At 36.7% G+C, this 72,089-nt stretch overlaps 1 pseudogene; it reads right to left on the bottom strand.

Moving 5' to 3' along the window:
- Positions 36,271-39,421, bottom strand: Gm12641 (predicted gene 12641; annotated as a pseudogene).

The raw sequence follows: 72,089 nt of genomic DNA, 5'->3' as shown, positions 1-72,089 counted from the left end.
TATGCAACTAGAAACATGAGCTCTGGGGATACTGGCTAGAGTACCCCCAGATTAATGATCTGATTAATGATTTCTGTGGGAGGACCAAGTCTAGTGGGAGGTTCCATGCTTGAGCAGGTAGTCCTGGGTTGTGTAAGAGAACAGGCTGAGTAGGCCATGGAGAGTGAGTATTGTTCTTCCATGATTCCTGCCCTTGTTCCTACTTGAATTCTCTCACTGACTTCTCAGTGACAGACAATGTTGTAGACAAGTAAGCCAAACAGAGCCTCTTTTCCTGAAGTTGATCATTGTGTTTATTACAAAACAGAAAGCAAACTGTAATGGGTATTTTGTTGTAGAAGTAATAAATGTGACTATTACACTTAGTGGTATAGGACATATTAAGTTTCATCATGTAAAAGTTTGGGGTTGGCTCTTCATGCAGAAAGAGTGCCCAGTACAACCACAGAGATATTTAGCGGTGTAAGAACATGATATAGAGTAACAGACAGTAATTTAGCTGACTAGACCACACTATCAATGAGTGAGCAATGAAGATGTGATATAGAAAGAGAATGAAACTGTGTTGTTCAAAGTGGCTTGTGACATGCAGTTGAATTTGGTGAATCTTTGGGACTATTTAAAAAATTTGAGGTGGTTACATAAGGTAGTAGTCATAAGAATAAAATATTAATAAGTCAAACTTTTGGTTTTTCTTTCTAAAGACTTTTTATAATGAATGGGGACCGCATGATGTGACTTATGTAATATTTTCTGTGTCAGGTGGTTGAGTGCACTGGGTCACTATGTAAAGCTCACTGGATGCTATTATAAGACACTAACCTACTTTTTTAAATGTCACGACTATAACTTGGCATCTTTCCTATTTGAGTAGTGAATGTATGTCTCAAACCTCACAGTTATACCTTCTGGATTGTGGTCAGTGCAGGAGTACAGTTTTAACTATATAGCAAGTACAAGATCAAATTAGATTAAATGAGACTCTATCTCATAAAAACTAAACATGGGTGAACAAAAGATTATAATAGAGATGGCATTTTAGATAGAGGTTTCTTTTCTTAATAATTAGGCTTTTATTTATGAATATTTTCTTTGTGTTGAAGTAAATCAATTGTTTTGGGCAAGAACTGATCTTAGGAAAAATTGGGACTGCTCATGGTAGAAAAACATTTTGCAAGTTGTTTATTAGACTCTTCATCAAGGAGGCTATGTAATATAAAGGAAAGAGTATGAGATTGTTAATCAATAGAATTTTAACTTCTTACAACTATTTCAGATTAACTACTTTAAAGCTGAACTCTCAACTACTTTTTCTCACACTCCCTGGTGAAATGCTACCTTCTCTTTCCCCTGAGTTTTCCATTACATTCATTTCCTAATTACCTTTATTTCTCTCCAAACAATTTGTTTTATGTTCGTTGCAGTGACATTCCTACATGTTTAATGTTATTTAATCCTAATTTATTTCTTAATGTTGGGCATTTCTCAGATATCTTAAATTGAAATTTAATGTATCCAATAAAATAATCATTTGCAAATTGCTAGAAAGTAGGCTAAGACTTTTCCTTCTTTTCTAAAGAAAACATGTATATTTAGAAGTAGTGTTTTAAAGAGAAATATATTAATCACTGATCCATTTCTAGCATAAACATAGGAGAGTTTTATTGAGAAAAAGTTGTCATATAACACATTAATCAGAATATATTTAGATTCCAGACTTTATAGAGAAAGAGGGACAAGATTTATTTCCTAGCAAAAAAACAGACAATAAATAAGAAATATTAGCTTCAGATATTAAAAAATAAATTGAACAGAATATCCAATCCTAACAAAAAGATCATAAACAAGAAAGCCCTATCCCTGTCCCAGGGTACTTCCTGAGAATTCCCAAATCACAGAATCACAGAGAGCTTACAATTATTTGTATTTCTAGCAGACGTCAGTTAGGAATCAGTTTGATTGTATGGAGTTATTCTTAAAGCTTAATTTCTTCTTTAGAGATGGTGTCCATAGATGAACGTGCAAAGCTGCAAACCAAGTGGGGCATCAATCTGATATCTGCATTATGGCCTTTGTCTACTGGCTAAACTGATGTCTATAAAAATTAATCTTGACACTCTTCTTTTTTTTTTCTTTTTTTTTATTTGGTTTTTCGAGACAGGGTTTCTCTGTATAGTCTTGGCTGTCCTGGAACTCACTTTGTAGACCAGGCTGGCCTTGAACTCAGAAATCTGCCTGTCTCTCCCTCCCAAGTGCTGGGATTAAAGGCATGCACCACTACCGCCCGGCATTTGACACTCTTCTTAACCACAAACAAAAAATGACATGAAATAGGTCACTAAACTCAATATGTTCATCTACATCTGGAATCCTGACACATAGAAGGCTGCAGCAGGGAGAACATTGAGTCTGAGTGTATCCTTAAATAAATGATGTGCTTCAGGTTATCTTATCAACAGATTGGAAATACCAACAAACAAACAAATAAAATAGATATTTAATTGATTTATATCTAAGATCTAAAACTTACAAAATTCCTAGTTAAAATCCATTATGAAAGAAAAGATTTCTGATATTAAATTGCAAATAGTTTCTTAAGTAAGATTAAAAGCAATGAACAAAGTGGAAAACCTGTTATTTTTAATTGACATTTAAAGATTTTGCAATTGTTGGGATTGAAATATTTCAATACAGGTTGTCTGCAGACTAGATACACTTGGTCATTGCTCAGAACAAGTGGAACATCTTTAGAACCAAGTAAAATGATATACAGTTCATGGATAAAGGCTTCATAAATCAAGAAACTTTTAGCATAAGCCCTAAAATTAAGAAAAAAAGGAAAGAACAAAAAAGGAAAGAAAAAGAGATATATAGACGGACAGACAGAAAGGGAGAAAGAAATAAAGTCAGAGATACATACAGATAGTAGAAAAAGAAAGTAAGGAATAAAAGGGAGAAAGAAATAGGTAGTCTGGAATTTTGATATCCAGAGCAGGAGACTATTATCCTTCTCTTTTCCTTCCCAGCAGGCTGACCGGATGCCTGCCCACAGTATGGATGCAGTCTTCCCCAACTCATTCACTGAGACTCACAAACACCCTCACTTGCCAGAATGCGAAAATAATGTTTTGTATTTCATCATGCACATTCTTTAATTGCTCAACATGCCTGATTTTCAGGTTTTGTTAACAGTATCCCTTTCCAGAAGGCAAACTGAGAGGTGCTAGGCAGAGAACTTTGCTGAAGAACCTCAATTTTGGTATATAAGTGTTGTATGTTACAAGGTTTCTCTGTGTTTTAAATTTTTTTCTGTGTTTTAAATTTATACAAATAAAAGGTAGAAATGAATGACAGAATACTAAATTTTTTAAAGGGACCATTTAATTTACCTACACCACAGTATTGTCAACACTTTGAACATCTTTATGATTTGACATCAGTTGATGACTGTCTAAACCTGAATCCTGTGGTTTTAAACCCTGTGTTTCTGTCTCTCTCACTTTTCTGTCTATCTCTATCTCTGTATCTTTCTCTTTCTGTGTATAATATTCGTCTCTGTGTCTCTTCTCCAGTCTTTGTTTCTTTGGGTGTCTGTCTGTCTGTCTATACCTGACAGTCAATTCTATGTCTCTCACTGTTTCTCCGTCTCTGTGTGACAACTCTGTTTCTTATTCCTTTTGTTTCTTACATTTTCTAAAAGATGACTCTTACATGGTCCAAAAACATGTTGATCATGGTTAGCAAGTAAAGTCCCTGTTGTTTTGATTTCCATTGTGCTGCTGTGGTTCTGCATCTAAAGTGGCTAACTGGTGTGTGATGTTCTACATTAAGTTAACAGTATATTTCATTTGCTAGATGTCAACTCCAGTCCCTCAGAAGATTGGTTTTTTTTTTCTCGCTTTATACTTGCTTTTCAACCTCTCCAATTATTCCTTCATTTTAATGTTTTTAAATCTATTTATGCTCAGACATTAATTATTTAGTTAATGTACTATAAGATGCAAAAAATTTTAATTGGATGTCTCTTGACAATTAACAGAAAGCTATTAGCACTCAAGATAAAAGTATGAGTAATGATTTAATATCAAATTGTTACTAAATATATTAGACTTTTCAATTTTTATCGTAAAATGTCATTGAAATCCAGTTTACATTAAGCATTATGTTAATACATTTTATAAATTAGGAATAATAAGCAATGTAGTTCCCCTATAGTTATTTATAACTTGCCTTTTAAGCAAGTTGAAAATCTTTTATCTGTGCAATAAAGACATGGCTATGTAGCACATAGCAATTAACTCAACAAATACTATTCATAAAATAATGCTATACATTACTGTGGGAAATTTAAAATGTCACCCATGCAAGCTTCTAATTCTCAGAGAGGTAGAGTGTTATGGTGTTTAGATTTTATAAGCATAAAATAGTACATTAAAAGTAATTCTGAACACATCACCAAATTATTAGTGAGAACATTTCTCATAAGAGTTATAGTTCACTCAACAGTTGGCAAGTGTGTCTGATTATAAGATTCATGTAGAGTGATTGTTAATAATGTAATGAGAATAGCCAACCCATTTCTGATTGACGAAGGCCTTTCCCATGGGTTAAAACTCATACCTAGAATCAATATTAGCCAAAAAACCTCTGGCAACACTTTCTTTGGGCCTAGTGGAAAAGCTCCTACTATTCCTTGTTTAAAGAAAGTATTAAACTGAATTATAATGACTTACCATCATAACCATAGATCAGTTCATCTCTCAATGCTCATCAGAAAAACTTCTTTTCAAAGTAAATGGAGACTAAATAATAGATATCAAATATTCATTAGAGTGCAGAGAATAAATTACTTTGGAATCTTTGGTTCTTATTGGGTTATCTACACAACACTTCTTCAAAGGAAGTAGGAGCATAATGGATGAAGAGTGGAAGTACTATAAGATGTAAAAGTTCTGGATGAAACAAAGAAACAGTGTCTTCTAGATAAAACAGGACAGTTGCATGTAAGAACTTACAATAGTTAAGTCAGACAAGATGTCAGTATGAAGAAGGAAGGATGCCAATAGATAGCTTCTGGGAGAGGGAGAGTCTGTTTCTCTAAATGTGTAGCCTCTGGTAAACTGACCATGCTCTAGTGGATGGCTACTTATCCTAGAATATGTGGGCAGCACAAAGGGTACTTCACAGGTTTAAAGAAATAAAGAGGACACAAGAGATGTGGAAATAGAAAAGGGATCTGTCAGAAGTTTAGGGAGGACAATGTACTCAAAATACCTTTTATGAAACTCTCAGAGAACTGACTTAAAAATTCCTAATTGTAGCATGGTGATACATACATTTAGTTACAACATGTGTGAGTTTGAGACTAACCTCGACTACACAGCCATTTCTAGGCCACTAAGGACTACATAAAGAAATGCTGTCTCAAAAAACAAAAAACAAAAATAAAAACAAAACCAAAAATAAACAACAACAAAATCAGAACTAGGTTGGTTATAGACTACTATACCTACATGTATAATGACTTGTCTGTGTCACTTTCAGTTCTTCCATATTCAATGTAAACTGGTTTATTGAAGCCAAATTCAACTTTAAGTACATTTGAAAATTAAAAACATCATCTCTGTCTTTCCTTTCACACTCTCATTTGGTACCTTCAGGAGAAATTGAGATTATCTTTCACAATAAACACTTTTTTACCCTACTCTATTGTTTATTCTACTCAGGCAATTATTAGTATGAAAAATCCTATGCTTTAATTTAAAATCTTGGAAGTTATTCAAGGAGGATATGCTCAGGAAAAAAAGCACCTTTGGCATATGACTCTTTAAATAAAAGAGATAACATGGCAGCATAGACTTAAGTAATGCTCCTTTCTTCATCCATCTATTGAGTTATGAAGGACACAGTGGAGAGAAAGTGCAGAAACTGCTTTCCAACAATCATTTAGAAAGACTAAAATAGGTATAAGAATAAATAGCTATGTAAATATTCATTGAAAATTATACACATCACTGCAAGTGCAAACTTGTTCCTTACTACAGAAATGACAAACCAAGTGATTGATAAAGTTTTGTTTGTGACTGTAAAGTAATAAAAAGCTGCAGAATGTCTGATTTCAAGAAAAAGCTGTCAGTGCTGGTGAGATATCAGTTTAAAGGGGAAGACTGTTGAGAGTCCTGGTAATGATGACAACTTATACACCCACATCTCATGGTATCCACAAAACTGCAGGAGTGGATAGGGGGTATGGGACTATGATAGATGAGGGGACAGGAATGGCTCATGTACATGGAAATATAGTATTTCCCACCTTATGTCCACAGGTGGGATTTGGCTCACTCAGACCAGACAAATAAGACAGAATTTTGGACAACTGGAATCAGGGGTAGAAAGAAATCTTGCTCTAAGAAAACAGCTCTCTGAGGTGTGTTTAGGTTAAGAACACATTGTAAGGTTCTGGAACAAGAAACTGAAGATAGAGAAAATGGTCACAAAAGCTTAACTAGGCAGAGCTAATTTGAGATGGATTTTGCTTGTCTGAATGTGTTTTTCAGTACAAGAGTCTGCTAGGAAAGCATAGTATACCTATGAAGTAACAAAGCATGTAGATCACTTCCACTTGCAATCTTTGGCATGAGAGGGCAACATATGAGCCATTTGAAAAAAAATCACAGAATATTTTGTCCTTCAGTTCTTTGTCTTCTATAAAGGATATAAATTACCTTCTAAGTGTTTCTATCTATATGAATATATGTGTAGTACTCTCAACCTTGGTGAGAAAAGTTTCATTTTTAAAATCAAAATATATATTTAGATATTTCCACCTCTTCCCTTTCATCCCTCAAAGCTTATTATGTCCTTTTCCTTCAGCTAGTCCTATATCTATCCTCTCTTTTTTCCTCAGTCAAAGTTTGACTCTTAAAACCAACTATTAAAACACATTGATCAATGAAATAGAATTGAAGACTTAAAAATAAAACCACATACTCGAGGTCACTTGATCTTTGACAAAGCCACCAAAAATATACAATGGAAAAATAGAAAGCATCTTCAATAAATGGTGCTGGTCTTACTGGCTGTCTGTATGTAGAAGAATGAAAATAGACCCATATTTGTCTCCTTGTATAAAGCTCAAGTCCAAGTGGATTAAGGACTTCAACATAAAATCGGATACACTGAATCTAGTAGAAGAGAGTGTGGGAAAACGCCTTGAAATCATTGGCACCAGGAGAAATTTCCTAAACAGAATTTCAATGGCTCATGGTCTAAGATCAAGAATTGATAAATGGAACCTCATGAAACCGGAAAGATTCTGTAAGCAAAAGAACATAGTCAATAGGACAAATTTGCAACCCACAGATTGAGAAAAAGTCTTCACTAAACCTATTCCGATAGAGGGCTAATCTCCAAAATATATAAAGAACTCAAGAAGTTAATCACCAAAAAACCAAATAACCCAATCAAAACATGGGATATAGAACTAAACAGATAACTCACAACCGAGAAATCTTGAATGTCTGAGAAGCACCAAAAGAAATGTTCAAATCCCTTAGTGATCAGAGAAATGCAAATCAAAATGACCCTGAGATTCCACTTACACTAATGGATTCCACTTACCCCAGCAGATGTGGAGAAAGAAGAGTGGTTGCACCAGTTGGCAATCCCACCAGCAATGGAGCAGTGTTCCTTTTTATCCACATCCTCACCAATATGTTTTGTCACCTGAGTTTTTGTTCTTAGCCATTCTGATTAGTGTAAGATGGCATCTCATGGTCCTTTTGATATGCATTTCCCTGATCACTAAAGGCTTTGAACATTTCTGTAAGTGCTTCTAATTCATTTGAGACTCCTCTGTTGTGAATTCTTTGTTTAGTTTTATGACCCATTGTTTGATTGGGTTGTTTGGTTATGCAGGTTAGCTTCTTGAATTCTTTATACATTTTGAATATTAGCTCTTTATTGGATGTAGAGCTAGTGAAGATTTTTTCTCATTTTGTAGGTTTTGTCCTATTGATGATGTCCTTTGCCTTACAGAAGGTTTTCAGTTTCATGAGGTCCCATTAATAAATTCTAGATCTTAGAGACTGAGCCATTAAAGTTCTGTTTAGGAAAATTTCCCCTGTGCCAATGAGTTTGAGGTTCTTTCCCACTTTTTCTTCAATTAGATCTAGTATATCTGGTTTTATGTTGAAGTCCTTGATCCACTTGGACTTGTCTTTAGATAGCAAGGTGACAAATATGGGGCAATTTTCATTCTTCTACATACTGACTGCCAGTTAAACCAGCACCATTTGTTGAAGATGCTTTCTTTTTCCAGTGTATATTTTTGGTTTCTTTGTCAAAAACTAAGAGCCCATAAGTATATGGGTTTATTTCTGGGTTTTCAATCCTATTCCATAGACCAACCTGTCTATCACTGTACCAATACCATGCAGTTTTTATCACTATTGCTCTATAGTACAGCTTGAAGCCTGGGATGGTGATTCCCCCAGAAGGCCTTTTATTGTTAAGAACAGCTTTCACTATCCTGAGTTTTTGTTTTTCCAAATGAAACAGAGAATTGCTCTTTCCATGTCTTTGAAGAGTTGTGCTGGAATTTTGATGGGATCATTTTGAATCTGTAGATTGCGTTTGGTATGATGGCCATTTTTATTGTTACTTCTACCAATCCATGAGCACGGGACATCTCTCTGTTTTCTGAGGTCTTCTTCGATTTCTTTCTTGAAAGACTTGAAATTTTTGTCATACCAATCTTTCACTTCTTTGGTTAGATTTACCCCAAGATTTTCTTTCAATTTCATGGCCTATTTGAGATGGGCTTATAAGTCCTGGGAGAACGTGGAGAGTTAGGTAGAAAGAGATAAGAGAAATGTACATTGTATGCATGTATGGAATTTCAAAGAATTAGTAAATATATATTACTTAAAGAATAACAAAGTTGTATTAGTAATTCTATAGAGCTATTTGAGATGAATTGCACAGCATAAATTACTTATCAATTTGACTATTGCTTTCAGGTATAAAATGAATCATCATGCAAACATTTACTCAAGCCAAAGTGGACATACACACAGACTGGTTTTCCTCCTCATTACTCTTCGTAGGTTCACAAAACAAAAATAACTAAGTCGGACATTAACAAATTATTCTTCAACACAAACTTTGAGCATATTAAGATACCCATGAGTGAAATTTTTTACTATAAAAAAACAGAAGTTAATATTGTAGGTATTGATAGTGCTCAGAAACAATAGTGAAGCAAAGATAGAGAGAAAATAAAGGGTGTTTAGTAGGAGTAACAGAATGACAAGGCACTGATCTGCCATATGAGCCATATGATGTCAGCAAAGAAAGGAAGAATATGAGAGGCTATGTAATAGAGTTCTACATGAGTGAACAGAGAAATGAAGTTGCTCAGCACGAAAGAGGCTCATGTCCTGAAACTGTAAGGTTTCATCTCTGAGCAGAGCTGGACTGGACTGTCCTCATCTGTGTAAGTACCTCCACAGGGCAGAATAAAGGTACAGAGAGAGTACTGAGGATAGGTGGTAACATCAGAAGGCGTGTCTCACAACATTTTAAAGAGCAACAGATGACTCAAATGCTGCAGTAAATGACATCAGGTTATGTAGAGTTGAGGTACATCTACATCTACATCATATACACATACATGTAGACATACACACACATATGCATATATGTACGTGTGTGTGTGTGTGTGTGTGTGTTTCATTAAACATTAGCAACCAAATTCAGCCATACTACTTAAACTTTTGTATGTGCAGATTAATTTTAATGCACAGCAATTATGAAACAAATATGAGCTAACTGTACATATCAGATGGGACAACTGCAACAATTTACAATAAACATGCTGCCTATTTAAAAATATGTTTTTCCTATAGTTCTGCAGGGCAGAAATCAGTTGTCAAGACTTCTGCGAGACTACTGTGCTCCTGGAAGTTCTATAATTCTTCCCTTTTTCGTCCAGCATCAGTTGACTCCTGCCAAGGCTTATTATGGTTTGGTCCCTCTAGTCTCTTTTGCTATGTTCCTACTTGGCCTTCCTTACTGAATGGATATATTTTACTGGCTGCTATTCAATCCCCTGGTAGGGTCAATCTTCTTCCCAGACAGCTACTAGTGCAGATGGAGATGCTGTCTATAATGATGGCTTATTCTGGAATGAGAAAATACGTGTGGATCCTATGTCTAAAATATTTTACATCTTCTCTTCTGCTGAATTCTGTTCAGATAGTTTGTGTGTCTTAGTGTTGTATGCATGGATGTATGTATTTATTTTAGTAGGAGGGGAGAGGAAGTTATGTTAGCAGTATTACTTCTATCCATTTTATTTTATAATTCTTGAAATTCAAAATCAGCTCCAGAATATTTGGGCTATTTACTATCCCTCCGATACTTTCATCACTCTGTGAGTCTCCTTGCACAATGACATTTTTAATAAATCAGACTGATACAATTATTAATAACAGAACATTTGACACAATATTGTATTGGTCAGAGAATTTCATGAATGTTGATTCATAATCTACATATTTTAATATCAAAATCTCTCTTACTAAGAATCATGTTATTTATATCCACCTATATTCTATACAATGCATCTATATATGACCATTTACTGTGATATCTAAACTTATCAAACCTGACCTCGGCTATGTTAACAATAGAAATGCTTAGGACATATTTCAAGATGTCATTGACCAAGTGCTTCATTACAGGTTTAGGTAAACACTGGGAAAGATTGAAAAGCCTCCAGTTTCTGGTACAAAACATTAAATACTTGGCACTTACCTTGTACTTGCAAATAGAAAAATGAAAAATGTAGGTAGGTTGTTCTTTCCACATGTGCTTGCTGTTCACTGCCTTTAGGTCTGCAGTGCAGGAAGAAGATAATTATGGTTCAGAAGATGGAGTTTGGGGCTTTAGCTTTTTCTTTGTTTTGCTTTGCATTAAAATAGTAAAAGACTGCTGCAAAAGGTGCTGTGGTAGGCTACATAGCTGCTTTAGAAACTTCTGAAACTGGTTACTTAGTGTCTTTAGATAGCTGAAGAACTGTTTTCTACTATAAAATCACTTAAATTTTGTTTCCCTCTGCTCACTGATTTTAAATGTTTTTATTCATAGACATACAAAAAAGTATATTTTATAACCTATTTCTAGTGAAGAATTATTTTGTTTAGAAAGAGAAATAAGCACAGATAAATAAGATATTTAATAAAGCCTACCAAACACAGCTGTCTTGACAGAAGACTCAGAACTGGGTCTTGTAGCTTCCTAAAAATTCTACAAAAAATAATAAGGAAACTAACATTAAATACAATGAGAATTTGTGCCTACTGATAAATGTTGCTTTGCTGAAAATGTTCCTCCTCCCACAACGTATAAAACTAGTGAATATATAGTCAGACTGCAAAATATGTCTGGCCAGTGACTCATTAAATGCTGCAATGGATTCATGGTAACATTCACAGGAGGCTTGGGTCTGGGAAGATGCACACATCTAAATTCTAATGGCGCTCAACTCTTTCAGTGCTTATTAATCTGCTTGCGAGTTACTGACTTTGAGTCTGCAGCAGAGAAAAATATGATTGATTGTGCTGCACAATATATGCTTTTTGCATTTCTGTTAACTATAAAACAAGCAGCATTTTAATTAAACTGCTTCCAAGCAGATCAGGTGCTCTACAAAATATAATGAAGCAATTAAGAGATGTGTTACGAGTGAATGAGATATCCCCCTTCATTTAAAAATCTGAAAGAGAAAGTCAGTGTGTTTGTGTGTCTGTGTCTGTGTGTGTTTTTCTTTACATATCCTCAAATATAGGAAACTGTTGAATGATAAGGAAAAGACAGAACACTTGATTACTTGGGTATAGTGAAATGTAATTTGGTATATGTATATGTATGTGTATGTGTATGTATATGTGTGTGTGTCTGTGTATGTACATGTATATATGTATGTGTGTTTATATATGTGGAGGGTATAAAGGGGAGAAAAAGAAAAAGGGAGAAAAGAAAATGGAGAATGACTTAACCTTCTCTAAATATGGTGCAGCATTAAATATAAATAAACTATTTGTATTATTATTCAAAACTTGATGATTGTGTATCAGTATAAAATAATTTTAGATTATTTTATTGAGAAAAAGTCCCTTTCATAATAAATTTTAATTGTTGTATCTTTTTTAAAAATTTCTTTTAATTAGGTATTTTCTTTATTTACATTTCCAATGCTATCCCAAAATTCCCCCATACCCTCCCCCCACCTCCCTATAGAGCATCATGAGTTTTTCTAAATTATATAGAAAAAAATTGCAATGATGATTTTGAACTTATATTTACATGAGAGCTTGCAATTTTGAGACAAGAGCAGGCCTACTTGGGTTGAATCCTTGTTCTATCTATCTATCTATCTATCTATCTATCTATCTATCTATCTATCATTTATCTATCTATCATCTATCTATCTATCTATCTATCATCTATCTATCTATCTATCTATCATCTATCTATCTATCATCTATCTATCTATCATCTATCTATCTATCTATCTATCTATCTATCTATCATCTATCTATCTATCATCTATCTATCTATCTATCTATCTATCTATCTATCTATCTATCTATCTATCTACTCTGTTCCTATAGCAATATATCAACTCTTCAATATTATAGCAGAATTATGTGTTGGATTCTGTCTTTCTTTCATTGAGGACACCAGTAACCTAGGGTTCATACTCAAGTCCTTGAATGTAAAAGGAGAAAACCACGAAGTTAAATCTCCCATAGCATTAATAATCTAATATAGAAGAACTACCTAAAGCAAAGATAAATGAAAGCAAAAAGGAAATTAGTAAATATTATAATGAATTCTAGCAAATATAATAATAGTTAAAAATATGCATGCTGATTTCAGGAATCTTGTCTTAGTTCTTACTAATGATGTGATGCCAGTCAGGCCAAAGGACATATTTCTGATGATCATTTTGGAGAAACCAGAATTAATGATAGGGAAAAATCAAAAGGCCAAATGGTGTACTTCCTGAAATATTTAATTTGAAAATGTCACTGTTATTGAGCTCATTTTTTTATCCTTCTTTGTTATCTCATACTGACTGTCTTATCAGGCTTAGTAATAGTAGAATACTTTTTCTTTTTATAAAATGGAGAAAAATAAAACTGTAACAAATACTGTGAACAATCAAACTTAGAAATCTGCAACACTATGACTGGTACAAAGGGCACTATGTTTGCAGATGAGAATTTAGACACTGCAACATCTCAATGATTTGTTTAGAATTTCGGAGGGAAAAAGAGGTATAATCAAACAAATAAACAAAACAGAAAAAAACAACAAATACAAAAATTCAAGTCATCTAGCCATAGATCTTAAGTGGAAAGTTTCATAGGTAGTTAAATGATATAGATATTTATGTTATCAGGATCTCCCATTATCTCTTGTTTCTTCTTCTTTACTTAGACAGTTATAAACTTTTATCCCAGTTTTTAGAAGGAAAAGGCATGTGGGTCTCAGAGATTGAAGTGAGTCTGGTCTACATAGTGTGCTCGCAACTTCCAGGGTAATCAATGCTACATAGTGATATCCAATCTTAAAAATAAATGAATAAATAAAAGTAAAATCTAAAATCAGGCTTCAGTTGGTAATCACTATTATTCTATAAATTTTTATTTATAATAAGTAGACTAATTATTTGGTCTATTTGTGAGGTGTTTTCATGATGAATATAATTTTATAAAGCTATAAAGTAACTAAATAAATGTTACAGTTGATTTCTCAGTGTCTACCTAGCGCTGTCAATGTATTAGAATAACTTCTACATACTCAAATTTCAAGAATCTAAGCAAAGGCAAACTGGGATTTTTAGCAATTCTATTAAAAGAATTGTCAGTGTACGATGGAATCTCAGAGGTGTTTTGATTTGCATTTTTCTGATGACTAAAGTCTTTGAACATTTCTCAAAGTGCTTCTCGGACATGTGAGATTCCTCTGGTGTGAATTCTTTGTTTAGTTCTATACCCCATTTTTTAATTTGGTTACTTGTGTTGTTGGTGTTTAACTTCTTGAGTTCTTTATAAATTTTGGTTATTAGCCCTCTGCCAAATACAGGCTTAGTAAAGATCCTTTCCCAGTCTTTAGGCTACCATTTTGTCCTAGAGACAGTGTCCTCTGCTAAACAGAAGTAGGAACAAAGACTGAGAGAACAGTCAACCAATAACTAGCTCAAACTGAGAACCATTCTATGGGTGAGCACCAGTCTCTGGCACTATTAATAATACTCTGTTATGCTTGCAGATGAGTCTAGCATGTCTGTCCTCTGAGAGGTTCCACCCAGCAGCTGACTCAAATGATTCAGACACCTACACACCAAACAGTGAATGGAGCTTGGGAACTCTTATGAAAGAACAGGAGTAAGGATTGTAGTCCCTAAGAGGATAGGAACTCCACATCAAGACCAACAGAGTCAGCTAACCTGAACCCTTGGAGAATTCAGAGACTATATCACCAACCAAACATACACAGGCTGGGCCTAGGCCTCCCTGAACAAATGCAGAAGTGCAGCATGATCTTCATGTGGGTCCTGAACAACTGGACCAGGGGCTATCCTGAAAACTGTTGCCTATATGTGGGATATGTTCTTCTAGTTGGGCTGACTTGTCTGGCCTCAGTGGGAAAGAATGCACCTAGCATCACATAGACTTGATGGGCCAGAGTGGGTGGATACTCAGGGGGACCCACCTGCTCAGGGGAATAGGCAGGGGGATTGGGAAATTGTGGGAGGGAGTAACCAGCGGTGGAGACAGTGAGTGGGATGTAAAGTGAACTAGTAAAACACAACAACAACAACAAGAACAACAGCAACAACAGCATAGAATAATACAAAGAATTGCTAGAAGGACAATTTTTAGCATAATATTTGTATTGGTTTTGAGGGTGGATTTTATATCATACACCCCAATCCCACTCATTTTCCAGTCCATCCATGTCAACCTCTGACCCTTATATCTTCCCCTCCAAAAATATCAACTCCAATTTGTGCTACCTATATACTCACTGGAACATGGTCAAACTCTCAGTGGCCTTCACCTTAAATAGAACTGTATCAGAGCCCTCCCCCAACTCTGCCAGAGAGCAACATACTTATCAAAAATATTTAGAGTCTTCTTCTATAGCTTCTTGGGGTAGCAGTTGTCACAGAGCACTTTCATGTCCCTTGTTCTCAAATATGCATCTTTAGTCATCAATGTAACTACAAAAGTAGCTTCCTTCCTCTCTACAGGTAGCTGGAGTATGTATCATGGACTTCCATGTGGTTTCTGGCTACAGCATAAACCAGGAACACTGGCCCCGACCAAGACACTTGCAGGCAGCTCTGACTGCAGTCAGACATCACCATGGCATCAGGTTGCAACAAAAGCCACATATATTAATATGGTCCCAGGAAACACCATATGTACAAACATACCTGGAATTTTCCTTTTATCTATCTATCTATCTATCTATCTATCTATCTATCTATCTATCTATCTATCTATCTATCTATCTATTTCTGATAAAAGGTTTCCTTGTGTAGTCCTGGGTGTCCTAGAACTCACTTTGTAGACCAGAGATTTGCCTGCCACTTCCTCCCAAGTGCTGGAATTAAAGATGTGCCACCACCTCTTTGTCCCAAAAGGATGATTAGCTAAAAAACCAACAAGGGTTATTGGGAAGCAGCAAGATACAGACCTATGGACGTAATACACTTGATTTCACAAGGCTCAATTTCTTTGGTCCAGAGGAATGAAAGCACTGTAGAAGCAACTATCAAACACAGAGAGCATTGCAAACTGTAAATGATGAAAATATTTATTTTCAGATCTAGGTTTGTAGACTGTGTGTGTGTGTGTGTGTGTGTGTGTGTGTGTGTGTGTGTGTGTGTGTAGAGATAATTGGGGGAAATTGAAAGAAATCAAGAAAAACTTCCTTAAGAATAACAGGGAACAAGATTGTAAAATGTGCTTTTTTTGATTGACCAATCTTTTGTAAGTTTAAAACATGAAGAGTTTTCTTATTTGCTGCCAATCTTCATGCTCCTTTAGCCACGAACTGTTCCCTGGATGTATGGCACTATGCTAGAGTGGGAACAGGTATATACAATCCATCTTCTAAAAGTATCAAGAGTCAATTGTTGAAACAATAATGTTTTTGGTTTCTATAATGAAATGCTAGTAATTTAATGTTTCAAAATTAGTCAGAAAGGGATATTTAAATCAGAAAATTAGACAAAATAAACACTTTACATTGATTTGTTCCTTCTAGGAGATTTTCTAGCATACCAAGGGCATCACATCTGCACATGCTGTTTATGTATACATGTATTACATATGTACATAAATATGTGTATGCAGGACAAAGTACTCGAAGAATGCTTGCTTCGTTTCTGATCTTGAAGTGTTGTTAGCTAAGTATACTAAATGGAGGGAAAAGTGTAAGGTGGTTTCTATTATACGTAAGTTATGGTTATAGGCTGTAGAGCATGGAGAACTCACACTCAACTTATAAATTAATGCTAGAGAGAGCTGCTGTTAAAACTGAACACTTAACGCTCAGTGGATTTTTTTCTGTGGAAGTTTGTACCCAAAGAAATGATGAAACCATCATTGATGATCAAGGGAGAAACAAATAAAAAGGGTCACACAGCAGGCAATACAACTTTGTACTAGGTACCCTTTGTGCTGAATTATGGGTTATAGAAATAAGTAGAAGTTAGGTTCTAATATTTATGAAACAGGAGAATAATATAGGATCTTTATGATTTTACTCTTCTTAAAAGCTTTATAGATCGATGTCTATTACTTCATCAGATGGCTGAACCTTGTTTGAAGTTGCTTTCCTGGGACATGTGTAGTGAGGACAGAACTTAGGGCTTCAAACATATGTGGTAGGGTGCTATACTCAGAACCTTTTGTAGTTATTATTCAAGTAAGACATTACTAATATTTCCCAGCTGGCCTTGAACTTCCTTTGTAAGCCTCACAAGCTTTGTTTGATCTTCTTGCCCTAGTCTCTTGCTCCTGAGTGGATGGGATTATTTGCTCTATCATCTTGCCCAGCTTGACATTTTCAACTTAAGAGTATCTACTCACCTGTAAAATATTGATTAAAGTACCCGTTTTACAAGTTTTCTAAATCATTTCATAGATAATGCTACATTTCATTTTGGAAATGAATTATATGCTTTCAATGTCATGATTTAAACATCTATGACATTTATTGGACACTCTTTAGGATCCCATACTATGCAGCAAAAAACCATATAGAACTCATAAAACATAGCAAAACCCTTGATACCCTATGTATTTAACTTATGAGAGGAGCATAATTGAGTTTGTGGTCACTGCCTGCATTACAGACCTTCACCTAAAGTAAAATAAAACAATAGCAATGAAAGGGGGAGAGAAAGGAAAAAAGGCACTGCCTTTGTTTGAAAGTTCAGGATAAGGAAATAGACTATTGGTAGAAATCAGTTAATTCGATCATTTATTGATAAATGAAGAAAAAAATCACTATTTGGTACAGTCTCTTTGAGTCCAAATAAGTTTGATATATTTGTCCTGATGCAAATTTTGGATTTATAAGGTTACAACCAAATTAGATTAAAAGATGCATGAAGTGGTAAATGTTGTGAAATGGGGAAATGTTTACGCAGCAAATTAACTTTAGTCAGAGAATTAAAGCCATAAGTGATGTAGTTTGGAAGACAGATGTGAAAAAAATTAAATGTTGATAACATCAGTGGTGTGGAAATGATATTTCTTAAAGTAAAATGATTAGTTCTCATTGACTTGAACTGTTCTCTTCTTTAAACTTACTGACATGACTTGAAATCTACCAAGGCTGGAGATGATAATAATTGCCTACAAAACCCTCATAAATATAGAAAAAGGACCCATGAGGCTTCCTGTTGAATGTCTCCTTTGCAGGTGCTTTATCCATGCAAAGTCTATCTGAGGCTTAGAAGATGCAGAGGACACCTGCTTATAGGACAGGCTGTGGAATCAGAGTATCTGATTTTAATGCTCAATTGGCCATTTTCTGCCTCTAATGACCATAGAAATATAATTGCATATATCTGTATGCTTATATTTTGCAAATTCTATATTGTTAAGTGCACGTAAATGCTTTAATCTCCCTTAAATCCCACCACCACCAGAGGCAATGCAACAGAAAGGTTTATGGGGCAAAGGAGAATGTGAGCCTGTTTAGAAATATTTCTTTGGAGTGAGTCAAGTTTGCATTGCCAGAATATCAGCAATTCAATTCATACAAATCAGCAACAGTAACTCCATATACATACCAGCACCATTCTGAAATCAGCAATGGTAGTTAGATCCAGAAGAAATCGAGAGGTTCTGCTGATCAGTTGAATCTTCAAAAGTGGCAAGAAGCCACAAGAACATCACCAGAAGGACTTTGGTGCATTTCTTTATGAAGTCATGGCAAACAGTGACCAGCAAAGAATGGTAAGGTAAATCAATTCCACGTAGTGTTGTCTACTGTCTGTTGAGATATAGTTATACCCTTTCCAAAGATCACATGCTCTCAAGAGTTCACTCTAGCAAATCATCCTCTCACGTGTCTGCTTCAGCAAAACCCCTCTAATTAGACAGTTTCTAGAAAAATGTCATGACACAACTGAGTCGCCAAAGAAATCAGAAATTCCCACTGCACATATCTGTGACTAAATTTTTTTACTTTAAAGGGGGAAAATAATGTTTACTAACAAAGGAAATCTTAACCACTTACCAATAATATGCACTTCCAAGTCCACAGATAGTTATTGGATTCTGAGTATATTTCAGTGTATTGGAAATACCCAAGGATAGAGATGAATTAATATCGTCTCTGCTATTGGAGACCTTGTATTATATTGATTTAGTTAACATTATTGTCCACGTTATTATTATTTCTATAGCTATGGTAATCTTTACAAAGCCTAGACACATATAGGGCAACCAAAAGTATTTTAATGAGTGTTCCATATGAACTGTGTGAATGACAAACAGCACCAAGGGGGAAGCAGAATAAAGGTAGATGCTTTGCGCAGAGAGGAAATGCTAATGCAAAATTAAACATGAGACCATAAAACGTCTTTACTGTGAAATATGCCAGAAGAGACCCTTTATTAGAATAGAATTCTACTTCTTGTTGTCAGATCAACCTTCAGTGTTGCTTTCCTGAAGGCAAAAACATCTGACTCAGAGACATTTTGCATTTTGAATAAATAGTTGTTAGGATATGTCTTGCTTCTTTTTACTTTATTGTTTGAAACTCACCCAGATTATTAGAAGGGCACAGGTACCTATTTTAAAATCTGTCAGAGTAACAAATGAGATGTTGGTTTACTTTTCACTAACTCGCAAGTGCTAGAAGCTGCTAACCAGAAGATACTCCAAATTTAAAATATATTAGTGTTAGTCATCTCCAGGCAGACATTTCAGAATGAATTAAGAAATTGCAGCTCACAGTGTTAAGTGTGTCTAATACTATTAGTAAAAAGACAGAAACGCTGCTTAATGGATTGATTCATTAGGGAATAAAAGCAAAAATCACAGGTGATTTTCCTGCAGAAACATAACTGCTAAAAGTCAGTTACCCGCCTTGAAAGTTCTCTCTCTCCCTCCAAATGCTGCTTCTGCTCTGTCAGCATCATCAATATTTGCAGCTTCTGTGTTGTGGAAAGTAATTCTATTATATGGCAGACAAAACAAGGGGGTATGCATCAGATTATGAATAACTTAATTTTGCAAAGGAATTTTACATCTTAATCTGCAGGATGATCACTTTCACTTAGGCTCTGAAACCAAATTATGTTATTGTGTTCTGTGATATAATTTAATAACTTACCCATAAGGAAATGTCAGGTCGCATTTGCAACAATCCAGGGGCCATTAAGCCAGATGGAAGGTCATTCTGTTTGAGGATTGTAAATGAACCTGTCCAACAAAGTTTTGGTTAGGGACAGCCAAGGACTCATTATATAGTCAATTTACCCAACTGCTTGCAAGAACCAAGCCAACACCAAGGCTGTTCTGTCCTTTGAAGTTTGAAATGGATTTTAACATGCAGGGATTTTTTTTTTTTTACTTTGATCAGGCCAAAAAAGAAATTGCTTCTGCCAAAAGATGTAATTTCCATATACTGGTTAGAAGATGAGAATAAGAATTAAATACATTGTTGGCAAGCTATGTTTGATTTTTAAAACATTTCTTATTAACTTCTCATTCTCTTCTAAGCCTTGCATTTCCTGGGTGGTAAAAGAGAAACACACACACACGCACACGTACACACACGGACATGTAGACACACAGACACACAGACACACAGACACAGAAACAGACACACACAAACAGAGACTCTCTCTCCTTTACACACGCACACACAACCCACACATCACAAACGGAAATATAAAGAGCTCTCCATTATTATGCCCTTCTTCACTAACATTTGAATTTCTTTTATTCCACATGAGCTAAACAGTTTTAATATCCCATATTCTATGGGTTTTTTCCTAGGTTTAATTTTTATAGATATAAAACATTTAAAATAATACTGTCTCTCCCTCTCTGCTGCAGGAAATTGCAGGGTGTTTTCCTTTATTAAAATGCACAGGCAAAGAGAATTAGATATTCTGCTGCACCTTTACTTTAAAATTAATTTATTTTTATTTATTTAACACATTTATTCATGCCTTTAATACTTTTGACATTTTGCATATTTAAAATTTCAAGGAAAATTATTTTACTTATTTTGTTTATTGAGCACACACACTGACATTTCCCATTACCTGTGGCTTCCATCCTTGTGAACATGTTTAAATACTAATGCTTCCTTCTGCTTTCACAATCAAAGCCAGTGGTCCTTCTAAAGCAATTCACAGACACAGGAGCAGCGTGAAACCTTTGAGTCAATTGTTTCGCTCATGGGGTAGAAAATGCTCTCCTGTTGTCATTTTCTGTGGGGATGACCAGAGGCTCGAAAAGGTAGAGGGCAAACGAGTGCTGGACATGAAACTTCAGACTGTGGCAGGTTGGAGAGTATGACGGTATAATCTCAATAATGCCCTGTCTTGGGAGCCAACCTCACTGAAGCAATTTCACACTTCTTTTTCTTTTTTCTTTTCATTTTTATTAGATATTTTCTTTATATACATTTCAATTTTCAAATGCTATCCCAAAAGTTCCCTATATCCTCACCCCGCCCTGCTCCCCTACCCATCCACTCCTGCTTCTTGGCCCTGGCATTCCCCTGTCCTGGGGCATCCTTGAGATTCTACTTCACACCAGTCAGAATAGCTAAGATCAAAAATTCAGGTGGCAGCAGATGCTGGTGAGGATGTGGAGAAAGAGGAACACTCCTCCATTGCTGGAGGGATTGCAAGCTTGTACAACTACTCTGGAAGTCAGTCTGGGGGTTCCTTAGAAAATTGGACATAATACTGCCGGAAGATAGAGCAATACCTCTCCTGGGCATATACCCAGAAGAAGTTCCAACTGGTAATAATAACACATGCTCCACTATGTTCGTAGCAGCCTTATTTATAATAGCCAGAAGCTAGAAAGAACCCAGATATCCCTCAACAGAGGAATGGATACAGAAAATGTGGTACATTTACACAATGGAGTACTACTCAGCTACTAAAAACAATGAATTTATGAAATTCTTAGACAAATGGATATATCTGGAGGATGTAATCCTTAGTGAGGTAACCCAATCACAAAAGAAGTAATTTCACACTTCTAAATCTCATATTCTCTTTTGTAAAACATAGAAAATACACTTTCCCAGACTTATTGTTTCTGGATTCAAGATTATAAACTACAGGAAATATGTAAGATATTTATTTGTTTGTGAATAATGGGATAGTATTCTCTGATTCAGACTACAGTGTGTGTGTGTGTGTGAAACATGCCTGTGTGTTTCTCTGTAGAAACATGTAAGTTAGGAGTGCTAATTCACACATGATATAAGAGGCTATATATTTGAAAGACAGCAATTCAGGTATATGAAAGGGGTTGCAGGAAGGAATGGGAAGAGAGAAAATAATGTAATTATATTTAATTGTCATAAAATAAGAAAGAAAAATAGTATATGAATAACACTAATAGAATTAATTTGATTAAACAAACAGAAATTAGTAAGTGTACTTAAAAGTTACCTATATCCAACATGATTCAACGAGAGATTAAAAAAATATTAGGCAACAATGTGGAAGAAATTCTTGTTACGGTTGTGAATGTCTTAATTCAGCAATAGTCTAATGCCTCTTAGAGACTTTGTAAGGTAACTAGCTGGGGCTCAATGCACTTTTCCATTTTTTTTTTTTTTCATTTACTCCATGGGACAGTGACATTTACATTCAGGGTCTGTCCTCCCTCAATTAAAGCTCTCCGTACATTGCTGCATAGACATGACCAGAGGTGTGAGTCCTAGACAAATAGACTGTTAGCAAATAGTAAGAACTTGTAAGACAATTATCCACCTTTAAAGGACTATTAAGAGCGATGCATTTGTATGAGCCTAATGTCAATAGGCAAAAACGCTATGGATTTATGATTTCCCTTCCTGGGACATGTTTAGAAAAAAACCCTCACCTATTTCTCCCTACTTTCTGACTGCTATATTCTCTTTGCCACTTTTCCTTTAATGTTGCCTGAGAGTGAAGTGATTGATATGTCTTGTTAAGGGATGAGCCTTCAAACATACTTTATTCTCAACATCTTGTGCAGCTATATATTTGCATCATCATTTACTCACTGGAAGGAATTGCTTCTTTGATTCAGGTGGAAAACAACCTTTGTTTGGGGGGCGAAAGTACATACTTAGATGTTAGTGGATGGCATATAAGTTTAGCTCAAAAAAAGTAATAGGCTCCCTACTCCCCATCCCAGCCATTATTGGACCAACTTGCCTGTTGAGTTGATACTGTAGTTCACAAAGTTCACAGCTGGATAAAACTTGATCAGTTGATGCCTTTACCCCACCAGAAGCAGCCTGCATAGCACCTTCTGGCACTATGAAAATGAACAGCAGGGAGGAGCCTTCCAGCTAAGTCCCAGTTTGATTTCTCTATACTTTGCATCCAAGGTGTGTGCTTTTTTTGGCAATAGCGGCTTACTGAATTGTTCTGGTGGAAAAATAAGAGAGATGGTAAAGCATACACTGCTCTGCATGCTTCTGTGTCTTCCTGACCAACAGCCTCTCTAGTGCCATCCCACATGCAGTAGTGAGAGCTTGGTTTAGTGATCTGGTACTTCTAAGCTGCAACTGTCCCACTTTATGGAGTATCTGCCTTCAAATTTTGCCTTACACTGTTTAGTCAAATCACCAGATAGTAGGATTCTAAGTGTTTTTTTTTTCTTCAGGCTTCTTGAACTGTTTCCTTTCCATTAATTTTAGACAAGATCATTGTCTGTACTTTTAGACATAGTTTGTCTCTCAATCTGAGGCTTTTGTTTTCTCAGCTAGCCTTGAAGGCAGAAAGATCCGTTTTTCCTCTTTCTCCTTGTCTCTACCTTCAGAACTGAAGTTACTGTCATGAAGGGAAGCCTAACTTGTTACACAGCTATTTGTATTCTTATTCTCATTCTAATGCCTACATAGCAGTGAGCACTATTAAAGCTGAATCTTCACTCTAGCTCTCTTCAGAACTTTTTGATAGAGTAATAGTGGTCTGTTTGATGTTTTATGTTTGGTTTCTTTAAAAGGAAGATTAAAGTTGAAAGAGATTATTTGGTTCATGTCTGGAGGTTACAGTCTATCAATATAGGGATTTTAGTACAGAAGAACTATGAGAGCAATGATTTGCATTACATTAAACTTCTGGGTAGTTTAGAACAGAGAACAATACATTAATGCATGTATAGAAAACATCAAATTATTTTCTTGTTTTTATTCAGTCCAGTGTCCAGCCAGTGAAATGGTCCCACCCACATTCAGGATGGGCTTTCCTACTTAAGTTAAATATAAATCAATAATCCTTTATAAGCCACCCTAATCTAGCTTTACTGTAAGTTCTTTCCCAGGTAGTAGTTGAATACTGTGTCAATTCGACATCCAAAACTAACCATCTCAGGTTCTCTAATTAGGCTATATCTATGTATTCTTTTAATAACTAGTATAAGAAATGTAGGAAAGCCACAGAGAATATTGTTGCCAATGAGGACACCTGTAAATCATGAGGGTCACTATTCAGACACATTTTCAATTTTTAAAATGAATAAAGAATAAAGGAAACCATATATTTCCTTTAAAAATATGTACTTAAACCCTAAACCTGAGAGTGATCAAAGACTGTAAATGAAACAGCATTCTTTTAGTCCAGACCTGGTCAGATTGTAGTAACAGGAATCAAAGAATCAAACACCCATTCAAGAAAGGTTAAAGCATCTATCTATACCAAGAAACACCACAATGTTGGTATTTCCAAGTATAAAGATAACAGTGCAAAAACACAAATATGCACAACTCAGAAAGTATGCCTCCTTAAGAAATATTATTGTACTATGTCCTGAAAAAAAAAAAAAAAACAATTTAGCTGAAGCATATGACAAGTACTTTTTTTTGTTTTTGTTTTTGTTTTTTTTTCCATTTTTATTAGGTATTTAGCTCATTTACATTTCCAATGCTATACCAAAAGTCCCCCATACCCACCCACCCCCACTCCCCTACCCGCCCACTCCCCCTTTTTGGCCCTGGCGTTACCCTGTACTGGGGCATATAAAGTTTGCTTGTCCAATGGGCCTCTCTTTCCAGTGATGGCCAACTAGGCCATCTTTTGATACATATGCAGCTAGAGTCAAGAGCTCCGGGGTACTGGTTAGTTCATAATGTTGTTCCACCTATAGGGTTGCAGATCCCTTTAGCTCCTTGGCTACTTTCTCTACCTCCTCCATTGGGAGCCCTGTGATCCATCCATTAGCTGACTGTGAGCATCCACTTCTGTGTTTGCTAGGCCCCGGCATAGTCTCACAACAGACAGCTACATCTGGGTCCTTTCGATAAAATCTTGCTAGTATATGCAATGGTGTCAGCGTTTGGATGCTGATTATGGGGTGGATCCCTGGATATGGCAGTCTCTACATGGTCCGTCCTTTCATCTCAGCTCCAAACTTTGTCTCTGTAAGTCCTTCCATGGGTATTTTGTTTCCACTTCTAAGGAGGGGCATAGTGTCCACACTTCAGTCTTCATTCTTCTTGAGTTTCATCTGTTTAGCAAATTGTATCTTATATCTTGGCTATCCTAGGTTTGGGGCTAATATCCACTTATCAGTGAGTACATATTGTGTGAGTTCCTTTGTGAATGTGTTACCTCACTCAGGATGATGCCCTCCAGGTCCATCCATTTGGCTAGAAATTTCATAAATTCATTCTTTTTAATAGCTGAGTAGTACTCCATTGTGTAGATGTACCACATTTTCTGTATCCATTCCTCTGTTGAGGGTCATCTGGGTTCTTTCCAGCTTCTGGCTATTATAAATAAGGCTGCTATGAACATAGTGGAGCATGTGTCCTTCTTACCAGTTGGGGAATCTTCTGGATATATGCCCAGGAGAGGTATTGCTGGATCTTCCGGTAGTACTATGTCCAATTTTCTGAGGAACCGCCAGACTGATTTCCAGAGTGGTTGTACAAGCCTGCAATCCCACCAACAATGGAGGAGTGTTCCTCTTTCTCCACATCCACGCCAGCATCTGCTGTCACCTGAATTTTTGATCTTAGCCATTCTGACTGGTGTGAGGTGGAATCTCAGGGTTGTTTTGATTTGCATTTCCCTGATGATTAAGGATGTTGAACATTTTTTCAGGTGCTTCTCTGCCATTCGGTATTCCTCAGGTGAGAATTCTTTGTTCAGTTCTGAGCCCCATTTTTTAATGGGGTTATTTGATTTTCTGAAGTCCACCTTCTTGAGTTCTTTATATATGTTGGATATTAGTCCCCTATCTGATTTAGGATAGGTAAAGATCCTTTCCCAATCTGTTGGTGGTCTTTTTGTCTTATTGAAGGTGTCTTTTGCCTTGCAGAAACTTTGGAGTTTCATTAGGTCCCATTTGTCAATTCTCGATCTTACAGCACAAGCCATTGCTGTTCTGTTCAGGAATTTTTCCCCTGTGCCCATATCTTCGAGGCTTTTCCCCACTTTCTCCTCTATAAGTTTCAGTGTCTCTGGTTTTATGTGAAGTTCCTTGATCCACTTAGATTTGACCTTAGTACAAGGAGATAAGTATGGATCGATTCGCATTCTTCTACACGATAACAACCAGTTGTGCCAGCACCAATTGTTGAAAATGCTGTCTTTCTTCCACTGGATGGTTTTAGCTCCCTTGTCGAAGATCAAGTGACCATAGGTGTGTGGGTTCATTTCTGGGTCTTCAATTCTATTCCATTGGTCTACTTGTCTGTCTCTATACCAGTACCATGCAGTTTTTATCACAATTGCTCTGTAGTAAAGCTTTAGGTCTGGTATAGTGATTCCACCAGAAGTTCTTTTATTCTTGAGAAGACTTTTTGCTATCCTAGGTTTTTTGTTATTCCAGACGAATTTGCAAATTGCTCCTTCCAATTCGTAGAAGAATTGAGTTGGAATTTTGATGGGGATTGCATTGAATCTGTAGATTGCTTTTGGCAAGATAGCCATTTTTACAGTGTTGATCCTGCCAATCCATGAGCATGGGAGATCTTTCCATCTTCTGAGATCTTCTTTAATTTCTTTCTTCAGAGATTTGAAGTTTTTATCATACAGATCTTTCACTTCCTTAGTTAGAGTCACGCCAAGATATTTTATATTATTTGTGACTATTGAGAAGGGTGTTGTTTCCCTAATTTCTTTCTCAGCCTGTTTATTCTTTGTATAGAGAAAGGCCATTGACTTGTTTGAGTTTATTTTATATCCAGCTACTTCACCGAAGCTGTTTATCAGGTTTAGGAGTTCTCTGGTAGAATTTTTAGGGTCACTTATATATACTATCATATCATCTGCAAAAAGTGATATTTTGACTTCCTCTTTCCCAATTTGTATCCCCTTGATCTCCTTTTGTTGTCGAATTGCTCTGGCTAATACTTCAAGTACGATGTTGAAAAGGTAGGGAGAAAGTGGGCAGCCTTGTCTAGTCCCTGATTTTAGTGGGATTGCTTCCAGCTTCTCTCCATTTACTTTGATGTTGGCTACTGGTTTGCTGTAGATTGCTTTTATCGTGTTTAGGTATGGGCCTTGAATTCCTGATCTTTCCAAAACTTTTATCATGAATGGGTGTTGTATCTTGTCAAATGCTTTTTCTGCATCTAACGAGATGATCATGTGGTTTTTGTCTTTGAGTTTGTTTATATAATGGATTACATTGATGGATTTTCATATATTAAACCATCCCTGCATCCCTGGAATAAAACCTACTTGGTCAGGATGGATGATTGCTTTAATGTGTTCTTGGATTCGGTTAGCGAGAATTTTATTGAGGATTTTTGCATCGATATTCATAAGAGAAATTGGTCTGAAGTTCTCTATCTTTGTTGGGTCTTTCTGTGGTTTAGGTATCAGAGTAATAGTGGCTTCATAAAATGAGTTGGGTAGAGTACCTTCTACTTCTATTTTGTGAAATAGTTTGTGCAGAACTGGAATTAGATCTTCTTTGAAGGTCTGATAGAACCCTGCACTAAACCCGTCTGGTCCTGGGCTTTTTTTGGTTGGGAGACTATTAATAACTGCTTCTATTTCTTTAGGTGATATGGGACTGTTTAGATGGTCAACTTGATCCTGATTCAACTTTGGTACCTGGTATCTGTCCAGAAATTTGTCCATTTCGTCCAGGTTTTCCAGTTTTGTTGAGTATAGCCTTTTGTAGAAGGATCTGATGGTGTTTTGGATTTCTTCAGGATCTGTTGTTATGTCTCCCTTTTCATTTCTGATTTTGTTAATTAGGATTTTGTCCCTGTGCCCTTTAGTGAGTGTAGCTAAGGGTTTACCTATCTTGTTGATTTTCTCGAAGAACCAACTCCTCGTTTGGTTAATTCTTTGAATAGTTCTTCTTGTTTCCACTTGGTTGATTTCACCCCTGAGTTTGTTTATTTCCTGCCGTCTACTCCTCTTGGGTGAGTTTGCTTCCTTTTTTTCTAGGGCTTTTAGATGTGTTGTCAAGCTGCTAGTATGTGCTCTCTCCCGTTTCTTCTTGGAGGCACTCAGAGCTATGAGTTTCCCTCTTAGGAATGCTTTCATTGTGTCCCATAGGTTTGGGTACGTTGTGGCTTCATTTTCATTAAACTCTAAAAAGTCTTTAATTTCTTTCTTTATTCCTTCCTTGACCAAGGTATCATTGAGAAGAGTGTTATTCAGTTTCCACGTGAATGTTGGCTTTCCATTATTTATATTGTTATTGAAGATCAGTCTTAGGCCATGGTGGTCTGATAGGATACATGGGACAATTTCAATATTTTTGTATCTGTTGAGGCCTGTTTTGTGACCAATTATATGGTCAATTTTGGAGAAGGTCCTGTGAGGTGCTGAGAAGAAGGTATATCCTTTTGTTTAAGGATAAAATGTTCTGTAGATATCTGTCAGGTCCATTTGTTTCATAACTTCTGTTAGTTTCACTGTGTCCCTGTTTAGTTTCTGTTTCCACGATCTGTCCATTGAAGAAAGTGGTGTGTTGAAGTCTCCCACTATTATTGTGTGAGGTGCAATATGTGCTTTGAGCTTTACTAAAGTGTCTTTAATGAATGTGGCTGCCCTTGCATTTGGTGTGTAGATATTCAGAATTGAGAGTTCCTCTTGGAGGATTTTACCTTTGATGAGTATGAAGTGTCCCTCCTTGTCTTTTTTGATAACTTTGGGTTGGAAGTCGATTTTATCCGATATTAAAATGGCTACTCCAGCTTGTTTCTTCAGTCCATTTGCTTGGAAAATTGTTTTCCAGCCTTTCACTCTGAGGTAGTGTCTGTCTTTTTCTCTGAGATGGGTTTCCTGTAAGCAGCAGAATGTTGGGTCCTGTTTGTGTAGCCAGTCTGTTAGTCTATGTCTTTTTATTGGGGAATTGATGACAAGTACTTTTAAAGAGCAATTATGAGTGTGTTAAAGGACTTCAAAGTGGAGATGAATAAATATCTCAATGAAGATCATCAAACACAACTGAAAAAAATAAGGAAAGCAAGTCAAGAAAAGATAGAATTTATCCAAAAACCAGCGTTGGGGGGGGTGGGGGGGGGATTACTATAGAAGAGTCAAATTGAAATAATGGTTGAAAAGGAAAACTCAGGAAGTAAAACAAAAAAGTTCAGAAGTAATCCTCATTAACAAACTAAATATATATATATATATATATATATATATATATATATATATATATATATGGAGATATATAAAAAAAGGTAAGGAAGAAGAATTGTATAGCCTAGTCAAAATTAAAACATACATACACACATACATACATACACACACACACACACACACACACACACACGCCCCTAAAACTAAAAAATCAAGTCTAGATACACACACACAAATACAGGAAATATAGAATACTATAAAAAGAGATTAAGCTTACAAATAATAGGTATAAAGGAAGAAGAAACTCAGATAAAAGGTACAAAAATAATTTTTAACCAAATCAGAGAAGGAAAATATCCAAAAAAAACCCCCAAACAAAAACAAAACAACAACAATGACAACAACAACAACAAAACCAAACCAATCCAAAAGAAATGCCTACTAAAGTGCAAGAGTCATACAGAACATCAGTTAGACAAAAAAAAAGTTGCCTATGACACATAATAATTGGAACACCAAATATACAGAGGAAAGAAAATATATTAAAATATATAAAGAAAAAAAAAAACAAAAATAAAAGTCACACATAAAGGCAGGCACATTATAATAATCATAAGGACCTTAACAGATATTCTACACACTCTGAGACTACAGGTGCTAGGCCAGATTACTATACCCAACAAAACTATCAATCACAGTAAATTAATGGAGAAAGAAAAACGTTCCACAATAAAAATAAAAATTAAGCAATTTTTTGTCTGCCAAATCAACTCTACAAACTACTTACACAAAAGCAGACAGAAGAAATAAATAATCCCAGATCAGTTACGACAGAGGGAAGAAAAGCACCACCACAACAAAATAATAAGAATAATAAGCTGTGTTCAATAATAACTTAAAGAAACACATTAAAGAAAAAAATCTACCAAGAGGATATTATAATCCTAAATATTTTTTAAACCATAGACAAAGGAACTCAATTTCATAAAAGAAATTTTTTTTTATTTCTAAAATCACAAATTGCTCCCAACATAGTGATAGTGGGTGACATAATATCACATTATCAGACAAAACCTAAACAGAAAAATGCTGGAGTTAAATAACATCATACATCAAATAGACCTGCGAGACACCTAAAAATCATAATTTTGAAACTAAAATTTTCATTCTTTTGGTAATAGCATAATTGGCTATGCCATCTAGTATTTTTCACAGTTTCATTTCAATTTTAATTAAAAAGTACAGGGGAACGCCAGGGCCAGAAAGGGGGAGTGGGTGGGTAGGGGAGTGGAGGTGGGTGGGTATGGGGGACTTTTGGTATAGCATTGGAAATGTAAATGAGCTAAATACCTAATAAAAAATGGAAAAAAAGAAGCATGTTATATAAAAATGAATTCTCTCACACTTAAATCTTGTAAAACTTTTACTCTTTCTTTGAGTTCTACTGAGATTTCTGTAGTTATTTGTACATTTGTCAAATTACATCCCAGGAAGATGTTTCAGCTTGAAACTTTATGAGTAGTAAATCACAGGGAATGTCTGGTCGAAAGGTTTCAAACACTAAGTGCATTTAAAACATATTAAATTATTTTTTAAATGTCTCATGCTTGAAATTTCCATTCCTGTGATACAGCAAATGTATTTTGTGGCTTATTTTCAGATATTTTTTGAATAGATGACTTTCAAGTCTTATGAATTTTCTGAACAGATAGCCTAGTAGTTGGAAGTTTACATTCTGTTTCTAAAATGCTAGGTACAGTCTCCAACACTGAAAAAAATAAGCAAAGCATTTTGCTTATGTTGTAATACTCCCTTAGCCTTATTATGAAGTGAAAATTGCTTTTTCAGAAATTATTGAAAAATAATGAGAAAAAGAAACAAAAGGCTAAAAGAAACCAGAGCAAGCATTTGGAGTGTATCTTTGAGTGCAGCTTTTTGTTATATACCTTAAATTACAAAGCACCTGTAAGTTTATGTCCTAACTACTCTCAAAATATAACCAAAACATTTTGCCTTATATACTCTGAACAATTTTGTTCATGTAATGAGAAAATAGAAAATATAAATTAAATAATACAAAGTTGTGATATCATATATGTGTATATAAGTATATGATGCATAAATATATATGTATTTCATATATATATGTATGTGTATACATATGTATATATATATGGACAGAAAAAGAGGGAGAGAAAGAGAGGGAGAGAAAGAGGGAACAAGAGAGAGAGAGAAAGTGAGAGAGAACTACACTTGGATATGTACTTACTACAATTCAATCTGTTATTTTAGACAATCTCTACAAATTATTTGCTTTTTTCTCAGGCTATAAAATCCTTTAAACTCTTGGATTTTGAGAAATAACCATGTTTGTGAACTAAATTATTATCAAATAATTTTTGGATTGTTTTTTTTTAATTTAAAAATTATCTCTTTCAACCGACTAAACACTTCCCTCATCTTGATTTATGATCTTTCAAAAAATAGAATTTCTCTTCTTTATTCACTTTTTTAAATTTTGTTTTTGTTTGTTTTTGTTTTTGTTTTTTTGAGACAGGGTTTCTCTGTATAACCTTGGCTGTCCTGGAACTCACTTTGTTGGCCAGGCTGGCCTTGAACTCAGAAATCCGCCTGCCTCTGCCTCCCACTCCCATCCTCTTTATTCACCTTTATATTTCAGTTTGTACCATATAAAAGAAACTAGAAGATTTAATTTAGTTAATTTTACATTTTTTAAAGATTTATTTATTTATTATATGTAAGTACACTGTAGCTGTCTTCAGATACACCAGAAGAGGGAGTCAGATCTTGTTACGGATGGTTGTGAGCCACCGTGTGGTTGCTGGGATTTGAACTCTGGACCTTCAGAAGAGCAGTCGGGTGCTCTTACCTACTAAGCCATCTCACCAGTCCCTAATTTTACATTTTATTCTTAGTTACTTGAGTTAATAATTCAGTGGTGAGAATTCTTTTCCAGAAGCTTCCCTGGGTGCCTCTTCCTCTCTTCAAAACTCAACTTCAAAATGTAAAACAAGTAATCTTATAAGTGCTACTTCCCTCCACTCGTATAAGTTTCATACCAAGTTATTGTTTCTGGGATACTGAGGACTGAAATGATTTCTTTTTTATTGTTTTCTAGTTATTCATTAGCATTATAGTCAACTATAGTTCAGAAAAAAAATCTCAGGGTGTTCCTCTGAATCCCACACAATTCATTCCAGATCTATTGTTTTCATAGCACCTGGGTACTTGTGGTTCTAGGCTCTTCAGCTGCTTCTGTTCCATACTGAGTAGTGTTGCATGTCTAACACATATATCTTTTTGATTTTATTTGTTGTCGTTTTCTTGTTAGGAACCTTACAAGGTACACTGTAATTTACATGGTTAAATTTACATGGTTCATATATTTCTATTTGATAACATTACTATGATGAAAATATTACTGCTTGTTCTTGTTTGCTCGTTTTTAGAGTTTTCCAGAGGTAGGCTGGCATGTAGCTTGCTGTGTGGCTGAGAATGACCTTGATCTCAGAAACTTCTCCTGTACATCTCTGAATCTCAGGCATGCAACAGCATGTGTGGTTGAACAATCTGTTTTGATATGCAAAAGAGAAAACAGTGTATATTTTAACAGGCTAGCATCCTTAATAAATTAGATCTTTTTTTTTTTTTTTCTAAATGAGCTACCTGAAGAAGAGCATTACTAGTCAAACACTGAGACTAGACACCTTAACAGAGTAAAACCTGCCATGGAAATTGGAAGCCTGCTGCTAGTTCTAGCTGCACGCACTGATTTTTCAGAGCTGCAATAAAGTCCTGGTTGACAGTTTTCCCTAGAAGTTTCTGAAAAACAGCGCACACAGTTGTTTACATTTTGTGATTTAACGTCTCACTTAAATTACACAGGTGCACATAAATGTGTTCATTTGATCACAGTAATTCCACCGCCACTAACATTAGTAAGTAACTCAATACAAGAAACAGGCTGGAGCTAAATTTATTACTCTCTTCCATGGCTAATGCACTTGAATGACTGTGCAGTGATTGGTAGTTACAGTTAATATTGCATTTTAGTATGGAAAGGAACAACAGCTGTATAATGCTTCTTTAAATAGCTTCAGTTTTTCTTTTATCAATTTTATTCAGCTTTATTTCTCCACCTTTGTGTAGTTAGTTTTTATGTAAAGGTTGTTCCTAAAGAGCTACTTCTTATATTTCTGGACTTCTCTGTTTTCTTTTCTTTACAATATTTAAAGTGCATGGTAAAGTTTAAATAATTTCAATTTTAGAATCATAAGCAGTGATTCCTACTCCTGCCTACATAAACAGTTGATATGAAAACAAAGTGGGACAAAACAGAGGATTTAAGTATTTAAATTAATTTATGGATTAATAATTTCTTATATGTATGTAATACAACACTGTAGCAATTATTCTTTTTATCTCTTATCTTGCTGCCACTCCAATCACCCACCCACTTGCTTCTCCTATTAAGTTGCCATCCCACTGTTCCCATCACACTTTATGTTATGTGTGTATATGTGCATGTGTGTGTGTACTTTGAGACCTACTGAATGGTTTCTGAAAAGAACCTAAATGTGAAGCTATCTACTAGATGATAGGTGTCTTAGGGTTTCCATTGTTATGAGGAGACACCATGACCAAGGCACCTTTTACAATAGCAAACATTTCATTGGGACTGGGTTTTAATTTCAAAGGTTCAGTCGATTACCATTATGTTGGGTAGCATGGATCTTGCATGCAGAATTGACCTTGATGGAGCTGAGAGTACAATATCTTGATCCAAAGGCATCCAGGAAGAGACTGTCTTCTTTAGGCATCCAGGAGAAGGATCTGGATCAGACTAAACAGACTTGAGCATAGAGGTCCCAAAGCCCACCCCCACAGTGACACACTTTCTCTAACAAGGCCATACCTGCTTCAACCAGGACATATTTCCTAATAATGCTACTACCCAAGGGCCAAGCATCCAAACACATGAATTTATGGGGGCCAAACTTATTCAAACCACCACAATGGGTAACTTACTAGGGGCTACATCAATGCAGACTAATGGTTGTTTACCTTCTTAATATACCTCCTCATGCTGTGGTGACCCCCAACAGTAAATTATTTTGTTTCTAGTTGATAATTGCAGTTTCTCTCCTGTTATGAATTATAATGTAAATATATAGTGTTTAGGATATCTAATATGAAACTTCTAACAGGGTCACAACCCATAGGTTGAGAAATATGGCTGTAGACAATGACTACTCATTCTCAAATTGCCATAATGAGAAACTTACCAAGGGCTACATCACTGCAGACCAGTGGTTGTCAACCTTCTTAATATATTTCCTCATGCTCTGGTGACCCCCCAATTGTAAATTATTTTGATTATACTTCATAACTGTAGTTTTGTTATCATTATGAATTGTAATGCAAATATATAGTATTCAGTATATCTAATATGTAACTTCCAAAGGGGTCACAACCCCCAGGTTGAGAAATATGGCTATAGACAATGACTACCTCTGTCTCTGCAGTTCTGGTCTGTAATCTCCATCTCATGGAGGTGGGGTGCCATGAGCCTCTCCCCCATCTATGACTCAGTGTTTACTGACTCAGCCTTCTGCCAGCCTTATGCATGTTGAGGTAATTTTGTAAAGTTTTAATTCCAGGGCAACAACCAGAAGGAAGAGTATATGGGGAGTTAGGATTGAAAGGGTAACCAGGCTTTGTTCCATTATGAACCTCAAAATGAGTCAAAGTCACTACTCTTCCAGAAGACACTAAGGAGTTGGGGACCTCATCTACCAAGCACCCACTCATTCTGACCTTGATGCTTTTAAAGCATTAAGTTTTTGATATTTTTATTTTATTTTTAATTTCATGTTTGTTACATTCTTTTTTATTTTTAGTTGCATGTATGTGTACTGTATTGACATCACCCTCATTTCTTACAATTTTTCTAACAATATTCTATCCATTCTGAACTCCATCTCCTATTCTTTATCAAAGTTTGTTCCAAGTAAGGAAATTGTTATGAGTTTTAGTTGCTCATCTTACATGCAACCTTTACTTGCAGTAAGGAAGTAGCCAAAAGGAGAATAATGACCCCAAACAGTAATTGGCTTTCCTCAGAATTCATGCCATGGAATGACAGGGTTCAGAGCATGAGATTGAAGATCTGTGAAGAACCTGACTCTGAGAACAGCAGTGCTCTAGATGAATGGTCAGTGAGTTGATGTGTCTGAGAATCCCAGCAGATGATACAGGAGCCAGATGGGAGAACTTCAGCTGAAATTCAGCAGTGAGGATAAAACCAGTTCATAGCCACATTCATACTCTCCCCATATTTATCTTCTTAATATGAATATATCTGCCTCTACTTAATAATGTTGTGAGTGTCATAATATCTTATAAACACAACAGACCATCAAGGATACAGCATTTTAGGAGTGCTCAATTTTTTGTGTCCTTCAGTTCTCTTAAGTAGTAACATAGTTACATTTACATTTTGCCTAACCACCTATTTGTAGTTTTTTATTATTTTTTTTTTCAAATTGGAGAGGGTGTCACTAAAAGGGCACTTAATGTCCATATTTTGAGGTGAACTTAAGTTTTCATTTCACTGGTATAAATGATTTGATGTAGGTATAATTGCCTGCTAAATTAATTACATGTTTACATAATATTTTCAGCAGCTATTACTAATAGCCCCAAGACTAGGGGTGGGCTTGGTGCTTACTCCTACCCCCTTAAATGCTGGAATTTTGTCTGACTTGAGCTTGTGCTATCATAGCAACTGTGACTTCATATGATGCTCTACTGTATCTGAAAGACACAATTTCTTTTTAGCCATCCCCTGCCTCTTTTAGACTTTTTTTAGAGGGTTATTTACTTATTTACTTTTATTTTTGGTTGATGCAGTAAACTTTCTTGATTGTATTCAATAAATTGTGCTCTCTAGTTCCCTTCCATGACTGTGGGAGTCTGGGATGGAAACTGGAATGGAGGTGCTCAGTATTGAAGGCATAGTTGGGTCAGAGACTCGTCAGCAGGAGAGGGCCTTTCTCTTGCTTTCCTATCCTTGCTGGCATGGGTGGTCCAGGGTTTCTTACCCCTTAGAAGACATTTAGGCCATGAGGTACACCACCCTGTTGCTGTAATCACCTTCATTGTCATAACAGGAAATTACAAAGTTGTCATTGAGAGCAATGCCAGCCCCAACATCAAAGGTGGAGGAGTAGAAGTTAGTGTTAAAGTTGCAGGAGACAAGATTGTCTTCAGTGTAGTCCAGGGTGCTCTTTAGTGGGTCCTAAGATGCCTGCTTCACCACCACCTTCTCTATGCCATCATACTTGACAAGTTTCTCCCTGCAGTATGTCAGATATATCATTAATAAAACATTGGTGGTAGGAATACAGAGGCCATGCCAGTGAGCTTCATGTTCAGCTCTGAGATGACCTTGCCTACAGCCTTGGCAGCACCAGTGGATCCAGGGATGATGTTCTGGGCAGCCCTAAAGCCATCACACCACACCTTTTCAGAGGGACCATGAGCACTCTTCTGAATGGTAGTAATGGAATGGACTATGGTCATGAGTTCTTCCACAATGCCAAAGTTGTCATGGACTACCTTGGTCAGGGGGCCTAAGCAGTTCATGTAAGAAGCATTGCTGATAATCTTGAACAAGTTTCCATATGTCTTGTGGTTAACACCCATTACAAACTTGGGGCATCAGCAGAAGAGTTGAGAAAGTGGGGAAGAGCCTAGAACACATGGGCACAGGCGAAATTTTCCTGAACAAAACACCAATGGCTTATGCTTTAAGATCAACAATAGACAAATGGTACCTCATATAATTGAAAATCTTCTGTAAGGGAAAAGACATTGTCAATATAACAAACCAACAGATTGGGAAAAGGTCTTTATCAATCTGATATATACAAAGAACTCAAAAAGTTAGACTCCAGAGAACCAAATAACCTTATTAAAAATGAAGTACAAAGCTTAATAAAGAATTCTCAACTGAGGAATACCAAATGGCTGAGAAGCACCTATATAAATGTTCAACATCCTTAGGCATCAGAGAAATTAAAACCAAAACAACCCTGAGATTCCACTGCACACCAGTCAGAATGGCTAAGAAAGATCAAAAGCTCAGGTGACAGCAGATGCTAGTGAGGATGTGGAGAAAGAGGAACATTCCTCCATTACTGGTGTGATTACAAGCTGGAAATCAGTCTGGTAGTGCCTCAGATAACTGAACATAGTACTATCTGAGGACCCAGCTATACCACTTCTGGGCATAAACACAAAAGAGCTCCAACATAACAAGAACACATGCTCCACCATGTTCATACTATGTTTATAATAGCCAGAAGCTGGAAAGAGCCCAGATGTCCTTCAACAGAGGAATGGATACAGAAAATGTGGTACACTTACACATTTGAGTACCACTTAGCTATTAAAAATAATGACTTCATGAAATTCTCAGGCTAATGGATGGAGCTAGAAAATATCACCCTGAGTGAGGTAACTTAGTCACAAAAGAACACACATGATATGCACTCACTGATAAGTGGATATAGACCAAAAGCTCAGAATACCCAAGATACAATTCACAGACCATATGAAGCTCAAGAAGAAGGAAAACCAAAATGTGGATGCTTCAACCCTTCTTAGAAGAGGGAACAAAATACTCATGGGGGGTAGAGGGTGGGAGGGACTTGAGAGGAAGTGAGAAAGGGGAGGGGAAAAGGCTGGAAGGATCAGGCATAAGAGGAGACAAATGGGATGATATACAGAGTGTCAGAATTTGAACAGAGGTGTGTAGCAATGGGGTATGGGAAGCTGGGGGGTAGATACCAGCAAATCCCAGATGCCAGGAAATTAAAAGGCTCCCAGGACCCAACAGGGATGAGATTAGCTGAAATGCTCAACAAAGGGGAGGGAGAACCTGTAGAGACCATATCCAGAGGTTAGACAAGGACACCGGGTGGGTGATGGGGCTACCCACTCATCTCCAAATTCCTAATGGAGAAGGGCTCCTGTCTAAAGGAAATACAGGAACAAAGTGTAGAGCAGAGACTGAAGGAAAGGCCAGCCAGAGACTGCCTCACCTGGGGATCCATCCCATATACAGACACCAAACCCAGACACTATTGTGGATGCCAAGAAATGCTTGCTGACAGGAGCCTGTTATAGCTGTCTCCTAAGAGGCTTTACTAGAGCCTGACAAAAACAGAGGGGGATCGTCTAGGCCAACCATTGGACTTAGTTCGGGGTCCCCAATGGAGGAGTTAAAGAAAAGACTGAAGAAGCTGAAGGGGTTTGCAACCCCATAGGAAGAACAACAATATCAACCAACCAGACACCCCAGAGTTTCCAGAGACTAAACAACCAACAAAGAGTACAAATGGAAGGATTCATAGCTCCAGCCAAATATGTAGCAGAGGATAAGCCCTTGGTCCTGTGAAGGCTTGATTCCCCAGTGTAGCAGAATTCTAGGCTGGTAAGGTGGGAGGGATAGCATCCTCATAGAAATAGGTGGAGGGTGTATGGGAGGGGGCGCGGTTTCAGAGGGTAAACTGGGAAAAGGGATAACATTTGAAATGTAAATACATAAAATATACAATTTTAAAAAAACACAAAAATAACTCAGATTTGCTCAAGGAAAAAAGGAAAGAAAATGATAACCCTTTTGGCCCCACTCTTCAAGTGGACTCCAGCCTTCTTCATAGTCATGAAGACACTAGAATACTCCAAGACATACTCAGCAGCAGCATCACCCTGTTTGATGTTAGTGGGATCTCATTCCTGGAAAATGGTGATAGGCTTCCAGTTTATGACATGCTTCTTCTCAGCTTTAACCGAGCTGTTGACATTGCCATGAGGAGAGTCCTACAGGAACATATAGACCAGGTAGTTTAGGCCAATGAAGGGGTCGTTGATGGCAACAATCTCCATTTTGCCAGATGCAGAGCAGAAGGCAGTCTTGGTAACCAGGCACACAATAGAGACAAATCTGTTCACTCTGATCTTCACCATCATGTCTAAGGGATGAGGCTGGCACTGCAAGAGAAGATGTAGCTATCTGTGGAACAGAGAGGTGGGTTTATTTTATTTTATATGTATGAGTGTTTGTCTGAATGTATATGTGTGTATCATATGCTAGTAAAAGTCAGAAGAGAACATCTGATTCCATGGGCTCGAGTAAAAGATGGTGGGGAGCTACCATGAAAGTTCTGAGAACTGAACCCAGTACTTTGGAAAAACAGCCAGTACTCTTTTTTTTTTTGTAACAAAATTTCTTTTTTTTTATTACATATTTTCTTCAATTACATTTCCAATGCTATCCCCAAAGTCCCCCATACCCTCACCCCGACTTCCCTACCCACCCATTTCCATTTTTTTTTGGCCCTGGTGTTCCCCTGTACTGGGGCCAGTCGGCTAGTGGATGGATCACATGGCCCCCAATGGAGGAGCTAGAGAAAGTACCCAAGGAGCCAAAGGGATCTGCAACCCTATAGGTGGAACAACACCATGAACTAACCAGTACCCCCTGGAGCTCCTGACTCCAGCTGCATATGTATCAAAAGGTGGCCCAGTCGGCCATCACTGGAAAGAGACAGCCAGTACTCTTAACCACTGAGCCATGTCTCCAGTCCTGGCACTTTCAAGCTTTCTACCTGCTTTTCTGAAATAATCCATTAGCCGTAGGAGGAAGGTTATAATATTTACATCTTATATCCCATTTTGAGCTCAGCCACTATACAGTCTCAGTCTCAGCACCTTGAATATATTTCTGTGCACATATCCTTGCAAGTTCTTGAAAGAAAGATTGAGAAATGCGCTATGGCATAACAATAATACCACATACATTTAATCAAATAACCAGAGTAAATTCTCTCCCAGGGCCTATGACAATAACAAGTAGACTATTGGTGTAAGGATTGTGCCAGATATGGGTTTCACCTTGTGGATGGGAACTTAAATCCACCACTGTCTTAGTCAGGGTTTCTATTCCTGCACAAACATCATGACCAAGAAGCAAGTTGGGGAGGAAAGGGTTTATTCGGCTTACACTTCCATACTGCTGTTCATCACCAAGGAAACCAGGACTGGAACTCAAGCAGGTCAGGAAGCAGGAGCTGATGCAGAGGCCATGGAGGGATGTTCTTTACTGGCTTGCCTCCCCTGGCTTGCTCAGCCTGCTCTCTTATAAAACCCAAGACTACCAGCCAGGGATGGTCTCACCCACAAGGGGCCTTTCCCCCTTGATCACTAATTGAGAAAATGCCTTACAGTTGGATCTCATGGAGGCATTTCCTCAACAGAAGCTCCTTTCTCTGTGATAACTCCAGCTGTGTCAAGTTGACACAAAATTAGCCAGTACAATTGACCCCTTGTCAACTTGACACACAAAAACATCACTAGTAAGCCTCAACCCTTACAATCTTATTCATCCCCAAGATCTAAATAACTTTAAAAGTCCCACAGCCTTTACATATTCTTAAAATTTCAATCTCTTTAAAATATCCATCTCTTTTAAAATCCAAAGTCTTTTTACAATTAAAAGTCTCTTAACTGTGGGCTCCACTAAAACAGTTTCTTCCTTCAAGAGGGAAAATATCAGGGCACAGTCACAATCAAAAGCAAAAGTCAATCTCCAACCGTCCAATGTCTGGGATCCAACTCACGATCTTCTGGGCTCCTCCAAGGGCTTGGGTAACTTCTCCAGCCAGGCCCTTTGTAGCACACGCATCGTCCTCTAGGCTCCAGATGCCTGTACCCCACTGCTGCTGCTGCTCTTGGTGGTCATCTCATGGTACTGGCATCTCCAAAACACTGCATGACCCCTTCAGTCCTGGGCCTTCAATTGCAACTGAGGCTGCACCTTCACCAATGGCCTTCCATGGCCTCTCACAGTACCGAACCTCAGCTGCTTTGCGTGACCCCTTCATGCCTTCAAAACCAGTACCACCTGGGTGACCCTTACATATTACCAAGTCCCACTGCAGCAGGAGTACATCCTTGGCCATCTCTGGAACACTGCCTCTTTGTGCTTTCAGAAAACACTTCCCAGAAGATGTCACCTCAATGATGCTGGTCTCTTCTTAATCACCGCTAATTTCTTAGCTCCAGCTAACCAGCATCAATAGTCCCAGTAATGCAAAGTTTTTGCTTTGCTAGTTCTGGTATCTTGTTAATCACAGCTGATTCTTCAGCCCCAGCTAACCAGAACTACAGAATCTTCACAAACAAAACAGCAATGGCCCTGAAAAGAGTCTTTAATTTTCCCTCTGAAATTTCACAAACCAGAGCTCCATCTTCTGCAGTGTTCTCAACATTATCTTCCAAGCTCCTACATGACATCCGACAGAGCTCTTAACAACGGATGGATCTTCAAGCCCAAAGTTCCAAAGTCCTTCCACAGTCCTCCCCAAAACATGGTCAGATTGTCACAGGAATACCCCACTCTGCTGGTACCAATTTCTATATTAGTCAGGGTTCTCTAGAGTCACAGAACTTACAGATAGTCTCTAGATAGTAAAGGAATTTATTGATGACTTACAGTCGGCAGCCAATTCCCAACAATTGTTCAGTCGCAGCTGTGAATGGAAGTCCAAGGATCTAGCAGTTACTCAGTCTCACGCAGCAAGCAGGCGAAGGAGCAAGAGCAAGAAGCTAGACTCCCTTCTTCCAATGTCCTTATATTGTCTCCAGCAGAAGGTGTAGCCCAGATTAAAGGTGTGTTCCACCACACCTTTAATCCCAGATGAAAGGCGTAGCCCAGATTAAATGTGTGTTCCTTAAACTCGGAGATTCAATCTTCTGGAATTCATAGCCACTGTGGCTCAAGATCTTCAAACCAAGATCCAGATAAGGATCTCCAAGCCTCCAGATAAGGGTCACTGGTGAGCCTTCCAATTCCGGATTGTAATTCATTCCAAATATTGTCAAGTTGACAACCAGGAATAGCCACTACAACCACCAAAATTGATGGCTACTTCCATGATGTATATGCCGCTATCCTACCAGTGTTATGTCTTCCCAGATTACTCATCATATCTGGCAGATTTTAAGCTCGGTAGAGTTATTGACTTTCTTCTGCCCACCTCTGGTAGCATGCATACCACCTTCTAGCACTTTGAATACTAATCAGTAAAAATGAAGTCTGCAGATGCGCACTAGCTTGATGCCTCCATGGTCCATGGCTGGAATATACAGAGTCTCAACAACAGGTCTTAATTCTCAAGTTATGAAGGATAACCAGTATCATTGACAACAGTTTGTAATATTCTTGGCTTATTATATGGCCAATAAATTCTAGTATTATAATGAATAAAAATGTGGACAAGACATATTCTTTGGTTCCATTCTGATTTCAAATGGAAAACTTTAAAGATTTTACCACTAGCAAGGATTGTTGGGGTGTTGTACTCATTACTAAATTGATGGAGTTTGCTTCTAACGTCACTTTTCTGAGTTAAACATGTTAAATAAAAGAACACTTTTCCCTCCATCTTGTTTTTCTTTAACTTTTTAGTATGGTTTTATCATGATCTTTTTTTTTTTTTTTTTTTTTTTCTGTGAAGAGGGTTCTATACTCAGAAATCAGAAACCCCTCCTCTTTGCTCTAGAAAATACATAGGATTTATAGTAAATAATAATTTAATAATTATTTGTTGCTAATTCCAATGACACAATCTGGACAGATTTCTACTTAAAGAATTATGAATTAATATTGTTTAATAGTTATATATGTATTATATGCTCTAGTTCTAGGTTAAGTGAGTATGATAGCATTTTCTTAAGGAATTGGTTTGCTCCTTAAACTCAGGTTCACACTGTGCTAAGGATTGGATTCAAGGACCTGAACATACAGAGACAGGCATTTTACCAAGTCACAGCATCAGACCTTACTGATATATTTAGGGAAGCTATGAAATTTATTAAGTCGCTCAGGTTTTTAAGCAAAAGCATTCACTCCGTATGGTTGTTTGAATGGGAACAATCCCATAGGCTTATCCGTTTCCGTGTTTCTTTAGCAACTGGAGAAGCTGCTTTGGAAGGATTAGGTAGCATAGCCTCATTGGAGGAGGTGTTTCACTAGGATAGGTTTTGAGGTATTAAAAACAGAGGTCATTGCCAGTTGGCTCTCTTTGTCAGTTGCTTGAGAATAAGGATGTGAGATCTCATTTCCTGCTTCAGAACCACGCATGCCTACTTGCTTCCATGTTCCCTACCATAATAGCCAACACTCTTAAACCTACAAACAAGTCCCCAATAAACTCTTTCTTTTATACATTGCTTTGGCCATATAGTCTCTTCATAGCAATATAAAAGTAACTAAGGCACTCCAGAAAGTTTGCCTCTGAAATCAGGTGACAACAGCAGTTTCCATTAGTGAGAATCGATCAGTTGAAGTCCTGTGTTTGCCAGTGAGATCTTGTGACATAAGAGATAGCTTTAACTGCTCATCTCAAACTTGCCTACTGCTTTCTAATTTTTAATGATTTTGGTTTGGATTGCACTTTATTTAAAACTGTTCTGTGGGAGGCACACTTTTAAAGTTTACTTTCATTTATTTTACCTTATTGGTTTTGTTGAGACAGGACCTCTTGAGAGACTTGACTGGCATCAAACTTTTTTTGTTGCTGAGGTTTGCTGGGGATTTCCAGTGCCCCTCCCCACCTCTGCCTCTTGAGGACTGCAGAAGTAGGGGTATGGGTCTCTTCTTCCACTCTTTGTTAAATAATACTTTTAAATGACAAGTAAAATGTATGAATATTTGTGATGTCAAGCATAATGTATAACTATCCATCTATTGGTGTGTATGGTGAATACATAATTCATGTGACTTAATATGTCTTTCTTGTGTATCCATAATTCATGTGACTTAATATGTCTTTCTTGTGTATCTTTGTGATAAGAATGCTTAAAATATATTCTTAGCATTTTTCATATATATCATACAACTTTAGTAGTCATCAGGTTGCATATTAAGTCTCTTGCATTTGTTTCTTCCATTTAACAGTTATTTTCTACCCTTCTCAAAACCTTGCAAACTATTCCTGTCATTCACCAGTTCCAACACTGCACTTGTTGGTTTTATGTCTGAATAGTTCCTGTAAAACATGCCATTTACCTTTTAGTGCTCGGCTTTTACTACTTAAAGTAAGAGTATATGGCCATTTCTGTATTTCGCAATTTTTTTCTTTCAGTGTTCCATGAGTGAATGTCTGGAAAGATGGATCCTGTGAGAATGCATGAGGAGGTGAAGAGTTGGGCTTGGGCAATGCTTTTTACTTGTTACCTTCTCCTTACAAGAGGGTTCACCTAGCTCTTTCCTGCTACTTGTTTTTCTGGTTTCAACAACTCTTGTGACAGATGACTAACAGATAGGCTCAGCCTTTCTTGGCTGGTCTGGCAGAATGGTCTTCTGAAAGAATCATTAACACAGAGTAGGTGTCAGTGTAGAGGGCAGACTTTAAGGAATTTTGTTGGTATTCCTCTCCAAAAGGAAACAAAACCAGTTCAAGTGATGAGTAACCTCTGCTTGTGCGGCAGAAGCGTCAGCATGAAGGCTACAGGTAGCACTTAAATACAAAATATGTATTTCCTGGAGCAGTTTCCAGGATTGAAAGACAAATGATCTCAACAACCCAGGGAGTACTGTTCTATGTTAAAGAATATGTGGAGTACAGTTAATAGTCCTTTAAAAATGAACTAAATGCAAAATAAAAATTTCTGTCAGAAAACAATCTATGTAAAACCAACTGTAGTTCACATATTGTTTCTTCTCTAGGAAACTCTAAAGCCTAGACAGAGAATATTTGGGTTTATTGACATCTTTATCTTTGGTGCCTTGGAGTGAGATTAGAGCACAAGAGAAGAGACCACTTTATTGAGATTAATAGCCTTACAATAAAAAAATCCATTACTTTGTTACCATTCTGCCATTTGATGTTATGACAATAAGAGACATCAAGGAGAAACAAGACCTTGAAAGACACATATCTGTGAGAGTCATTCTGAGCATCCCAGTTTCTAAAACTTTGAGAAACACAATCATTTAAAAGCCATCCAGTCTATATTTTATTATACTAATCCTCATGGGATAAGATATTAACTCAGTTAATATCACAAAATAATTTCCCATTTAGGAAATCAGAGATCATGTGGTTTATTTTAATGCTACAGACCCAATTGCACATCCTTCACAAACCCCTTCGTTTCTACTTCCATCCTCTGCAGGCTTGACACATTGAGGCCTAAAACTCAGCAACTCACAGCTAGGGTGTGCTACTGGTCTCTGCTTTGGGATCAGTTTCTCTGGTATATAGATATTTTTCCTTTCTGAACCAATAACAAATTATTATGAATTTTGGCTAAGTGTAAGGCACTGCAGAATAAGTGCTGTATTTTCCAACTTCCTTAACACTTAAATGAAGCCAAATTCTTGAGGCCAATTTTATTGGTAATATGATCTAACCAGAAGTTCTATGTGTTAGAGGGTATACTCTTAAAATTGAAGTGATATGCTTCACTTCAGTATCTCTGTCTCTCTCCTTCTTCTGTCTGTGTCTAACTCCCATCTTTTTTCTTTCTCTGCCATTCTCCTCCTTCCTTCCTTCCTTCCTTCCTTCCTTCCTTCCTTCCTTCCTTCCTTCCTTCCTTCCTTCCTTCCTTCCTTCCTTCCTTCCTGTCTTTCTCCTATATTTAGAATACAAATGAAAGGCATATGAATGAAACAACTCTTTTATATAATAAAAGGAAGCCTCCTAGCTTAGGGTGGTAAAGCAACAATATAGAAGATTCTGAGTCATTGCCAGTTCCCCAGGCATTTTGATGAGCCAAGACTGAAAATATTTAAACATGCTTACAATGAAATTACTATTGGCTAGGTTCTTCATTTACAGCTTAACTAAAACTGTAAAATTCAAAGCCTGTCACCTGATTCTTATTTCTATCCAGAATAGAGATATGTTAGTAGAGACTATACTTTTATAAATTCAGATGCTACCATGAAATCCTTGGGTTTAACAATGAGCAACTACATAAAACGCAGATGTCTTGTACTTATCTCCTGTGCCAGCCTGGCAGCCTCTGCAGCACATTCACCTTACCCTGCAGCAAATTGAACTTACTTTTTTTCTAACAAGGCATGCTCTTCATTTTTAACTAAATGTAACCCTAAAGCAGGAGTCTACAAATGTGTTTGCCATATACTTTGTACCCCCCAAATTATTAGTGACTAATTTTTCTATATTCATGTTAATTTTTTTGTCATGAATACCTAATGATATAATGTCTTTTGCCAGCCAAAGCATACAAACACTGTACATTCAGGACAACTGATATTTAAATATTTTTGCAAGAATATTATTAAGGTTCCATTATAAATGAAGTCTAAAATCATATATAATTTCTAAAGAATTTCTTTATGCATTCCACAATAGCACTATGCAGGGATAATAATATGTTTTCCTCTGAACTGATTTCCTATTCCAGATCCTGGGGAGCATATGTGGTGCCCACACAAGGCTGTCTTTATGTTCATTGTTGCTGCTGGTTTTACAAAGGACTAAATATGCACTTCATAACTGAAACTGTACAAGCAGTGGTCCAACTTAACATTGTATTTTGTTCTCTCTTATTCTCTTTCTGAATTGGGAAAATCAATGTAGGATATTAGTAGCTGTTTAAGGCTGTTAAGCATCCTATTGCTTATACCATTACTTATATATCGATGTATATGTTATCCTATCGTATCTACTTATATTTGATAATATACACACTGGATTTTCCTACATGGCAAACATTTTGTTGTTGTTAACTAGCTAGCTAATGTATCAGCAAGTATGTGTATCAGATAGGGATATTTCAGCTCATGTACAGAACATGTGAAAATTTATCAGTAAAAGTAAAGTGGATATCATGTTCTCGTAATTTTGTGGGGATTTTTTGGTAAACATATTTTCCTTGTTGTAGAACAGTCATACAATGAAGCTGACTGACCTCACATTTGGAACAGTACTTAGAATCATATTTAAATTAATGAAGTTCTTTGACTGTATTCTCTAAGGAAAGGAGCTACCTGTGATAGTAGATAGAAAGATAAACAAACACAAAGCACAAATGTTTCTGTGTTTGGGAGAAAGGGAAACTTTTCTACACCTTCTCTGTGGTTGGTTAACTTAAATCACAGCAATATCCTTGGATTAAAGGAGATATCACAATCTATCTGGGCAGTGTATTTCCTACAGATGGATATTATATAAATATATGGAAGAATTAGTGTTCTTGAAAGAAAAAAACTGATGAATGTTGGAACAATCAACATTACTTAAACAGTCTACAGTGCTCACTAAACATACTCTGGTATTCAGATCTGTTTGCTGGATGAATGCTCACTGAATGCTGCGCATTCTCAAAAGCTTGTAAATATTCAACTTGAGGCTGGTAGAAATTAATAAAAATATTGATATTATCTAAGAGTATCTTTCAAACAATCTCTAATCTCTTTATAAATATTTCAGTTATCTTTTAGAAACTAATATAGATTATTTTAATATTATATTTTTCTGATTATTGTTTTAAGAACCACTTATCATCTCATCCCAAACTAAAGATTTTACAACTTACTTTCCCCTTTTCAGGAATTTGAGATCTACTTAAAACCATGTCTGTCCCTGAACCCACATATGGAGTTTGAGCAGCACTCTTACTATCCAGTGACACCTCACATTGGAACATCATGAAAGTCTTGTAATACCATCCTTAAAATCGCTATAGCACTATACCTTTATTCTCTCAATTGAAGTATATTCTGCCCAGGGCAGTGCCTTGAAGACCACAGACTCTTTGTGTTTTAGGAGGTCTCATCTGCATTCAGGTTTCGTACACCTTATGGTTTCTCATCAGAACCTGGGATATATTTCATTTTCATTAAGACTACATAACTTCCTGGTTTTGTTATTTTACCTGGCCTGAATGCACATTTCAACATAGCACAGCTTCCTTATAATTACATAATCAGTGTGCTTCATTGAGATCCCTTCAATTCACCTATATAATACATCTCATCATTTGCCGTCAATCACAAATTAAGTGGCCAGTCCGTTCTTTTGTGGCATTTACAACAAAAAATAGCAACTGAAATAAAATAAAATTAATCCTCTGCCTATGTGTATCTATGTTACCTACAAAAGACTTAAGTTATTTTTATTTTGACATTCTAAAGTATAGTCTGTATTATCTCTGAAAAAGTATTCTGGAATGGAATGTTGATTGCTCACAAGCAATCAATATTACTAAGGTATGTGTCACTCAATATTATAACACACAACACTATAGTGAGATACAACAGAGCTTGGGCCCAAAATACAGGATGGCTTTAGTTCTCTATGTGAGTGCATGAGGTATCAAACCTCATATTAAATCAAGACCATTGACTTGGCTATGGTAAGGATTAGAAATAAATCTTTGAGAAGACAGAAACAGTGTATAGCCCACAGTAGGGAGATCAAAAACAATTTTAAAGCAGAACTCTTACTAGAGTTTTATTTTGATTCGATCAAGTTCAAAGGCTTTGTGGAGCATAACAGAGAAGTAATTGAGCAGAATACTGAAATCCTTATTGCAGATGTCTCCCCAGTGATACAGTCTAGGGGTCTTGTTTAAATTTATTTTCTCTGCCAGTTAATGTATTCAATGGTAGGGCCATTCTGGAGCCCAGCAAGTAGGACCTGGGAAAGCTCAAATACTGTAAACAGGAGCAGAAGGAACCTGGAGTTGGAGATCTGAGGGTTTCAAGTGTCTGAAGAGTTTTCTTCCAATAATTCAGGTTCGGTAAGTTTGAAGAACAATAGGGTGGTTAATTGGTCTGTAATATGTTGTATAATGTGTCCTGATCTGGCCTGGAGCTTGTTGAGCCAGTCTGTCAGAAGGGGACTTCCTAGCAGTAGACAAAAGTCTACAAGTACCATATTTTAAGCTGTCTCATACCAGGAGGGTGAGAAAGACTCTGGCCATCTTGAAAGTTGTCTATCATTATTCCCTAGTTATGACTCCTGTTCCCATCTGTCTGCCTATCAGGGAGTTGGTCTAACTCTTATTCCATCATCTATACATGGCTGGGTAAACACAAAAATATAACACACATCTTATTTTTAGTGAAAACTATGAATCTGACAGAGGGTACAACTATAGTATTTTTCACATTTTAGAAAATAAACTTTGTTATAAAGAAAATACCTTCCTGAAAATGTCAAACTATAATAGAGTGATAGACCACAAACAAAAACATAAAAAATGCTGTACCATCATCGCATGTATAGAAAATTAAAGTGCAAGGATATTGTTTCACTTAGGTTTCTATTGTGCTAAAAGTAATGGCCAAAAGCAGCACAGGGAGGAAATGGTTTATCTGGCTTATATACGCTGCTTAGGTAGCCTAGTGAGTGAAGCCAATGCAGGAACTCAAGGTAGGAACCTGGAGGTAGGACCTGAAGCAGAAGTCATAGAAAAATGCTGCTTACTGGTATGTTTCTCCAGTTTATTCAGTATGTTTCTTATACACCTCCATATGAGTAGCACTTCCCTAGTGGGCTAGGCCTTGATACTTCAATTATCATTCAAGAAAATGCCCATAGATTTGCCCATAGACAGGACAATCTAATGGCAACATTATTTTATTCCCCTTTTAAAATGACTCTGGCTTGTGCCAAGTTGACAAAATTCCAGACACTACAGATACCCAAGGCATATTCTAATGTTGATTTAAACAGTGATCAAGAATCAGGAAAGTTGTGTTTCAGCCTAAAATAGTGAATTAAGTATGGAGCCTTGAATATGGGAAGCTTAAGGCAGCTTTCAACATTAGCAAGTATGTTAATTCATTCTACCTGTTTGCTGATATTAACCCAACGAATCTAGCCTCCAGGGAGATCAGTAAGTGAATTAGGATGTTTGAAGAAGCAGCCTAGGCAAGACAAATGTCTTTTATGTTATTTGCTTTGTATCACCCATGTTTAGTTTCTGTTCTTTGAAATTAATATATTCATATATGAATATTTATTCCAATTAAAAATTCTATAATTAAAAGTATGCCATTTTAACTTAGGCCAGGCATAATGATAAAAATATATTTCTTTATTTGAGTGAATTTGCTAATATGAACTTATATAATTTTGAGCTCAATTTGCTCAATTCACTCATCCCTGTCTTTATCTGTCTCTTTATCCCTCCCTCCATTTTACCATTATTCATTTTGTTTCAATACAAAAACAAAAGAGGGAGGATGTCCATGCAAAATCGTAACTCTTACCCAGAAGAATGTAAGGTATTCTTTATTGTTATTATTATTATTTTTTGGTTTTAGGTTTTGGTTTCTTTTTAAGACAGGGTTTCTCTGTGTCGCCCTTGCTGTCCTGGAATTCATTCTGTAGACCAGGCTGGTCTTGAACTCAGAAATCTGCCTGCCTCTACCTCCCAAGTGCTGGAATTAAAGGCATGAGCCACCATTGCCTGGCTATTCTTTATTCTTGAACCAAATCTGAGTATATGTGCCCAGTGAATATGGATTCAGGTTACTTAAAATAATATATCTAATTATAGAAATGCCAGAAAAGGAAAATATGAATCAAGACATTTCTCAAATGCCTTGATGAAAGCATCCAGTAGATGGGTTACAAAAAGTAGAGAAGCGTCTGTTAGCAGTTTCAATTCTGCTTAATAATATTTCTAATGTCTGTATTGAGGAAAGCAGCCTAACTTATTACACATCCCAAAGCCATTATCATACTATCCTAAGGATGCTGTTACAGACACTTCCAAACTTTACACTCCTAGGAAGGGGTGAGCAAGTCTCTGTTTAAATAGAACTCTCAAAACAAATGGTATTTTTCAATTTTGCTCGTTATTCATTTCATTTGTGTTGAAACAGCACACAATGCTGAAACGTCTTTTCTTTCTCAACTTCCTGGTGTCAAGAGGAAGGGCTGACATTTACAGTTCTAAGTGATGCAAGTGCCATATTAGCATCTATTTATTAAAGATGATCTTTCATGTACAGTACAGCTAGAACGTTTGGCCTAATTTACTGTACTAACGTTTCCAATTTGAGTAGGGAGTTGTGCCAGTAGCGCTCTGTCCTATGGTGAAATAGAGCCTCATCAGTATTTATGAATAGGGTTTTAGAAGTCGCTAAAGAGCACAGGAAGAGATTTTACCTTCTTAAAGCACAAATATTGCTGAGCACTGGGAATCTGTAAGGCACATTAGGATGCAATAGCTTGCTTTTTTATTTTTTTAAACTTGCAGTTAAAAATGTGTAATGTAATACTGTCAGTAATTTAAATGGAGTGTACCTCTTTCTTTCAGACATTAATGCTATTTGTTAAACTTTGTAATTACTATGCAAATGAAGTGCTGTACTTAAAAAATGGCAGTGCCAAGAGTACAACAGAGAAAAACAGTTTGAAATTCAAACTAATACAAAATAACCTTCAAGCCTTTTAGAACTCAAATATTCTTTCTCTCTCCCTCCCCCCCCAACTGTGTGTGTGTGTGTGTGTGTGTGTGTGTGTGTGTGTGTGTGTGTGTGTGTGTGTGTTCCTCTTCCTTTCAATGCAGCACTTGGGTGAAAGCAATGGGGATGTGTCTTTGTTCTAAATATGTTGATAGCAAAAGGCTTAGAGCCAGAGGTTTGAAAGCTTTAGAGACATTAGCTCCCTGATCTGCACAACAGGTGGCTGGTATTTTTATCCCTCCTTTAGAGATGAAAAAAATTGAGTCCCAGAGCTGCTTAACTCATTTGCTTGGGGTCACTTAAACAAGCCAGTGACAGCCAGGGAAGGATCTGAGCATTTCCAAACCGAAGGCTGCTATGAGAATCCTCCAGATAGCAATCACTTGAAGGGAACAGAGTTTGTGGCTCAAATTATGATTTCAGAATATTAAACACCATTTGAACCATTGCAATCTAGTTTCTTTTCACGCCAGGTAGATATGTGAGAAGCAAAGGAGCAGGTCTGCTTTCCTGAGAGTTAGCTCCTGACAGGCAAAAGTCTGTGAGCTTCTGTGCAGCTCATAGGTGACAAATGCCAGCTGATGAAGAACGGAGCCACTGTATATTCTCTGGTGTCTCCGGGACTAGTGCTGTACCTGACAGCCCTCTCAGGTGTGTTGGCTCATACATCCATATGACCATTTGTCATTTAGGGGGTTTACAGTCACAGTGGCCCCTTTTCCTGTCAAGTCATATTCCTACTATGAATTCCCAGCTCTGTGAAACAGACAAATGAGCAATAACAAAAGCTTTCCCTCCCTCCAGTTCTTCTCTCAGGAGCCTCTTTTTACAACTGAACCTGAATTCATGGCTTTTTCCTTCTATAGCGTATCTTTACAATTTTGATTTTTTTTCTTGACTTAATATTATAAAGTAGCAGACTCAAAGGGATGGGCCTATTGATGGGGAGGTCTTGGCCTCTTTAGGTTGTTCTATTTGCATTTTCAAGTGAAATCTATAGACTTGTAAGTCAGAAGAATGAGAAGTTGAAGCCCAGATGCGTCCTTGAGAGTTGTCTGTGGCCAAAGGAAAGCAGGTGACGACCTCTGAGTTTTGGTGGGAGGCAGCTACAGGGAATTTTCAGAGACAGAAGCTCAGAGTAACCAGAAGCTTGTTTGCCTTTGCAGTGTATCGATAGCCACAATGAGTATATGTAATATGGACTAATTCATTTAGGCTCTCTGACCTCTTTCAACCTTGAAGTGCAAAGACTTATTGGAGAACATACACTGGGGAAGGTGTGAGCTGGGAAGGCAGCTACCTCAGATTTAAGGCAGTAATAGTCAGTTTGAGCTTGGTTTAGATAGCAAAGCAGCTTTCTTAAAGAGCAGACATTTATCTGCCAGAGCACCTAAAGTAGGAGTCCTGTGTGAGGAAGTCACTTTCATGAGTGCCTCATGGCATGACTGTGGGTCTCCTGAGGTACAAGGGAAACGAGCCTTTTTGCCTGTCTGTGTTCTGGATATCAGCATGGTTATCTTCTCACTCTCCTCAGTTCGTGAAGGTTATTCTCTTCCATTTGAGAAGGCTCAAGAATTCTAGTGCATGCAGCTGTATAATTGGAAAGATGTTAACTTTCAGGGCTCTGTACTCTTCATTACTAAAACAGACATTATATTTTCTCACTGAGGTTGATGCAAGAATTAAATGAGATTGTACCTACACCTGCTTCTGAGTGCATCTGGCTCACTGTTTTGAAATTAGCTGCACTCAAAGAGTAAGATGTTCTTTTTACTTCAGTCAAAGATGTATATTCACAGAGAATTGAGAATCAGGTCACATTATTTCTGCACGACAAATTTCTTCAGAGATGTGTTTGCCAAATCTACCAGCTGTCTTCACATCTTGTTCCCAGGTGGTTTCTGCATATTTTCCCTGCCCCTTTGGTGACTCCTGGGAGGCAAACTCCCTCAGGATGGTATCAGGGTGGAGGCAGATGCTCCATTAATCTTTTTGTTGGCATTTTACAGCCAGTGGTGTGGATGACCCAAGGGCTCAGGAAGAGAGTCAGCCAGACAAAGCCTGAAGGCCTCTGTAGAATATTCTGCAGAGTACAGTGAATGCCGAAACTTTTAAATAGCACTGTGAGTTACAGGGATGGAGGGAGGGAGGAAGGGAGGAAGAAAAAGAGAGAGAGAGAGAGAGAGAGAGAGAGAGAGCAGGTAGAGAGACTGAGAGAGACAAAAGGAGACAGAGAAAGAGTTTCCAGTGTAGACAGTGGCACTTGATGAGTCTAGGAAGTGAAAGAAAGAACAGCAAAACCAAAGTCAGGCAGCATTCCAGAATGTTCCTATTGAAGATTTTATTATGCAATTGTAATACAAAGTTTAGAGATTTTAGGATTATATAACATTTACATTTTTGGAGAAATGTATATAATAAACAACATTTATTTTCTGACCCAGACACAACATGTGTTTTGATTTTGCATTTCTAGAAAATATAGCGTAGATATTAGATATTAGAACTCTTTGTTAACAGAGTTCTTTCTTTCTTTCTTTCTTTCTTTCTTTCTTTCTTTCTTTCTTTCTTTCTTTCTTTCTTTCTTTCCTTCCTTCCTTCCTTCCTTCCTTCCTTCCTTCCTTCCTTCCTTCCTTCCTTCCTTTCTTCCTTCCTACTTTCTCTTTCTTTCTTTCTTTCTTTCTTTCTTTCTTTCTTTCTTTCTTTCTTTCTCTCTCTCTCTCTTTCTTTCTTTTATTAGATATTTTCTTTATTTACATTTCAAATGTTATCCCCTTTCCTAGTTTTCCCTCTGAAAATGCCCTATCCCCTCCCCCCCACAGTCCCCCTGCTCACCAGCCCACGCACCCTGCTTCCTGGCCCTGGCATTCCCCTATACTGGGGCATAGAACCTTTATAGGACCTCTCCTCTCTTTATAGGCCTCTCCTCCCATTGATGACCAACTAGGCCATTCTTTGCTATATATGCAGCTAGAGTGGTGAGTCACATCATATGTTTTCTTTGATGGGTGGTTTAGTCCCAGGGAGCTCTGGGGGTACTAGTTAGTTCATATTGTCATTCCTCCTATGAGGCTGCAAACCCCTTCAGCTCCTTGGGTACTTTCTCTAGATCCTCATTTGGGACCCTGTCCTTTGTCAATAGATGGTTGAGAGCATCCACTTCTCTATTTGTCAGTCACTGGCAGAACCTCTCAGGAGACATGAAACTCAAGAAGGAAGACCAAAGTGTGGATACTTCGATCCTTCTTAGAAGGGGGGAACAAAATACTCATGGAAGGAGTTACAGAGACAAAGTTTGGAGCAGAGACTGAAGGAAGGACCATCCAGAGACTGCCCCACCTGGGGATCCATCCCATAAACAACCACCAACACCAGACACTCTTGTGGATCCCAACAAGAGCTAGCTGACAGGAACCTGATAAAGCTGTCTCCTGAGAGATTACTTCTTTTTAAGTCCTTGGTTTTTGTTGGTATTCTGTCTGGACTCTACCCCCACAGTTGCCTGGCAACAGCCAGGTATGCTCCTCCCCACAATTGGGTTTGCTTGCCCCCTCCTCTCTCTAGCTCTCTTGCCTCTCTCTTGCTCTTTTGCCTCTTGCCCCTTGTTCCTCCTCTTTCCCCATTCCCTTCCCCCTCTCTCAACATGGTCATGGCTGACCTCTACTTCTCTAATCTCTCCTTCTCTCTGCCTTTCTCTGCCTCTGGTACCCTCTTAACTCCCCTCCCCATGCCATAAATAAACTCTATTCTATGTTGTGTAGCTGCTCTTGGGGGAAGGGAATCCTTGACATGGGCCCTCCGAGGCACCCCTTTCCTCCACACCTTACCACACACCTTAAAACATATATTAATACCCATTTATCTTTTTATGATCACAACCGTTTTCATTTTTACCACATGTTATTTCATTAGCATTATTTCATGTTTCTTGTGTCTCCTTATATGGCAGCCTGGGCTGGCACTCTAGCTCCTCCTTACTTACTTCTTATGTTCTGGGACTTGCAGCTAAGTGCAACGATCACCATGCCCAGAAAGCATCATTTTTATGGATCAAAATATATTTTATAAATAATTAAAATATATTTCATTGATAACCAAATATCAATTTCTGGATAATTTCTTTCCAGGTGCTTCTTATTAGAAACAATTTTGAATGATTCCTTTAAAGCAAATTCATCAGAGTTGCAATTAGTCAAAGCAAGTGGAGAGAATATGTTATTTCGAAATTATGTTAATTTTATGCCCATTCAATTTTCTTATGAAAGTCTTCGAAAACTTTATGTTCATGAAGTAGCCTTAAAAGGTAAGGAGATAGCAAATGTACAGCGTCTGCCTTGTCCAATTGGAGACTCCCAAGTGTAGAATATTTAAATGATCTGCTTGAAGAGATACCCTGCAGTCATTCAGGACAATGTTCCAAGGTCGACTCTAAGTGTCCACTAGTTGCAGATCAGTTCATTTGCCTTAGTCCACAGGATGGCTTTTGCAAACAGCTTGACTTCATTGCTCACGCTCCATTCACAGGACACATATAGCTGTCTCACAATACACTGAGAAACCTAAACCCTAAGGTGATATTTGTTCTGGAAACACTTCAACAGTCTCCAGGTCTGGAAAATGTCAACACCTTCTTGGATGCACCGAATTCAAAATAAGAAACAGAAAGCTTAGAGAAGCATGTTCTGAAATGATGGTTATGAAGCTGACTCCATCTACTGAGGCAATTCATGTTTGTTTCAACTACCAAGTAACCTTCTCTTACTTGTCCATTCATTAGCTTCAGTGTGCTGAAGGAGAATGGCAACTTGAGAGTTAACAAGAAACTCTCTTGCTTTTTATTTGATCAGTATCACTGGGATCACTTCAAAGCACAGGGGCTTGAGCTAATGCCTTCTTTCCTGTTATCCCATAGAGGGGACATCATTAAGATTTTACCTCTCTGGCCTCCAGTAGCCCCAATATCTGCTAATGGGTCAGTTTCCTCCTCAGACTTGTAAGTAGTTTATTAGGACCCCTCAGTTCCCAAGTGCAGTCTCATTACACTTTTCTGAATATGTAAGTTTGTTTCATTAGGCTTTTAGGCTCTCTAGCCCAGACAAGTCTTGAACTAATGAGCCTCCTGATAGACGGTGTCAGGACTCAGATGTCTAGCTGGAAGTCATCATTCCCATATCACATTGACATTATCTCCTGATTTTGTATAAACAATAGAAATATATCTCAGTAATAGACAAATGTCAGTTGTTGGATGATTCTTAGAGAGTTTTTACCTTTCAATCATGTGGTTGCTATCTAATAAGAAAGAAACACTTGATTAAGGGATTTGTAACTTAAATCAGTACCAATACTTTCATTTTTGCATTTATATGCATATACATATATGCATACACACATATTTATATATATTTACATTTTATCTGATCTCCACTCTTTCAATAACATATGCAGTTTAGCTCAGTAACAACTAAGTTAAGAAACTTTTTTATAGTTGCTCCTTCAGATATTCTTGGTATGGTGAGCAAGGAGGTCAGCAAAGACATCCACATCCCAGAACTCACGAACATGTCTTAATTTACATGGAAGAAGACACTGTGGAGACGGGTTTAGTTAAGGATTTTGGCTTATTTTTATAATGGGGAGAGTTTCCTGAATTGTCTGAGTGGAAAGAAAAACAAAAAACAAAGAAACATTATGGGAGATACAGCTGGGATTGAAGTTCTGTGGATGCAAGACAACATATGTCAACAGCTTCTACACATCGAGGAATGAGTGGATTGTCTTTTATATTTCTTTCTTTTTTTCTTTTTGCCTCAGAAGTCTTCAGAATAAATCAAGCCTGCTGACATGGTGACAAGACTCATTTTGGAATTTTGACTCTTAAAAGATGCATTTTCATTTTCTTTGTATGTAGCCTCTAATGTTATGGCAATTAGATTTGTTACAAATAACAAATTAGTAAGAGATCTGGTAACAGATTAGTATCAGCTACATAACTATCATGTTAGAACCCATTTCTCTAGGTTTCATGTTTCTTAGTTCATATTGAGTGCAGTCAAGAAGAAGGTGTTGACATTTCCCAGATTTGTTACAAAAACAAATATATTTGGTTACAAAATAACAAATTTGTTACAGCATGGACAAGAAGCTAAATTTTAGGAGATTGTGCTTAGCATCTGCATGGTGCTGTCCCTTTTGCACTACTCTATGTACTATCCCAGATCTGATGGCTGCCCTGGAGCTATTATTTCTATATATTTGTAAGTATCACATGTTCTAGGTAGGAATTCATATATAGTGTTTTAAATATGTAGTACTAGATGAAATTATGATTTCATTATTAGAGAAGTACTCAGGTATAATCAAGAACAAGATTGAAACACCTGATAGCCAGCTAGGAATCTAGCTACCTCCTTAGCATCTATATCTGTTTATACTTCTGGAAACTAGAGGTAAGCTGGGTGTGGTGGCGTACGCCTTTAATCCCAGCACTTGGGAAGCAGAGGCAGGCAGATATTTGTAGGCCAGCCTGGTCTACAAAGTGAGGTCCAGGACAGCCAGGGCTACAGAGAAACCCTGTCTCAAAAAAGGAAACAAAAAGAAAAAAGAACAAAAAACAAAAAGGAAACTCTGGTGTTTACTCTCCTCCCACCTTCTTTGAGATAGGTCTTCTCTTGTTTGCCACTATATTCACCATGCTAGCTGGCCTGAGAGTCTCTGTGTATTCTCTTTCCACCTCTCAGCTTACTAATTAAGCACTGAAATTACAGATGTGTGCTGCTGCTGCTAGCAGCTTAGCATGTGTTCTCTGAATCTGAAATCAGTCCTTTCACTAGCAGCTTTACTTACTGAACCTTCTTCCCTGTCCCCCAACTTATATATTCAATAATTAACCAGGTGAATCCTATCTCCAAGGACATTTAGGAAAATCCACTCTAGAGCCAACACTGTCATTACCACACATACACACTTTTCAATGTGAAAACACATATGATGTAATATTACTTTGAAAATATTTTATATTTTGTATATTCATAATATCACTTAATAAAAACAGCAACTATCTTTTTATAGACTAAGAATACGAACTTTGTATATGCATAGACTTTTTAAATTTCATATCAAGTTCAATCAAATTCAAGAAATGACATGAGAACCACTTTCTAAGTTCAGAATTTTTTTCATTACACACCCTTTTGCTTGACATAATTATTTCTTTAGGAAATGTACTTGTGTTAGAAGAAGGTAAAAGTATGTGGTACAGTCTGCATGTCACAATTGCTCTTACCTTGATTCCACTTTTATTCATTTACTTCTGATATGTCTCTATTATATTTACTGATGGATCTACATCATCACAATAAAGATGGCATACACAATGAGCACAATTTAGACCATAAAAAATGAATGAACGTGGTATCATTCATTCCTCAAACAATCTTTACCATACAAGTATCTTGTATTAACTATTAGGTAGCATGAACATGTCACCATACATGTAAATATGTGGAAATGAGAGAGACATCAGCATGTTATTGTGCTTTAAGCCCAGGAGTTCCTTGGTACTTATAAAATGACATTTTCCTCAATGATATTAAAGACAAATTATCAGCCAATTTATGGGTACATTTGCACCCATAGTTAGAAGACAAGTGAAGAAATTCAACCTAATAAGTGTGTGGTTGAAATATTGGCTTGACCAGCATTGAGTTTACATATATTTGTTCTCACTTCTCTTAGTATCATTTTTGGACAGTGCATCACGATGTTTATACATGCTACCTTCCTTTCCATTTGTCGGCTTGTGGCACTTTGGATGAACAGATGTTTCTCCACAGGCTCAACTTTTTGGATACATGGTACACTGTTTGGGGAGGTTATGGACACTTTAGGAAGAAGAGCTTTGCTGGAGGAAGTTTAACCTGGGAGAGGTCTTTGAGAATTTAATAGGCTTACCTCAGTTCTTATTTATTCTCGGCTTTTTCCATGTGTCTGAAGATGAAATTCTCTGGCTGCCATAGCTGTAGCTTGTATCTTCTGCTATTGAGACTTGACAAAGTAGCCCAGTAACAGGAAAGGTATCCAAGAGAGGCAAACAGCGGAGTAAAAAATAGTCCATTCTCCTGTTGTTAAGACTCACATATGAAGACCAAGCAGCATATCTGCTATATATGTGTAGGTGGCCGAGTCTATCCTATGAATGCTCTCTGGTTGGTGGTTCAGGTGACCTCTATGGGTCCAGGTAAATTAATTATAGATATTTCTGTGATGTCCTTGGCCTCTTTGTCTCCTTCAATCCTTCCTTCCCCTTTTCTGCAAGATTCCCCAAGCTCTACCTAATGTTTGGCTGTGGGTCTCTGCATTTGTTCCCATCAGTTACTGGGTGAAACCTTTCCAATGACAGTTATGCTGTGTGAAAGTGTAGTAGAATATCATTAGTAGTGTCACGTTTAGGGTCTTTCTTATGGTATGTGTGTTAAATTGAGCCAGTAACTGGTTGGCTATTCCATCATTTTCTGTTCCATCTTTATCTCAGCATAGTTTGTAGGCAGGACAAATTATTGGTCAAAGGCTTTGTGGCTGGTGTCCCTATCCCTCCATTGGAAGTCTTGCCTAGATACAGGAGTTGGATGTTTCAGGGTCACCCTCATGGGTTCCAAGAAGTTTCCATTATCCCAGGTTTCTGCCTTGTCCCAGAGATTTGTTCCCCCCACCCCGATCTATTACAGCTCTCTCCATCCTCCTCACACTTAAACCTTCTTGTTCCTTCTCCCCTCCCTCTACCACTCTGTTCCCTCCGTTCTTCCATTCCTGATGTCTATTTTACTTACCCTTCTGAGTGAGTTTCAAGTACCCTCACTGGAACCTTCCTTGTTATTTAGTGTTCTTGAGTCTGTGGATTGTAGCACAGATATTCTAAACTTTATGACTAATATTCACTTTAAGTTTGACTTTCTGTGTTTGGGTTAACTCACTCAGGATGATCTTTTCTAGTTCCACCCATTTGCCTGGAAATTTCATGATGCCATGTTTTTTAATGGTCGAGTAATATTACGTTGTGTAAATGCACCACATTTTCTTTACCCATTCTTCAGTTAAGGAGCTTCTAGGTTGTTTCCAGTTTCTGGCTATTACAACTAAAGCTGCTATGAACATAGTTAAGCAAGTGTCCATGGGTATGGTGGACATCTAAGTATAAATCCCAGGAATAGTATAGGTGGGTCTTGGAGCAGAACTATTCCCAGTCTTCTAAGAAACCACCAACTTGATGTTCAAAGTGCTTGTATAAAGTTGCACTTTCATCAGATATGGAGGAGTACTTCCCTTGCTCCATATCCTCTCCAGCATGAGCTGTTGATTGAGTTTTTAATCTGGACTATTTTGGCAGGTGTAAGATATCAGAGTTGTTTTGATTTGCATTTTCCTGATGACTAAGAACATTGAACATGTCCTTAACTGTTTCTCAGCCATTCAAGATTCCTCTGTTGGTAATTCTCTGTTTAGATCTGCACACCATTTTTAATTGGTATCTAATTTCTTAAGTTCTTTAAATATTTTGGAAATCAGCCCTCTGTTCAATGTAGAGTTGGTGAAGATCTTTTCCCATTCTGTGCACTGCTGTTTTGTTCTATTGATAGTATCCTTTGCCTTACAGAAGCTTTTCAGTCTCATGACGTCCCACTTATCAATTGTTGATCTGAGTACCTAAGCCATTGCTGTTCTGTTCAGGAAGTTATCTTCTCTACTAATGTGTTCAAGGCTATTGCCCATTTTCTCTTCTACCAAATTTAGTGTATAAGTTTTGTTTGTTTGGTTTGGTTTGGTTTGGTTTTTGGTTTCGCTTTATGTATTTACATCTTAAATGCTACCATGCTCCCAGTCCTGCCTCATAGGTCTTCACTCATCCACACTCCCCTTAGCCTCTGAGGCAGTGCACCCCCACCCCTGTGTCCCTCCAGAATGGTGCAGGATTAAGTACATCATCTCCCACTGGGGCCAGACAAAGCAGCCCTCTACTTCACATGTGCTGGAGACCTTGTATCAGCCCATGAATGCTCTCTGGTTGACAGCTAAGTCTCTGGAGTGATTCCAGGGCCTCAGGTGAGTTGACATTATAAGTTACCTCAAGTCTGCTTGCCCTTCTGTTCCTTACCCTAAATCTTCTATATGGGCTCCTGACCTCTAATCACATTGTTTGACTGATTTATCAATATCTTTCATGATATGTTCTTTGCCTGAAATTCTCTCTTCCACATTTTGAATTTTGTTGGTGATGGTTGCATCTTTAGTTCCTGTTTTGTTTTGTTTTTCTCTTTAACTTTCTATCTCCAGGATTCCTACAGTTTATGCTTTCTTTATTACTTCTGTTTCCGTTTTCAGGTCTGAGTTTCTTTGTCTGTTTGACTGTAATTTTCTGTATTATTTTAGGGATTTATTTTATTCCTCTTTAAAGACTTCTATCATCTTCATAACATTGAACTCAAGGTCATTTTCTTGTGATTCAGGTATGTTAAAATATTCAGGGCTTGCTGGAATTTGGTGGTACCATATTGCCCTGGCTCTTGTTAATTATGTTCTTATGCTGGCCTCTAGCTATCTGATTGTCTTTAGAGAGGGTAGACCTTGGGGAATGAAGTCAGAGTTCAGGTGTGTAAAATGGTGTAAAATGGAGTGTAAGGAATAGGGTCCAATTTACCTGGGCGAACTGGTTGGCAAAGGGCCTGTGGCTGGGTCCCACCTGGTTATGTCAGTCCTGGTGAGGCCTCTAGGAATGGATGCAGAACCTAGGGACAGAAAATGGAGCTCAGGGGACAGGGTACTTTCATCTCCTGAGTGAGCCCCCAAGAGAACATGGCAGGCAGGGGTTTGGGGGCAGGGAGACTTACCTGGTGCCAATACCCTCTGGAATGCAGGCAGATTTATGGGGCATAAAATGGAATACAGGGGACTATATGAATCTCACCACTGGTGAGTGTGCTCAATTGGAATCACTGACAATGAACTGGGGAACAGGGGTCTCATCTGGATGTCCTTGGTGCCCATGGACCTCTTTGAATATAGGAAGAGCTCAGGTAGTGCCCTTCTGGTAGGGGAATTGGAAGAGGGCAGGGGAGGGTTCATTTTGTTGGTCCTTGTGCAAGCAGGCTTCCATGAATGCAGACTTGTAGGATGGAAACTGTGGTTTAGGGAGGGGCTACAGATAACTTCTGCTGGGTGTGGTTCAGGGGGAACCAGCAAGATGATTGTTGACTCTTTTATACTTATGACCTACTATTTCCATAGAATTATTTCTTCAGTTTTGTAAAGAATATCTAAGAGGTTTTTTGACAGTTCCTCTTTTTAACAGATAACTTAAAACAGGTATATTTGCAGCTTATCAGGATATGGTATTTTCTAGGGTAGACTGTCTAGGTAGACTTTGGGATGAACAATTGAGGTACATAATTCTTTGATGATTAAGTTTAGTAGAATGGGTATTTCTATCTTTCTTCATTTGGAATAGCATTACTAACACTTGCATGACTTTCTAATATTATAGAAAATTGCTACCATAATTATGTATCTTGCTAATGTCTGTATAATTCTATAATGAATTAAGAGTAATGTTGCATGGGAAGATTGAATGAATAACTTTGAGCAGTACTTATGTCTCTGCCAGCAAATCCTTCAGTTATTCATGACGTAATTAGTACAATACTTTGTCATTTATAATGACTTGCTGATAGCAATGCATAGTTATAATGAGAAACAAAAAGTCAATGCAAAAACAAGTACCAACAGTTAAGCAGACAGTTCAGCTTTGTCCATTACTTTACGCAGCATGTCACAAGTTTAGGAGTCCTTTGTGAGACTGCCTGGTGATAGTACATGGCATTATTTCTCTACAGTAGTTATAAATTTCATAAGTTGTAACTTTTAACTTTTATATGATTTTAATTTAATTATTGTTGAGAATTATTATCAAGTAAACTTCAAAACACGTGTATCATATTACACAGTTCACTATGTCTTACCAACCCTAGTCTGATATCCATGCTAAGCATCCCAAATCTCATATCGTCATTCAAAATATTTGATAGGCAATGAGAATTAATGAAGTACTTAAGACTATGAAGGAAGAGCAGCCAATGCCTTATTGCATAAAAAATAGGAGCCTGAGATTTTATTCCAGATAGAACAACAGGAAAAGTTCTTTGACACTGACAGAAAAACATGGTATGCATACTTTCTGCTATAAAACTTTAATTTCATGACATATTTGCTACATAAGAAAGGTAGACTTAATGTATTTATTTTCAGACCCTTATAATTACAATACTTTATTTACATTTAGCACAGTGGATTAACTCAAGATTGTAATTAATTTCTTGGCTTATACTTTCCTTTGAAATACACATGATATAATTTTTCTGGTGACATTTAGGAAATCATATGATCATTTCTATCAACTGGTCTACTTTTCTCATATACGTCACTTCTCATACTTTATATATATGTGTGTGTGTGTATATATATACAAATATATATGTGTGTGTGTATATGTGTATATGTATATATTCATATATATGTAAAGTATGAGAAGTATATATATGATATATGATATATGATATATGATATATGATATATGATATATGATATATGATATATGATATATGATATATGATATATGATATATGATATATGATTGATATATGATTAATATATGATTGATATATGATTGATATATGATTGATATATGATTGATATATGATATATGATATATGATATATGATATATGATATATGATATATGATATGTGATATGTGATATGTGATATATGATATGTGATATGTGATATGTGATATGTGATATGTGATATGTGATATGTGATATGTGATATGTGATATGTGATATGTGATATGTGATATGTGATATGTGATATGTGATATGTGATATGTGATATGTGATATATGATATATGATATATGATATATGATATATGATATATGATATATGATATATGATATATGATATATGATATATGATATATGATATATGATATATGATTGATATATGATATATGATATATGATATATGATATATGATATATGATATATGATATATGATATATGATATATGATATATGATATATGATATATGATATATGATATATGATATATGATATATGATATATGATATATGATATATAATATATAATATATATGTTTGTGTAAATAAAATAAAATATTTTAAGAGGTAAGTGAGAAGTTAAGAAGCTCATTTATGTAGCATTAATGCTACATATAAGGAAAAAGAAATCTAGAGAAAGAGAATTTTAAGGGCATAAAGACAGGCTTTGCTGCTGTGGTATTAAAGTCAGTTGATTTTAATTAAAATTGTTTTGTGAGAAATATTAGCTTTCATTATAGTACCAATGAGACCAATGGTCTTAGAGGTAGGGATGGTCTTTATGTCAGTTATTATTCTAACCCTGGGATGAATTAGTACAATTTGAATTTGCACAGCTCTATTTGTATTTCAGTTGTTTTTTAAGTCTTGTTGGTGAAATCATGTTTCATGTTGGGAGGCCATTTGTGAAACTCTATTTGCATCAATACGTACTCTGAAACTTATTAAAGGGTTTCTTGTATTATATTTATTACCTTTAATGTTATAGTGACAGAGTCAACTTAAAGAAAGGTTTAAGTATGTTCACATAGTGTGTAGGTAGGGAAGACATGGTGACAGGAACCCGAGCCACCTATTTGCATTGCATCCAATCATAAACCACAGAGAGACAAAGAATCCCACTTAGCTAGGGTTTCCATTATATTTAGTCTGATAAATCATCCAGTGTAATGCTGCCACTCATTTTACTGTGAGTCTTGTTACTTAGACTTGTCTAATCTACATGATTCAAGAAAGACAGCCACAGAGTCTAGTCTTTTATCTGATTCTGGATTCTGATAAATAACTTTTAGTTATGATCACATATGCTTCGGAAGTTTGTTTTTACTTTTCCATACTTTTTTTTTCTTTCATCAATCCTTTGACAGAGTTTGGATCATCTGAATGAAACTCAAGTACAGGATAGCCTGGTAACAAGGTGATTCTTAGCCTCTTTACTGGCTGGTTTTGTATGGCAACTTGACAGAGACTGGAGTTATCACCAAGAAAAGAACTTCAGTTGGGGAAGTTTCTCCATGAGATCCAGCTGTGAGGTATTTTCTCAGTGATCAAGGGGGAAGGGCCCCTTATAGGGGGTACCATCTCTGGCCTGGTAGTCTTGGGTTCTATAAGAAAGCAAGCTGAGCAAGCCAGGGGAAGCAAGCCAGTAAGAAACATTCCTCCATGGCCTCTGCATCAGCTCCTGCTTTCTGACCTGCTTCAGTTCCCGTCCTGACTTCCTTTAGTGATGAACAGCAATGTGGAAATGTAAGCTGAATACACCCTTCCCCCCCCCCCAACCCCCAACTTGCTTCGTGGTCATGATATTTGTGTAGGAATAGAAACCCTGACTAAAACAGCCTCCTTCCAGAGCAATACAAATTCAGGCCTAACTTTTCTTAAACCGTGCCAGTAGTTCACTTCTTACACGGTGAGATAAGAGATAATTGTTCCTGAAGGCAGTAAGGAATAAATCTTTTTCTTTCTTTCTTTCTTTCTTTCTTTCTTTCTTTCTTTCTTTCTTTCTTTCTTTCTTTCTTTCTTTCTTTCTCTTTCTTCCTTCCTTCCTTCCTTCCTTCCTTCCTTCCTTCCTTCCTTCCTTCCTTTCTTTCTTTCACTTTAAAGAACACAATCTGTTTTGTATGATAAAGATATTGATAGCTAAAAGAGTCAAATGCAGATATTTACAACCAACCAATGGACAAAAGCTGGTGACCCCTGTGGTTGAATTAGGGAAAAGCTGGAAGAAGCTGAGGAGGACCAACAGTCTCTTTAACCTGGACCCCTGAAATTGCACAAACACTGGACCACCAACCAGGCAGCTTGTACCAGCTGATATAAGGCCCCCAACACATATACAGTAGAGGACTCTTGGGTCTGGGTTCAGTCAGAAAAGATGCACCTAACTCTCAAGAGACTGTAGACCCTAGGAAATGGGGAGGTCTCGTGGGGTGGAGGATGGGGGCGAGGATGGGGGACATTCTCGTGGAGATGGAAGGGGGAGGAGGTATAGAATGTGGAAGAGTCAGAGGGTCGACTGGGAGGAGAATAAAATCTGGAGTGTAAAAAATATTAAATAATTTTTCATTTTTATTTTTAATTCATTTTTTATACTCCATATTCCATTTCCTGCACCCTCATTCACCTTCTGAGTGTGCCACATCCCACACCTCCTCCCCACCCCACCCTGTCTCTACTTGGATGTCCCCATCCCCCACCCCACCTGATCTCTAAACTCCCTCCAGTTTCTTGAGGGTTAGGTGCATCATCTCGGAATGAACTTGATTCAGAAGACCTCTACTGTATGTATGATGAGGGGCTTCATATCAGCTGATGTACGCTGTCGTTTTGGTGGTCCAGTGTTTGAAATATCTCAGGGGTCCAGATTAATGAGGACTACTGGTCCTCCTATAGGGACACCCTCTCCTCAGTTTCTTTCAACCTTCCCTAATTCAACAAAACGGTTAGCTGCTTCTGTCCATTGGTGGCTCACACACATTTGTTATGGGATCCAATGCACTCTTCTGGTATGTGTGTAAAGACAACTACACTATACTCATATAAATAAAAATAAATAAATCTTCAGGGCTGGAGAGATAGCACAGAAGTTAAATGATTTTTTTTTTTAAAGAAGATGTTGATATTGGTAGTGATAAAGGTCTCATGAAGGCTCCACTATGTCCTGTGGGTCACAACAATCTTAGCAAATCTTTTGCATCCACCTTTTTCTTATCGAATTTTTCCAGTCATTTAAAAAAGTTAACTAAGAAATTAATATGTGCATATATTCTTGACAGTGAAATTTCTCATATTGTAAAGGATATATAGATTTTTGAGGAATGAAAATAGTAAATCGGTATTAGGGTTTGCTCATTCATTAAAACTTTATTATGGAGAGCTTCAGATATTTTAAAATGCTGAACAATGTAGTTAAAACCTATGACTTTCCCTCCATACTTCTTTAATGATTCACAAAATAGTGTAGGGGCACAATGCATGAGAGATCTAGAAGTTAGGGCTCCACTACATCCATCTGTAATTGAGAATGGCCCATCTACATGGCCATGGTTCTAGTAGTCAGTGTCATCTTCAACTGATAATTTCTTGTCCCTCTTTTTTTCCCGTAAAGTGTGATGCTACTATGAGGAAGGCAGAGATAAATTAAAAGTTCTTGTCAGCAGTTTTAGCCCAAATTGTGGACAAGGTCATTTTTCCATTTTTCATTATATTATGCCATGTTCTTTTACTCCAGAAAAATGTTTCTTATGAGAACAAAACTAAGTCCTAGGGACTCCAGTAATAGCAATAAAGTCTCTCAAAAATCCACAATTTAGACCTAAATGAGTCAGAAATGTAAATATATATTATGTTATATAACATAAAATATATACTATATATCATATAGTATATAACATATTATGATCATGGATCATATCATATATTACATATCATATATCATGTTACACACTATATATTATATATATCATACACTATATGTTATATATTATCTATTATATGTTATATACTTTATATTATATACTACATGTTATAATATATGTGTTATATTATTAATTATGTATTATATATAATATACAGTATATATTATGGAGTTTATATTGTTTGTTTATGTAAATTTTATCTATTATAAAATATATTTTTAAATAATATATGTATATTATATATTCATATATTATGTATTATGCTTATATAATATATACCATTTTGTATAATATATAAAATATTTGTATTTTATCCATTTAGGAAAACAATATTTTATACTCATGCAATACATATAATTTAAAACTGGAACAAGTTTGTTCCAGTTTTTAGAGTATTTGGCACTTGATCACATACAGTACCTTTCCCAGTTACTTTTTTGTTGATGTGAAGAAATACAAAGGCCAAGGCAACTTGAGCTTAAGGTTAAAAAGCATAAGAGTTCATAGTGATGGGGAGACATAACAGGAATTGGCATCATGGCACCAGATGCAAGAAGATAAGATCCCACATCTCCAATTGCAGTTAAAAAGAGAGAGTGAAGAGGGAGTGGGAAAAACTGTGATTACTAAAAGCCTCCCTTTAAAGATTTACTTCCTTCAGCAAGATTGCACCTCCCTATAATCTCTCCAAACAACAGTACAAACTAAGGACAAAATTGTTTAAATTCCATAAACTATGGGGCAAATTTTTCCTTCAAACATCTACAGTATCATCAACACTTTAAAGAATATATTTAAAATATGATTTTGTTTTAATCTTTGTCCCTTATTTAATACGATTTTATAATAAGCAATGTTGAGAACACAACTTTCCATAAATATATACCCCAAATATTAGCATAATATTTGAAGCTCTATCAGAAATCTGTCCCAATCTCAACCCCAAATCTACCAAATAAGTTTTTGTTCACAAAATTTAATCAAACAAGTCAAAAGGAATTTATAAATTACTCATACAATATGTAATCAAGATATATTAATTTGATACATACCTCTGAGTATAAATATAGGAAACATTATAGGTATTCATTTTCCATAATTAACTAAAACGTTATTTTTTATTAAAGCAGAAAAAATTGCATGTACATAAGAATACACTACATGTCATAACACATAATAGGCTTGGGTCTGAGGTGTGGTGGTTTAGCAGTCAGTGTTGTGCATCACATTCCACATTCAATGCAAAGCTCAGAGAGAGGGCTGCAGAGATCGCTTAGGTCACCATAGGGAGTAGTACCAAAAACATTTCACCTTCATTTGTCTTTGATTTAATTATTATCATCATATGTTGAGAAACATTTTGCTGTCGCCGTTTTCTCCTTGAGGCTATGTGATACCCATATTTTGCTGTTTCACTCCTATATGAGATCTCAAGCTCAGTTTCAAAAGCTGAGGAATATTAACCTTAGAAAAGCATGGGAGCCTGTGCAAATAATAATGTGCATGAAGTTTGAGGACATTATATTATATAAAAGAAACCAACTGAAAAATGACAATGCTACGATATTTTCATTGGTAGTACCCATGAGGATCTAATTTACAGGTGTAGGGTCAATTTTTAGATGCTAGGATGAATAGCAGATCTATATTTATTGGATGGAGAATTTATATTTTGAAACCGAAGAGAAATGTTGAATGTACTTAACATTACATAATTGTACAATTAAAAATATGCCAGAAATTTTTATGTTACCAAAATTAAAAATAAAAAATTAAAATAAAACAATATGAATTTTTATTTGAATTATGTAATACTTACTTATTATAATTACTCAGCCTAAAATGAATGCTCTCAATTCAATTTAACATGTACTTTGGTAATAACAAGACATTTGATATAACATGGATTTGAATGTTGCCCAAAGCTTATGTGTTTGAGAGTTTGAAACCACTAAAAATCCATACACGGCTTGCTTTATTTATTTATTTATTTATTTATTTATTTACTTACTTACTTACTTACGGAAGAGTATGCTCATCTTCACTGAATTCTACCATCTCAGAGTTCAGAGAAATGCCATGTAGGGACATAGGTACTGAAGTGGTGGTTCTATCTAATTCTTTATCCTACAACTCTACCCACATGGTAGCCTCACTCCCTGTTCTTTGGCAAATCAGATTATTCCTACAAATGAGGATCTTAATCATAGCTGCTCTTCTGGTGATGTGAATATTATAAACGTGCCAAATTCCTTGTTTCCTTTAAGTTCATGATTTCACAGAGCCCCCTGAATGAACTCTGCATGTTTAGATGGACACACAGAGTCACACTTATTTTCATCACCAATGTGGACTCAACCTTGGCACTAGTTATTGGCACCATAGTGGCCTTTCATCTGCACTTTTGTCTCTACTATCATTGACATTGTTTAATCTATGTATTGATAGGCTAGATCCAAATGTATTGTTTTGTGTAATTAGTAACTTAAAAGAAACAAATGACTTTTGAAAATATTTTGTTTTTGAAAATCCTGGATATATGAGTACTTTGGAACTGATTGGCATCCTAGAACTGATTGTTTGACATCCCACCTACCAACTAACTCCAAGTGATGGACATTTTTACAATGCAATCAATGCCTCTTATCATGGTTATAGGCAGTCCTATCATGGTTAAAGACTTACCAACTCTGACCTTTTAGATATTTCTCATTCAGCAGCCGGGCTTGTTTTCTCTTTTTAAGTTCTTTCTTTACCATTTTCCAAACAGAATTATTACCACTGTGCATTTATAGCAGCTTTGTGCTACTCTTAGGAAAATTTTTCTTAGTGCCAGTAAATATTCTCAATCATTTTCAGCAGAAAAAAATCAGCCCATGCATCTCTTCTCCTTTACATACTCACCATAAACTTCATTTTGCAAGACATTTCTAGGACATTTTAAATGCAATAGTTAAGGTAATTTTCTATGTACCATCTTGAAGCTCTAACTTAAAAAAAATTGGTTCTGACATATTTTCTCTATAGTACAGAATAGATTTTTATAAAGGAATCATATCTCTTTCTACTTTGAATGTCCCCAGAAAGTTTCTTTTTTAACACTTTCAAATAAAGTTTAATAGGAGTTTAAAGGAGAATTATGGAAAGGAATCCATTTTATTACCAGTAACCAATTCTGAGGACCACACTTGCAGTGGTAGTGATCCCCTTGTAAACTACTTCTATAAAGAAATTAATTTCTGCTGTTCCCATGGATAATAATCAGATGACATCTTTGTCAGGTACAAATTTCTCCCTGCTTCTCCTCCCCAAAGAGTATCTGATAATGTTTCTACATAGAAATCTCAATATATTTGCTTCATGCTTCAATATGACATTTAAAATAGTAGCTGAGTCCATAAAAATTAATATTAGCTACTTTGTGCCAAGTGACAACTGAAGGTTGCATCCTATGTATACGACCAACATAAGTTGTTTTGTTTCATCTAGGCGTATTTGTAGACTTGATACAAACAAAAAATAAGCTAAACAAACAAATTGTATATATACTTCTTGAATAACGAAGGGAAGGAAACCCTGAGATTTTAGAGAAATTATATAAATGTAGGTGACAT

This window comes from Mus musculus, chromosome 4, assembly GCF_000001635.26.
Source record: "Mus musculus strain C57BL/6J chromosome 4, GRCm38.p6 C57BL/6J".
NCBI classification, from domain to species: Eukaryota; Metazoa; Chordata; class Mammalia; order Rodentia; family Muridae; genus Mus; species Mus musculus.
This window is presented reverse-complemented; position numbering and strand designations above follow the sequence as displayed.